Source organism: Somniosus microcephalus, chromosome 4 (assembly GCF_052327205.1).
Source record: "Somniosus microcephalus isolate GS21.2 chromosome 4, FLI_Smic_1.0, whole genome shotgun sequence".
Lineage (NCBI taxonomy): Eukaryota > Metazoa > Chordata > Chondrichthyes > Squaliformes > Somniosidae > Somniosus > Somniosus microcephalus.
In genome coordinates, this window is record NC_140990.1 from 186,924,543 (window position 1) to 186,996,631 (window position 72,089).

General features: G+C 46.6%; 1 protein-coding gene across 1 annotated transcript; it reads left to right on the forward strand.

The window, feature by feature from the left end:
* The first annotated feature begins 4,896 nt into the window (after nucleotides 1-4,896).
* On the forward strand, nucleotides 4,897-53,618 carry asb1 (ankyrin repeat and SOCS box containing 1). The gene is made up of 4 exons (XM_085985626.1): nucleotides 4,897-5,479; nucleotides 23,486-23,788; nucleotides 39,264-39,649; nucleotides 50,118-53,618. The coding sequence occupies exons 1-4, from the start codon at nucleotides 5,208-5,210 to the stop codon at nucleotides 50,249-50,251; spliced, it is 1,095 nt and encodes a 364-aa protein (XP_085841752.1). The 5' UTR covers nucleotides 4,897-5,207; the 3' UTR covers nucleotides 50,252-53,618.
* The last annotated feature ends 18,471 nt before the right edge of the window (nucleotides 53,619-72,089 follow it).

The following is a 72,089-nucleotide window of genomic DNA, read 5'->3' on the forward strand; positions in this document are numbered from 1 at the left end:
ATTGCCCCCCAGCATCATGGTTGGGTCCACAAGGTCTCTCCTTGAGTTTCCATTGTGGAAATCATGGGCTGCAAGCTCTGCACAAAGCCCCGTGCAATATTGGAGCCGGACTCCTGCATGCTCCATGACACTGACCAGAGTCTTTCTGGCAGGCTTGCCATTGCACCTACCATTTCTGTGTGCATGCCCTTCATCCTTCTTCTGAAGGCCACCCCATCGAGGTCATCATCTGAGTCCTGTGGAGCAGAACTTGTGCGCCAACTCGCTCTCCGGGGAGCTGGCAACGGAGCTATCCTTTCCCCCTGGCTTGGATGCAGCCCACTCGTGCCCAGTGATTCACCACGTGCAGATCTTGCCTCTGTACTACCCTCTAACATCTGTGCAGTGCCATTTTCTGAGCTGTAGATGCAGTACCTGTGTCTCTTCTTCTCCTCCATCAGTTTGCTCAAAATGTTGAGGGACAGGCTGTGCTGGTGGCACTTCTTGGGTATCTGAAAGCAGAAAGGCACAAGGATCGGGCTGTGTGAGGGGTGGGGAGGGGGGCGGTGGGGGGAGGGGAAGCAAGATATCCATGCATATACCATCAGCAGCTTGTAAGTGAGAAGAGATTGTGGGATGAGGGGGAAGTGGGATGTGAGAAGAAGGAATAGATATGACTATACCGTCATCATCAGCAATGGTTTCAACTTCTCCGCTCACCACGGATTCTGTGCCTGCCCTCCAAAACTTTGAAACATGGCTTCCTCGAGGTTGGTCAGTGTGTGAATCCTGGCTTGTCCGTCTCCTGTCTGTTGTTGCTCTTTGCAGTTGTGAGCCACCTTTGTCTGCAAGGGAAAGGGAAGTGTGTCAGTGAGTGTAGTGCAATGTGTTTGGGTGATGTGCCTGCCATTGTTGAATAGCTGTCGGTATCTGCAAGGTATGAGATGTGGGTGTGTTTCAGCAGTGGTAAGTGTGTGAGGATGAAGTGAAGCCATGATTGTGCGGTATGAGTGGTGATAGCCAGAGATTGTTGGTAGGTGAGTGATGGTGGGATATGGCATTTGCTGAAGCCTTTCCTCATCTTGACAGGCCGTGTGAGGTCATTAAACTTTTTTTGGCACTGGAGCCATGTCCTGGGAACAACACTGGTCGCCGTGATGGATTGTGTGATCTCCTCCCCACCGTCATTCCACCCCCAGGGCTAAGGCCTCCAGTGCAGCATCTGAAAAACATCTTGCTCTCTTTCTTCCCTGTTGCACCATTGTGTCTTCTCACCTGACAATGAGGTGCATCTGCAACGAAGCACCTCCCCTTAGTAGTGGAGAGAGCCTAGGCCAAACTTTATTGGCCAGTAGACTGCACCCGATATTGGCCCCCCCATTGAGCGATTAGCCAATCAGCAGCACGTATAACGCTGAGGTCAACGCTGCAATCATGTTAATGAGCAGGCAGCACCAATTTTGCATGAGAGCAGCTGAGAAAAGAGAGAGAGGGAGTGTAAGCGGTTTTTGATCCTAGCCCAATTGCTAGTCGGACGGTTCATATCGCCCCTGCCTTACGAAAGTTCTATACCCGGGAATTATTATTCAGAGTGTAAATGAAATAAGTCACGGACAGGAATGCTTCGGTGAAAAATCAAACTTATATTTATTTGGTCTAACATACACTGGCTAAAACATGCACTACTAAATGAAATCACTGTCTCTGTGGAGAATAAAATCCAGGTTACAAACAACATACATACAGTACAAAACTGGGGACTATAACAAGCAGTAATTCCCTTGTTGCTATGGTGGACTATAATTCCACCCCTACCAACGAATTACCCAGTCGCATAAACCCCTTCGCCTGGCTGAACCAAATGAAGCTCCCACCCTCGGAATAGCCCAAAAACTTCACTTCTGAGGAAAACTCTGAGCCCTTTACACCTCACCCAGCTTGCCTGGGATATCTGGTTACCGGCTTGGCTCGATCGCTTCGCTCAGCGGCTTCTTCCTCTGGTGCTTCTTGTTAAGTCGATCTTGGTGGAGCGAGGAAGTGAGAGAGAATGGTGGGAAAAAAATCTATCTTTTATAGAAGTCTGGCTACCCCTATCTTTCCCACCAATCTTTAAAATCCTTTTGTTTCTAAGCACTCCGGTGCTTAATCAGTGATGGGTCATCCTCGGACCCATGAGTATTGGATTAATGGCCCTAAGTCTGGGACATATCTTTCGGTCTTTGTGTTGGGAAAAAAAACTGGCTCCTTTTGGCTGGCTGAGACCAGTGGGTTCATTGTTCTGCTTCTCTTCTGAGATGGAGGTGAGAAGTGCTTTTGCATATTAGAGTGGCCTTTTAATAAGTTCAAGTTCAATGGCCCCCTTCCTTTTTCCAGGACTGTCGGGCAAACCCATACATTCTGGATGACTGACAGTTCTTTTGTCACAGCCAACTGCCATGCGTTCTCTGGAGTTTTAACAAACCAGTCCCCCATGCATTTGCACAGGGCGATCCCACCACAGGGAAAACACCCACAGCCCATAAAGTCCACAAAAATATTCTCGACTGAGCCCATTCTTCAAACAGAGACTTTGCGATCTCTTCAGGAGACAAAGGAAGAGAGAGTGTCCCAAGAGTAACCAGAGTAGAGAAAACAGCCAGAGAGTGAGAGCAGATGGAGAATTGTTGGTAAAGAAAGTGCTCAGAAAGCAGCTGGAGAGAATAAGGAAAAACAGAGAGTCAGAGAGTGAGAGCCCTTAGAGGGACAGCAGGCGCAAAAGATAAAGAGAGCACGGAGAGAGACAGCAGCCGAGAAGAGTGAACTCTGAGTTGGGCTGAAGATTAGAAAGAGACACACATGTACATGCAGTGAGAGCGAGGACGATTGCTGAACAATCCTATCAGAATCATTTGCATTCAAGGAAGACTCCAAAAACTGAACCGGTAAAAGTCAATATCAATAGTCAACAAAGGTGCAAAAATGGATTAGTCATGATCCGGAGACTAGAGAGTACTAAACTATCTGAACTTGTGAAGTAAAGTGTAGGGATTGATAAAGTTTGGTGCAGTAAATTGCACTGTAATAAGAGGAAAGCTCAACCCTAACACGAAAAGAAGGTAAAGCAGAGAAGTGGAGAGAGAGAATGTGAGAAGGGCAGGTGGCAGAAGAGAGACAAGCCCAAGTAAGCCAGAAATGGAGAAAGAGAAAGTGAATCAGGAAAGGAGAAACTAGTTACGAAAATGAACCAGAGAAAAAAGAATATATCGAAAAAGGAATTAAAATTGTACCAGATAAAAAGGAAATGAAGTACAAAATGAGAAAGAGTGGACCAGAGAGGAAGATAGTGAATTGGAGGAGAAGAATACAGCAGAATGGAAAAGGGAGAGAAAGTGAACAGAAAGAGAAAGAGAACAAACCAGATAAGAAGAAAATGCACCAGAAAAGGTGCAAGGGAGAGAAGACGAAGCAGAAATGTAGAGACAGAAGCAGAAAGAGCCAGCGTTCCAGCAAAGGAGAACGAGTGTACATCAGAGAGTGAGTGAGGGTGATAAAACCAGAAAAAGAGAGCAAATCAGAAAAAAAGAGTAAGAGCGAAAAGGAGCGAGAGAGCACAAACCAGGAGAGCAAAACAGAAAAGCAGAGCCAGAACAGAGAGAGGGACAGAAAAATCACAGAAAAAATGTGAGAGGCAGCAAACCAGATAAGCCGTGCATATTGTTGCAGTCTTCCTTTGTGAATACTTTAAGGAAGTAATTATTTCAGAATATTTACTGATTCATGTCCATCCTCAGTTTCAAGCACATTTGTATATTTTAATGATCTCATGTTTTCTCTAACAGCCCTTTTACTATTGTAGCACTGAAATAATTTGTTCCTGTTATATTTTGCCTCTGCACCTATGTTTTTTTTTAGATCTCTATCTGCCTCTGTGATCACCCTTTCATCCCAGCAAAATCCTTTCCCCTTTTTATTTGATTAATTCTTGAGATATGGGTGTTGGTAGCAAGGCTAGAATTTATTGTCCATCCCTAGTTGCCCTTGAGAAGGTGGTGGTGGTGAACTGCTGCAGTCAGTGCTGTTAGGTATGGCGTTCCAGGATTTTGACCCAACGCCGATGAAGGAACGGTGATATATGTCCAATTTGGGATGGAAACTTGGAGGTGATGCACCTGCTGCCCTTGTCCTTCTAGGTGGTAGAGGCTGTGGGTTTGGGAGGTGCTGTCGAAGTAGCCTTGGCGAGTTGCTGCAGTGCGTCTTGTAGGTGGTGCACACTGATGGTACACCCCCAGGATGTTAATGGTGGGAGATTCGGCGATGTTAATGTCAGCGAATGTCAGGGGGAGGGGTAGTGTCTCTCTGGTTGGAGATGGCCATTGCCTGGCACTTGTGTGGTGTTACTTACAGCCCAAGCCTGGATGTTGTTCAGGTCTTGCTGTTGCTTCTGATTATTGTCAATGATGATATGCTGTGTGAGCAAGTTCAAGGAAACATGGTCTTAAAAATATTAAATATACATTTGCTCCAGGCCTTTAGGATTTTGCTCAAAAAATTACGTGCGTGGAAAATTAGAATATTAAAGGATTATAGGGAGCAAGCTGAAGAGTGGGATTCCACCAGCTGGCTCATGTGGAGGGAAACACCAGCACAGCCTTGAATGGCCGAGTGGCCTGTTTCTTGTCTTGCCTATAAAAGAGTGCTATAGTAAAGAAAGGATCACCAGCTGGAGAGCAGGTTAAATGGTGCTACAAGTGCTGAATTTTAATGATCGCTTTGCAACACAAAGGAAAAATAAACGATTGCAATTATAAAACATTTCTTCTTCCACCTCCCTTCCGATCTTTAAAAAATATATAATTTAAATTCCAATGAAGTTCCCACCCTAAGTTCAAAGACCTTTCCCTTTCCTGGGTTACGGCTGGTGCAGCGGCGCTCTCCCCGGGGCCGGGTTCGGGTTCCCAGTCTGACTGCAGCGCTCGGGGCGGTGGCTGCAGAAGGAGGGACGGAGCGAGCTGACTGGCATCGCATCCGACCACAGAGCAGCGGAGCCACCCAACAGGATGCACAAGCAACATGGGAGGTACTTCGGCCGGGGCTAAGCCAGTGCCAAAAGCCACGGTTACCGGGCTGGAAAGGGCCGTGCTCTAGGCTCAGTTGGTTTAATTCATGTGTTGCGTGCGATGACTGCCATCCGCCCGAAGCAATAAGGCGGCGGTGTGCCCGGCTTTGCTGCGCATCTTTGTGCGGTGGAGATGTCCGACCGGGATGCAGCCGAGCGGAGCAGCCCCACTGGCAGCGTCACTTCAAACCCCGCTGCTGAGTCTCCGGAGGAGGCTGAAGGTGATGATGGTTCGGCCGCCGCTGCTGCCGGCGCCAAGGCCGGCCGCGATCTGAAGGAGTGGCTGCGGGAACAGTTCTGTGACAGTCCCATGGAGGGGGGCGAGGACACCCGGCTCCACGATGCTACTTATGTGGGGGACCTGGTCACCATCACTAACCTACTGAAAGAGGACAACTTCAGGAGGTGAGGGCGGGCGGGGGCACAGCCTAGGGCTTTATGATGATGATGATGATTGTGCGAAATATGCTGATGTCAATATTCCACACATTATTCCTTAATGTGTGGCCTATGTGTCCTGGTCAATATTTGCCCCTCAATCAATATCACAAACAGATTATCTGGTCATTATCACATTGCTGTTTGTGGGAGCTTGCTCTGTTCAAATTAATTAACTGTTAATTCAATGTAATTCCTTATATAAAGAGCCAAAATGTTATCAATTTGTGCCATAATAACAAATTATATATTAAAATTGAATGCTGCCCCCAATTGATTTCCTACATTACAACAGTGACTACACTTCAAAAAGTACTTAATTGGCTGTAAAGCGCTTTGGATGTCCGGAGGTCCTGAAAGGTGCTATATAAATGCAAGTCTTTCTTTATGAAACTTGACCAACATCGCAGTTTTTAATCGGTGTTATCGATTCCTGGCTGTGCCATTTTATTGTAACATTCTCTGTGAGAATGGGAATGATAAGGTATTAAATATTTAAAGTGTGCTTTTTTAATACTTTTTTAAGAAAATGGAAGTAGTATTGTTTGAATTTTATTTTTACAGTTATTATATTTCCTGCTCCCTTCCCACTCCTCAACTCTTGGCCCGTACAACATTCCCCATCCGAGAAGGTGGGTAGCCAACCTGCAGTCATTCAGTCTGTGATTTATTCTCCCCCTCCCACCGGCCATTGGACAGACATCTGCAGCCCCCACCACTTAGTGTTTGCTACATTAGCCCAACTAAGATCAGTAATTTAGTATGTGGGGAATTGCTGGTGCAATTACATTAACATAGGAATATACAGGACTGGAAAAGAGTATGGTGGTCCTGTCTGCTTGGGCCCATAAGCCCAGATGCTCTGCTCTTAAGTGTTGGTAGGATATATTGTAATATAATATATTTTAATAAATCTACAGTATTTAGAAATCATAAATCAAAATTTAATAATTTCTTTATATATTTATATGAAACAATTATTGTCACTTAATGACTGCAGCAATCAGTGGTATAAATGGGCGCATAACCTTTTTTATTGATGTGTAGCTAGTTTTACCCAGTACTTGAACACTTCTAATTTCATGCAACCATGGCAGTTCACAACACAGAAGTAGACAATTCGGCACATTGTGCATGTGCCGGTTCTATGCTAGAGCAATCCACAACTAATCCTGCTGCCTCACTTTCTCTGATCTCCTGAAAGGAAGAAATGGGCCCTATCAGGAGGGTGCAGGCCCTTCAAGCCTGTTCCGTCATTCAGTTAGATCATGGCTGATCTGTATCTTAACTCCATCTACCCGCCTTGGTTCTGCAACCCTTAATACCCTTGCCTAACAAAAATCTACCAGTCTCAGTTTTGAAATTTTCAATTGACCTCTTGCCTCAGCAGTTTTTTGGGGGAGAGAGTTCCAGATTTCCACTACCCTTTGTGTGAAAAAGTGCCTCCTGACACCACTCTTGAACGGCCTAGCTCTAAATTTAAGGTTTTGCCCCTTGTTCAGGACTCCCCCACCGGAGGAAATAGTTTCTCTCTATCTACCCTTTCAAATCCTTTAATCATCTTAAACACCTTAATTAGATCACCCGTGACTCTTTTATACTCAAGGGAATACAAGCCTAGTCTGTGCAACCTGTCCTCGTAATTTAACCCCTTTGGCCCCGGAATCATTCTGAAGCCCTGAAGAGAAAGCCCAGGGGCGGAGACGAGGGATGGGGGCGAACTGCAAGGGGGCTACAGGGGGGCTTGTGCACACTTCGCTGATGTCAGAGATGCCAGATGTGGAGTTTGTAGCAGCATGAGGTATGCGGGCACCTAAGATGCACCCCCATGCGAATGAGGTGCCCTCCCACAAGCTCCATCAGTGTCAGAGCTGGATGGCTTGATTCTGGTGTAACTGCTCACGTTGATCGAACCAATTTATTTTTGATGCCCTAATTCCTCTAGTCTTTCTTCATAACTAAAATCATTTTTAGTAAATCTCTTCCATGACCTTGATTGACACCCTTTTGGTAGCAAGCATCCAGAATATTGGACACAATATTGTAACTGTGGCCTCACCAATGATTTATATAGGTACCTTACCTTTTTGCTACAAAAGCAAAATATTGTACTGCAGATGCTGGAAATCTGAAATAAAAACAGAAAATGCTGGAAACACTCAGCAGGTCAGGCAGCATCTGTGGAGAGAGAAACAGAGTTAATGTTTCAGGTCGATGGCCCTTCGTCAGAACTGGAAAAAGTTAGAGATGTAACAGGTTTTGAGCAAGTGAAGAGGCTGGGAAAGGGGGGAGGAGAGGAAAGAACAAAAGGGAAGGTCTGTGATAGGGTGGAAGGCAGGAGAGATTAAATGACTAAAGGGATGATGGTGCAAGGCGAAAGGAGATGGTAATGGGACAAGTAAAGAAACAAAAGATGGGTCTAGAGGAGGTCTAAATGGGAATAGCAGAATCATCAGTAACAGCTGCTGTCCGAAAAAATGGAGGCAGAGGTTATGATCTGAAATTGTTAAAACTCAATGTTGAGTCCGGAAGGCTGTAAAGTGCCTAATAGAAAGATGAGGTGCTGTTCCTCGAGCTTACGTTGAGCAAACCTTTTTGGTGTTGTAGTATATGCTGCTATTTACAAAAGCTAGGATCCCATGTACGCTGAGTGTTGCTGTGCTGCCTGGCATCAAGTTGTGGATGAGCTAAAACTTCGTCCAGATAAGCACTGGGAAAACAAAAGCTGTTATCACGATAGCAAAATACTGCGGATGTTGGAAATCCGAAATAACAACAGAAAATGCTGGAAAAACTCAGCAGGTCAGGCAACATCCATGGACAGAAATTTGAGTTGACGTTTCGGGTCGAACCCTTCTTCAAAACTGGAAAGAAAAGATAGATCGGAGGCAGGGCTGCGATCGGACAAAAGAATAAAAGAAACAAAAGAAGTAAAAAAGAGACAATAAAAGGTATTAGGAGCTGGACGAGATAGTAATAGGCTGAGATTAGGTGTAAAGTGTACTGGCAGGGCAAGAGATAGCTGCCAGGTGTGAGAGAGAAACAAAAGGAAAGGCGGGGGGGGGGAAAAGAAGTGGAAAAATTACAAGAAAAAATGAAATAGGGGCCGAGGTTATGATCTGAAATTGTTGAACTCGATATTGAGTCCAGAAGGCTGCAGAGTGCCTAATCGGAAGATGAGGTGCTGTTCCTCGAGTTTACGTTGAGCTTCCGTGGAACAATACAAGAGGCCAAGGACGGTGAGGTCCGAGTGGGAATGGAGCGGTGAATTAAAATGACAGGCGACCGAACGGAGGTGTTTCGCAAAGCGGTCACCCAATCTGCGTTTGGTCTTCCCAATGTAGAGGAGACCGCATCGTGAGCAGCGAATACAGTATACTAGATTGCGAGAAGTACAAGTAAATCGCTGTTTCACCTGGAAGGGGTGTTTGTGGGCCTGGACAGTGGGAAGGGGGGAGGTATAGGGGCAGGTGTTACATCTCCTCCGCTTGCACGGGAAGGTGCCAGGCGAAGGGGAATGGCTGTTTGGGGTGATAGAGGAGTGGACTAGGGTGTCTCGGAGGGAGCGGTCCCTGCGGAATGCTGAAAGGGGAGGGGAAGATACGTTTGGTGGTGGGATCACTTTGGAGGTAGCGGAAATGCCAGAGGATGATCCGTTGAATGTGGAGGCTGGTGGGGTGAAAGGTGAGGACAAGGGGAACCCTATCGTGGTTCCGGGAGGGAGGGGCAGGGGTGAGGGCAGAAGTGCGGGAGATAGAACTGACACGGTCGAGGGCAGTGTCAATCACGGTAGAGGGGAATCCTCGGTTGCGGAAAAAGGAAGACATGTCTGAAGCACTGGTGTGGAAGGTGGCATCGTCGGAGCAGATACGGCGGAGACGGAGAAACTGGGAGAATGGAATAGAGTCCTTACAGGAAGCGGGTTGGGAGGAAGTGTAGTCCAGGTAGCTGTGGGAGTCAGTGGGCTTGTAGTGAATATTGGTCGATAACCTATCCCCAGAGATGGAGATGGAGAAGTCGAGGAAGGGAAGGGAAGAGTCAGAGATGGACCATGTGAAGGTGAGGGAAGGGTGGAAATTGGAGGCAAAGTGAATGAAATTGTCAAGTTCGGGACGAGAGCAGGAAACGGCACCGATACAGTCATCAATGTATCGGAAAAAGAGGTCAGGGAGGGGACCCGAGTAGGACTGGAACAAAGATTGTTCCACATAGCCCACGAAAAGGCAGGCATAGCTAGGAACCATGCGGGTACCCATGGCAACACCTTTGATTTGGAGGAAATGAGTGGAGTTAAAGGAGAAGTTGTTTAATGTGAGAACAAGTTCAGCCAGGTGGAGGAGGGTGGTGGTGGATGGGGACTGGTCGGGCCTCTGTTCAAGGAAGAAGCGGAGCGCCCTCAGGCCATCCGGGTGGGGGATGGAGGTGTAGAGGGATTGTACGTCCATGGTGAAAAGGAAGCGGTTGGGGCCAGGAAACTGGAAACTGTTAAAGGGTGTCCGAAGAGTCGCGGCTGTAGGTGGGAAGAGACTGGACAAGGGGAGAAAAGATAGAGTCAAGATAGGAAGAGATAGGTTCCGTGGGGCAAGAACAGGCTGAAACGATGGGTCTACCAGGGCAGTCCTGTTTGTGGATCTTGGGAAGGAGGTAGAAGCGGGCTGTGCGGGGTTGGGGAACTATGAGGTTGGTGGCAGTGGGGGGAAGATCTCCAGAGGAGATGAGGTCAGTGACAGTCTTGGAAACGGTGGTTTGATGTTCGGTAGTGGGGTCATGGTCCAGGTGGAGGTAGGAGGAGGTGTCGGAGAGTCACCTTTTTAGCGCTTCTTCAGATATTTCCCTTGTGTTCAATGCCAAAGATCACTCCCATAAGCGATGTTTCATTCCCAACACACTGGAGTGTTACTTTAGATGCACACTATCTGGTAATACCCATTGCCCAGGGCTCTTGAGACAACCTTGTTACTGTAATCAGCTGACTGAATTGATGTGAAGTTGTTTGTGTTCTCCTGGTCTGCGGACTGTAGTGTATGTGCCTTTAAGTGTTGTCAGCAGCAACGGCGGGAAAGCGCGGGAAGCGCCAGTTTTTTCTGCAGGGAAGAAAGGAAAGCGCGGGAAGCGCCATTTTTTTCCCAGGATGCCTAAGGCTGGCAATATTGATGTTTTCGATAACGATATAGAGGATTGGACCACATATGTGGAAAGAGTGGAGGTATATTGCACAGCAAATGGAATAGAAAATGATAAAAAGACGTCAGTACTTCTAAACCTAATGGGCGCAAAGACATACGGGCTATTACGAAACTTAATCACTCCAGCCAAACCAAAGGACAAGAATTTTAAGGAGATTGTTGATACCCTACAGGAGCACTTAAACCCAACACCGCTGCTGATAGCGGAACGATTCAAATTCTTCAAGAGGAATCAGCACAAGAATGAAAGTAACACTGATTACCTCACCGAATTAAGAAAGCTATCAAAGCACTGCCAATTCGGGGCAGGACTGGCAGATTCTCTTCGAGACAAATTCGTCTGCGGTCTCCTAAGTGAAGGAACACAGAAAAGGCTGCTTTCTGAGAAAGATTTGACACTGGACAAGGCTTTCAGTATGGCTGTATCATACGAAGCAGCCGCAAGAGGAGCTGCAGAGATACAGCAAAAGCCACAGGAATACGGCACCCATGAAATGACACGGGGATTTGAAAAATGTTATCGCTGCGGCAGAACAACCCATGACCAGAGGGACTGCTGGTTCAAGGACAAAGCATGCAGGCAATGCGGAAAGATTGGACACATTGAACGTGTATGCCGATCTGGACAAAAAAAATCCACGGACAGGAAAAAAATCAATAAGGAAAAGTACAGAAAGGTACAAATGATGACGGACAGTAGCTCCGAAGACCAGAAGGGCGATAGCGACTCCGGAAACAAGAGACTAAGCTGTCTCAAATTACATAATGTAATTGCCAAAGAAGATTACCAGACCATTTGGGTTACCCTCACGATAGCGGGGTCCCCAGTTAAAATGGAGCTAGATACAGGATCAGCTCTGACCGTCATAAATCGACGGGATTACGAGCGGCTATTTCCGCATATACCTTTAAAAGACACATCCATTATCTTGAAAACATATACGGGGCAGAAAGTATACCCCAAAGGAAAAATAAGGGCGCCTGTTGTATACAACGGCAAGGAAATACAGAAGTTGTATTTATACGTTCTACAAGATGGTGGTCCACCGCTGTTGGGACGTGAATGGATCAGGAAGATACGTTTAGACTGGCACTCCATTCAGGCACTGACGGTGACCAGTAAGAAAAAAAATGATGATGACGTCATACCTGAACGATTAAAAGACATCTTGGCCAACGCCAAGGAAGTGTTTCAAGAGAAACTAGGAACCTTGAAAGGCATCACCGCCTCAATAAAAGTGGAAGATGCGGCAATTCCCAAGTTTTTTAAGGCAAGGCCGGTGCCGTATGCAATTCGTCCAGCAGTCGAGGCAGAGCTGGAGAATTTGGAAAAGGCAGGCGTATTATCCAAGATAGATTGGAGCGAGTGGGCAACACCCATCGTCCCGGTCATGAAGAAAACGTTGAATAATGATAAATCTGAAGAACAGAGAAAAATTCGCATCTGTGGAGACTTCAAGGTGACTGTAAACCCGGTCCTTCACACGGTACAGTATCCTCTTCCAAGGATAGAAGATATTTTCACCTCACTATCCGGAGGGAAACGTTTCACCAAAATTGACTTGGCACAGGCATATCTACAGATGGAGGTTGAAGAGGCCTCTAAAAAGTATCTCACGATAAATACACACAAAGGCCTGTACCAGTACAATCCACTGGTTTTCGGAGTAGCATCAGCTCCAGCTATCTGGCAAAGAGCTATGGAGCAAGTCCTCCAAGGGATTCCGGGGACTCAATGCTACCTAGATGACATCCTTGTAACAGGAGAAAACGACAACGAGCACCTTGCCAATTTGGAGCAGGTGCTCACTAGGCTGAGAGAACGGGGCCTATGAGCAAATCGCCCCAAGCGCGAATTTTTCCAGAAACAAATATCATATTGTGGCCACATAATTAACAAGGAAGGGTTGCATAAGTCACCTGAAAAAATTGAAGCAGTCATAAAAGCCCCAGCACCTGAAAATGTCTCACAATTAAGGTCATTCCTGGGATTGATAAATTACTATCATAAATTTTTACCGAACTTATCAACTCTTCTGCACCCTCTTAATGAACTGCTACAAACAGGAGTAATTTGGAAATGGAGCGAAGACTGTAAACGTGCCTTCCATAAATGCAAAGGCTTAATCACGTCCAAGGAAGTTTTGGCTCATTACAACCCATCACTGCCAATCAGACTGGCGTGCGATGCATCCCCTTACGGCGTAGGAGCGGTATTATCGCATAGATTCCCTGATGGCTCGGAGCGGCTGATAGCTTTTGCGTCACGCTCATTGAACTCAGCTGAGCGTAACTATGCCCAGATCGACAGGGAAGCACTCAGCCTGGTATGGGGAGTGAAGAAATTCAACCATTACCTACACAGACAAAAATTTACCTTGTTGACTGACCATCAACCCCTCGTCTCCATATTCAACCCTAAAAAGGGTGCTCCCATTATGACAGCGCAAAGGCTACAGAGCTGGTCCCTTTTTCTAGGGGCACACCAATATGACATAGAATACAAAGGATCAAAACAGCATGGGAATGCTGACGGTTTATCACGCCTACCGTTGCCAACGGTAGAAGAGGCACCTACAGTAGACCCAGTGGAGATGTTCCACTCTACCATAGTGGAATGTCTACCAGTAACAAATTCTGCCATTGAAAAGGAAACGAGAAATGACCCGACTCTCTCACGAGTCTACGATTTAACAGTGAAGGGATGGCCAGCACATGGCGAACCACTGTTGCCAGCATTCTTGCAAAGAAGAGAACAGCTGTCAGTGTGCCGAGGAACCTTGATGTGTGGATCCAGAGTGGTGATTCCACCCAAACTCCAGGATAAAGTGCTAAAGGAGCTTCACGAGGGGCATCTGGGTGGAGTGAAAATGAAGAACCTAGCCAGGGCATTTGTATGGTGGCCAGGTATCGATGGAGACATCGAAGAAATGACCAAGAGCTGCCTAGGATGCCAGAAGGTCCAAAACGCTCCACCACAAGCCCCTCTACATCCATGGGAGTGGCCCTCATCTCCATGGCAAAGGGTACACATCGACTTTGCTGGTCCATTTATGGACTCAATGTTCTTAATCGCGGTTGATGCACACTCCAAGTGGCCGGAGGTAATAAAGATGTCCTCCACCACCACGGAAAAAACCATCACAGTATTAAGGACCATATTTGCCAGGAATGGGCTGCCTGAACAGATCTGTTCTGATAATGGACCGCAATTTGTGTCCGAAGAATTCAGGAAGTTCTTAAAAAACAATGGGGTTACGCACTACACGTCCGCCCCATACCATCCCGCCACCAATGGATTGGCTGAAAGGTTTGTCCAGACCTTCAAGAAGGCCATAAAGGCCATGGGTAATGAAGACATAAAACTTCAGCATAAGGTAGATAACTTCTTGTTTGCATACAGGAATGCAATACATATGGTTACAAACCAAACTCCCGCCATGATGTTCTTCAATAGAAGCCTAAGATGCCGGCTGGATTTGATCAAGCCAAACATCAGAAGGGACGTGGAGAACCGGCAATTTCAAGGCATGAATGAAAGGCCAACTAGAACCTTCCAGATAGGTCAACAAGTTTTGGCGCGGGACTACCGTACCGAGAAATGGCAGCCTGGAACTATTTGCACACGACTAGGACCGCTGATGTATACCGTGGACATCGGAGAAAGCATAATAAGGCGCCATGCTGACCAGATCATAGAGTCATCCGAAAAGGGACAACCTACACCATAACTCTATACGCCTAATGATGAAGTAGAGATACCCATAGTATCTACCTCCGATCCGGTGATACTGGAACCAGACGAACCCGACACTGGCATTCAAGCCGAATCAGCCTTGCCAAAAGAACCTACTACACCACCAGAAACTACTACACCACCGAGGCGTTATCCGGACCGAGTCAGGAAGCCTCCAGAGAGACTGACTTATAATTGATTAACTGCAGCAATGTGTAGATTATTGTTCTTGTAACATGTAATTAATGATTACTTAAAATATTATGTACTGGTTGGCTAAAAGGGGAGGAATTGTAGTGTATGTGCCTTTAAGAGCCCCTGTGTACTGTAATGCCGGTAATGGGTACTTGGGCTATATAAGCCTGTATATTGTGTTGTATCAGTTCGTTCACCTCCAGACTTTGTTCAGTAAACACCTGTGAAACCAACTCCTGCCTTCAGTGTCTCTATTAACACACGGATACAACACGGACCATAAGAGAACAAGCACATGTGACAGATTATAAACTACAAAATCAAGTTTTTTCAAACGTATTCGTTCATGGGATGTGAGCGTCGCTGGCAGGTCAGCATTTATTGCCCATCCCTAATTGCCCTTGAGAAGGAGCCGCCTTCTTGAACCACTGTTCTTTGTAGCAATTTGGTACAACTGAGTGGCTTGCTAGGTCATTTCAGAGGGCAGTTAAGAGTCAACCACAAGTAAAAATACTACAGGAGAAGAAAATCAATACAGCAGACATCACTTTATTACAGAATCGTCAACCTCAAATGTACAAAACTAATAAACTACGCTACATTTCACTAACTCTTTTAGTAATACTGAACTTGGACCAGCATTTAATATAAAACTTACATAGGGATAAGCCCACGGCTTCTCTCTGTGCCTCTCTCAGCATTCTCTGAAGGGCCCATCAGGGCGCTCATTGCTGCCTCCTTACGAGCAGCAACCCCAACTGCCCCATCCTATTCTCTCGCCGACCTTCCCACCCAGCGCACTCGCCAACTCCTACTCCTGCCAACCTCCTTCCTGTCCCGCTCCACCCTTCCCCTCGCTGATCCCATGGCCTCTGTCAGCGGATCAACAACCACCACGTCTCTGCATCTCGCTCCAGAATGTCCGTTCTCTAGTGAGCAAGGCGCTTGCCAGCCACAGTCTTATTGTGGATGATTACATCGACATCATGGCCTTGACGGAAACTTGGCTCATGCGTGATGACCCCTTGCTCTTACTGAAGCCCCTCTGCCTGGCTATACCTTCCACTCCTCTTGCCTCTATCAGGCTCTACCAAAGCTGCTCATTACTCCAGGATCATCCTGCACTGCAAAGATAATAATCAGCTTCTTTACTCCATTATGAACTGTCTTCTTAAACCCCTCTCCCCTGCCCCCTCCACCTTTGCTTCCAACAAGGAGCTCATGGACTTCTTTGTCACTAAGATTGAGACCATCCATTCAGTTGCCTCTACCACATCTCTCCCTTTCCCTTGCCCAGCAAGCCATGCTTCCCCCAAGGTAGATAACTGGAGTTACGATACAGATCGGCCATGATCTAATTGAATAGCAGAACAGACTTAAGGGGCTGAATGGCCTCCTCCTGTTCCTGTGCTTCCCCCCTGCTCTAGCCCTGAACCTTCATCTTTCTCTAGTTTCTCTTCTATTACCCCTTGTGCTTTCTCTGAGCTCCATCAGACCCACTTCCTGCATTCTCGTCCCTATTCCCACCAAACTGCTGACCACCCAACATCCCTTCCTGGCCCCAAATGCCAACTGATATTGTAAGTGGTTCCCTCTCTTCAGGTACTGTTCCCCTGCCCTTCAAATCTGCCGTCATCATCCCCCTTCCTCAAAAAACCCACCCTTAACAAACTATCGCCCCGTCTATATCTTCCCTTTCCTCTCCAATGTCCCTGAGTGTGTTCTTGCCTCCCAAATCCGTGTCCACCTTTCCCACATTCCATGTTTAAAAGTTTCCAATCAGGTTTTCAACCCTGCCTAAACAGCCCTAATCAAAGTCACGTATGACATCCTATGTGACTGTGACTGTGGTAATCCCTCCTCATCCTCTCAACCGGTCTGCCTCCTTTGGCATGGTCGAGTACACCATCCTCCTCCAACGCCTCTACTCCGTTGTTCGGCTGGGTGGGACTGCCCTTGCCTGGTTCCATTCTTATCTAGCCAGAGAATCTCCTGCAGTGGTTTCCTTTCCTGCTCCTGCAACCTTACCTCTGGAGTCCCCCAAGGATCTATCCTCTGCGGCATCATCCAAAAACACGATGTCAGTTTCCACATGCACACTGACGACACCCAGCTCTACCTCACCACCGCCTCCCTCCACCCCTCCACTGCCTCTGTGTTGTCATGCTGCTTGTTCGACATCCAGTTCTGGATGAGCTGCAATTTCCTCCAATTAAACATTGAAAAGACCAAAACCATTGACTTCAGCCTCCGCATCAAATTCTGTTCCTTCGCCACCGATTCCATCCCCTTCCCTTGCCACCAGACTTTTCAGAAGCTCAGCGTCCTATTTGGACCTGAGCTGAGCTTCTGACCCCATATCTTCTCCATCACAAAGGCCGCCTACTTCCACCTCAATAACATCCGTGCCTCAGTCTATCTGCTGCTGAAACCCTCATCCATGCTTTTGTTATCTCTAGACTCGACTATTCCAATGCTTTCCAGGCCATCAATCCATCTTCCACCTTCCATAAACTTGAGTTCATCCAAAACTCTGCTGCCCATATCCTAACTCGTACCAAGTCCGACTCTCCCATCACTCTTGTGGTCGCTGACCAACAATGGCTCCTGGTTCACCAACACGTTGAATTTAAAATTCTCATTCTTGTGTTCAGATACCTCCATGGCCTCGCCCCTCCCTATCTCTGTAACCTCTTCCAGCCCTACAGCCCTCTAAGAATTTTGCATTCCTCCAACTCTGGTCTCTTGCCCATCCCCCACTCCCTTTGCCTCACAATTGGTGGCCAGGACTTCAGCTGCCTAGGCCCTAGGCTCTGGCATTCCCTCCATAAACCTCTCCTCCTCTCTACCTCTCTCTCCTTTAAGACCCTCCTAAAAACCTACCTCTTTGACCCAATTTTTAATCACCACTCCTAATACCTCGTTCTTTGGCTTGATTGCAATTTTTAACTAATAACGCTCCTGTGAAGTGCCTTGGGACATTTTCCTACATTATAGGTGCTGCAAGTTGTTGTTTTTGTGGTTACGTCTAACCATCGTGAAGCCTCCAGCCTCTATTTTGACTGAAGAGCTTTATCAGGCTGGAAAAATATATCCCACCGTCTCACCCAGAGTTGTCCATCAATCCCTCCCACCTTATGAACTATCCTCTGCTGTGAAAATTAGCGAACTCTGCAACTCCATGTCTGTTCTCACAGGTATCTGGACTGTCAACCCATGCCCTTCAAACAAAATGGCGCATGGCCTCAGATACACAGTAGGTGCTAGACACAAATCTAATTGTGTCACCATAAATTGTCTGGTTGCAGGACTCAACACCTTACCTCATGAACGGCTATGGGTATTATATCTGGTGTACACCTCAGCTCAACTAACTACTGCAGTAAACAACAACAGCTACTTGCATTTATATAGGGCCTTTAACGTAGTAACATGTTCCAAGGCGCTTCACAAACAGAATTTGACACCGAGCCACATGAGGTATTAGGACAGATGACCAAAAGCTTGGTTATCATTAAATGAGTATATCATTAAATTGGTGGTATTGATTTAATTTAAATTAATTAAAGGGTAATTCATGTCAGGACAGCCCAGCCCCGTGTTATGCTCCTCTTGCTCTATGTGGGAAATCGGGGATGCTGCCTGTGTCCCTGATGACCATGTGTGCCGGAAATGTATCCAGCTGCAGCTACTAGTAGACCGCATTGCGGCGCTGGAGCTGCGGATGGATGAGTTTTGGAGCATTCGCGATGCTGAGAGGGTCGTGGATAACACGTTTAGTGAGTTGGTCACACCGCAGGTAAGGGCTGCACAGGCAGAAGGGAAATGGGTGACCATCAGGCAGAGCAGTAGAGGCAGGCAGGTAGTGCAGGGGACCCCTGTGACCATCCCCCTATCAAACAGATATACCGATTTGGATACTGTTGAGGGGGATGATTTACCAGAGGAAGGCAGCAGCAGCCAACTTCCTGGCACCAGGGGTGCTTCTGCTGCTCAGGAAGGGAGGAAAAAGAGTGGGAGAGCAATAGTGGTAGGGGATTCTATCGTAAGGGGAACAGATAGGCATTTCTGTGGCCGTAGACGTGACTCCAGGATGGTTTGTTGGCTCCCTGGTGCCAGGGTCAAGGATGTCACTGAACGGCTGCAGGGCATTCTGAAGGGGGAGGGTAAACAGTCAGAGGTCGTGGTTCACATTGGGACCAATTAAATGGGTAGGAAGAGGGATGAGGTCCTGCAGCAAGAATTTAGGGAGCTAGGTAGCAGATTAAAGAGCAGGACCTCAAAGGTTGTAATCTCTGGATTACTCCCGGTGCCACGTGCTAGTGTGTATAGGAATAGGAGGACAGAGCAGATGAATGCGTGGCTAAAGAGTTGGTGCAGGAGGGAGGGCTTTAGTTTCCTGGATCACTGGGCCTGCTTCTGGGGAAGGTGGGACTTGTACAAGTCGGACGGGTTGCACCTGAACCAGAACGGGACAAATATCCTTGCGGGGAGGTTTGCTAGCGCTGTTCGGGCGGGTTTAAACTAAAATGGCAGGGGGTTGGGAACCTGAGCAGGGAGACAGAGGAAAGGGAAACAGGGATAAAAGCAAAAGATAGGAAGGAGAAAAACAAAAGTGGCAGTCAGAGAAATCAACGGTTTAAATCAAACGTGGCCACAGTAAATAATAATTCTAATAGGTGTAAGAGCGTTAAAAAACAAGCCTGAAGGCTTTGTGCCTTAATGCGAGGAGCATTTGTAATAAGGTGGACGAATTGGCTGCGCAAATAGAGGTAAACGAATATGATTTGGTTGGGATTATGGAAACGTGGCTCAAGGATGGCGAAGACTGGGAACTCAACATCCAGGGGTATTCGATATTCAGGAAAGATAGGCAAAAAGGAAAGGGAGGTGCGGTAGCATTACTGGTTAAAGAAGGGATTAATACAATTGTAATGAAGGATATTAGCTCTGATGATGTGGAATCTGTATGGGTAGAACTGAGAAATACTAAGGGGAAAAAAACATTACTGGGAGTGGTATATAGACCTCCAAACAGTAAGGCAGAGGTTGGGGATGGCATTAAAAGGGAAATTAAAGAAGCGTGCAATAAGGGCACAGCAGTCATCATGGGTGATTTTAATCTACATATAGATTGGGCCAACCAAATTAGTAACAATACTGTGGAGGAGGAATTCCTGGAGTGTTTACGGGATGGTTTCCTGGACCAATATGTCGAGGAACCAACCAGAGATCAGGCCACCTTAGACTGGGTATTATGTAACGAGAAAGGATTAATTAGCAATCTTGTTGTACGAGGCCCCTTGGGTCGGAGCGATCATAATATGATCAAATTCTTCATTAAGATGGAGAATGAAGTAGTTGACTCAGAGACTAGGGTCCTGAATTTAAATAAAGGAAACTACGATGGTCTGAGGAGCGAGTTGGGTAGGATTGATTGGGGAATGGCACTCAAAGGGTTGACGGTGGATAGGCAATGGCAAACATTCAAAGACCGAATGGATGAACTACAGAATTTGTTCATCCCAGTTTGGCATAAAAATAAAACAAAAAAGGTGACTCAACCGTGGCTAACAAGGGAAATTAGGGATAGCATAAGATCCAAGGAGAGGACATATAAATTGGCCAGAAAAAGCAATAATCCTGAGGATTGGGAGCAGTTTAGGATTCAACAAAGGAGGACAAAGGGATTAATTAAGAAAGGGAAAATAGAATATGAGAGTGAGCTAGCAGGGAACATAAAAACTGACTGTAAAAGCTTTTATAGATATGTGAAGAGAAAAAGATTGGTGAAGTCAAGCGTAGGTCCCTTGCAGTCAGAATCAGGGGAATTTATAATGGGAAACAAAGAAATGGCCGACCAACTAAATTCATACTTTGGTTCTGTCTTCACAAAGGAGGACACAAATAACCTCCCAGAGATGCCGGGGAACATAGGGTCTGATGAAAGGGTGGAACTGAAAGAAATCAGTATTTGTAGGGATATGGTGTTAGGAAAATTGATGGGACTGAAGGCCGATAAATCCCCAGGGCCTGATAATCTACATCCCAGGGTACTTAAGGAAGTGGCCCTAGAAATAGTAGATGCATTGCTGGTAATCTTCCAGAACTCTATAGACTCTGGAACAGTACCCATGGATTGGAGGGTAGCTAATGTTACCCCACTATTCAAAAAAGGTGGTAGAGAAAAAGCGGGGAATTATAGACCGGTAAGCCTGACATCGGTAGTGGGGAAAATGCAAGAGTATTATAAAAGATGTAATAGCAGAGCACATGGAAAGCAGTGACAGGATCGGACAAAGTCAACATGGATTTACAAAAGGTAAATCATGCTTGACTACTGGAATTTTTTGAGGATGTAACTGGTAAAATAGATAAGGGAGAACCAGTGGATGTGGTGTATTTGGACTTTCAGAAAGCTTTTGATAAGGTCCCACATAAGAGATTAGCGTGCAAAATTAAGGCACATGGAATTGGGGGCAAGGTATTGACTTGGATAGAGAACTGGTTGGCAGACAGAAAGCAAAGAGTTGGAATAAACGGGTCGTTTTCCGAGTGGCAGGCAGTGACTAGTGGGATACCGCAAGGATCGGTCCTAGGACCCCAGCTGTTCACAATATATATTAATGATCTGGACGAGGGAATTGGATGTAATATCTCCAAATTTGCAGACGACACAAAGCTGGGTGGGAGGGTAAGCTGTGAGGAGGATGTCGTGAAACTCCAGTACGATTTGGACAGGTTGGGTGATTGGGCAGAAACATGGCAAATGCACTATAATGTGGATAAATGTGAGGTTATCCACTTTGGTGGCAAAAACAGGAAGGCAGATTATTATTTGGATGGCAATAGATTGGGAGAAGGGGAAGTGCAAAGAGACCTGGGTGTTCTTGTGCACCAGTCGCTGAAGGTAAGCATGCAGGTGCAGCAGGCGGTTAAGAAGGCAAATGGTATGTTGGCCTTCGTAGCAAGAGGGTTCAAGTAGAGGAACAAGGATGTCTTGCTACAGTTGTACAGGGCCTTGGTGAGACCGCACCTTGAGTATTGTATGTAGTTTTGGTCGCCTTACCTGAGGAAGGACATTCTTGCCATTGAAGGAGTGCAGCGAAGATTCACCAGGCTGATACCTGGGATGGCAGGAATGACGTATGAGGAGAGATTGTGTCGATTGGGCTTATACTCACTGGAGTTTAGAAGATTGAGAGGGGATCTCATCGAAACCTATAAAATTCTGTCAGGCCTGGACAGACTAGATGCTGAAAGGATGTTTCTGATGGCCGGGGAGTCCAGAACCAGGGGTCATAGTCTAAGGATAAGGGGTAAGCCATTTAGGACTGAAATGAGGAGGAATTTCTTCACCCAGAGAGTGGTGAACCTGTGGAATTCTCTGCCACAGAGGGCGGTGGAGGCCAGTTCATTAAATATATTCAAGGAAGAGTTGGATATATTTCTTAAGGCTAAAGGGATCCAGGGATATGGGGAGAAGGCAGGGACAGGGTACTGAATTTGGATGATCAGCCATGATCTCATTGAATGGCGGAGCAGGCTCGAAGGGCCGAATGGCCTACTCCTGCTCCTATCTTCTATGTTTCTATGTTTCTATGTTTAAAGAGTTGGGTTTTAAGGGCCATCTTAAAGGAGGAGAGAGAGAGGCAGCGAGGTTTAGGGAGGGAATTCCAGAGTTCAGGGCCTCGGCAGCTGAAGGCGCGGCTGCCAATGGTGAAGCGATTAAAATAGGTGACGTGCAAGAGGTGAGAATTGGAGGAGCACAGAGATCTCAGAGGGTTGTAGGGCTGGAGGAGGATGGAACAACATTTAGAGTGATACGACTCTTCCCTAAATTGATCTAAGGATTCTCCCTTTTTGTTTTGCTTCTCCCAAGAGATTGGGAGTAAAGGATGTGGTTTGGTGGTGTGCTGAGGCTGCATCATGCCTGGATGGGACAGGCTAGGTAGACCAGTTGATCTCTTCCTGTCCTTACTTGTATGTTTGTTTGTGAGTAACAAGACTACAGCAGCAGAAAATCAGTGCAGCAGCTTTCACTTGATTACCAAACGCTTAACTTGCATCACCTCTGACTAACAGAAATAATTGGGCAGAATTTGCGGTCGGTGTGACGGCGTACTCTGAGTAAGCCGTTATACTGCCTTACGCTAAATCCCGAAGTTCCGACTTATCAGATCATCTGCTTCAACTGTGAAATCCTTATTGCTGGCGCGGCGTTGGGCTAATTACCCACCAACTGCTCAGCAATTACACATGAAAATTTCACCGCTGGTGCAAACAGGCGCAGGAGCCTGTTTGCACAGCTAAAGGGGTGGGGAGACATGCAGCAGCCTGACATAAAGACCCGTCATGATAAAAAATCTCTTCAAAATCAATCTATAGCCACCTAACTATCTCCTGATCCCAACACAACTCTACCAAGAATGAGAGACTGATTTATTTATTAATTTACCAGAGTGATTTATTTATTAATTTACCGGGATAAGTGAGACTAAAGATTTTATGAATGAGCATCTGTTTGCTGATTGGAGCACAGCCCCACGTGATTCCAGGTCCAATTACGCACACGGTGCGCCGCTGGGATTTGTGGGCCACAACGCTGCGCACAACTCTCCAGCGCCTGACAGCAAGTTTATGTGTGGAGCCTCTCACCAGGTAAGTGCGAATTCCTTTCAGAGATTGGTGGCGTACTCCATAGCTACACCGCCGACCGCAATTTCTTGGCCTACTTAGTAATAATAATAAAAAGCAAGACCACTAACTCGCTATTGTGATCCTAAATCTGAACCAGCATCTAATATAAAAGTAATTCGAGTGATTTGTTAATAAAGTGGTTGTTCTGTTTTCTAGGCGAATCAATGAGAAATCGGTCTGGTGCTGTGGATGGTTGCCATGCACTCCACTGCGGATTGCAGCTACCGCAGGCCATGCTGACTGTGCAGACTACCTGCTCAAACACGGGGCCGAGGTGGACTTGGTTGATGTTAAAGGACAGACTGCGCTGTACGTGGCTGTTCTGAACGGCCATGTGGAATGCACCCGGATTCTTATGCAAGCAGGGGCTGATCCGAATGGAAGTTCCCACCACCGCAGCACGCCTGTGTATCATGCCTCACGGGTGGGCAGAGCGGACATCCTCAAAGAGCTAATCAAGTAAGTTTGGGTTAGGACCTGGATTACTTGCTTTCACATGAAGAACTGTACCTGGGGTAAGTGATGCAAAGTGAGTTGGGAACGTAGCTCCCATTGCTCATTCTGCATAAGCAATAGGTCATCCCGATGGTTCGGTAGGGCTGCTTACCGCTTGCATAGGGCGATTGGTCTTATATAGGGCGATTGTTACCTGATGGTGAAAGAACAGCTCATCATGGAACTGAGACATACAGACCAGCAAAGTTTCGGGCTCAATCTGCAATGTGTGTTGATTCAGCTGATCGTACCCTGGATGCCAATTGGTCTCCTGGGCTAGGGAGAGGAAAATTAGCCAGGTTTCCTGCTCCCTATCATTCAACAGTGCCTCTGCTGGGTAATGCATGTGTGAATGTTAGTTGAGGACAAGATCGGGCTTGGTTATAATGCTCGCCCTCACCTCGATTTAAAAAAAAAAGCCTGTCAAGATGTTTTTTGAACTGGTATATAGGACCATCAGAGCAGGCTCAGGCCATTCAGCCCCTCGAGCCTGTTCTGCCATTCAGTGAGATCATGGCCGATATGTAAACTCCATCTATCTGCCCTGGCTCCGTAACCCTTAATACCGATGTCCTAGGGGGAGTGTTTGTTAGTGCTCTGGGGGAGGGTTTAAACTAAGATGGCAGGGGGTTGGGAACCTGAGCAAGGGGACAGAGGAAAGGGAAACAAGGATAAAAGCAACAGATAGGAAGGAGAAAAACAAAAGTGGCAGTCAGAGAAATCAACGGTTTAAATCAAACATGGCCACAGTAAATAATAATTCTAATAGGTGTAAGAGCGTTAAAAAAACAAGCCTGAAGGCTTTGTGTCTTAATGCGAGGAGCATTCGTAATAAGGTGGATGAATTAGCTGCGCAAATAGAGGTAAACGAATATGATTTGACTGGGATTACGGAAACATGGTCCAGGGTGGCCAAGGCTGGGAACTCAACATCCAGGGGTATTTGATATTCAGGAAAGATAGGCAAAAAGGAAAGGGAGGTGGGGTAGCATTGCTGGTTAAAGAAGGGATTAACACAATTGTAAGGAAGGATATTAGCTCTGATGATGTGGAATCTGTATGGGTACAACTGAGAAATACCAAGGGGAAGAAAACATTAGTGGGAGTGGTATATAGACCTCCAAACAGTACTGCAGAGGTTGGGGATGGCATTAAAATAGAAATTAGAGAAGCGTGCAATAAGGGCACATAAGAACATAAGAAATAGGAGCAGGAGTAGGCCAATCGCCCCCTCGAGCCTGCTCCGCCATTCAATAAGATCATGGCTGATCTGACCCTAACTGCCAATCTACTATCACAGAACCATCTCCTGAATCTAACAGAATTAGACAGACGAACTAGGAGCAGGATCAGGCTACACGGCCCCTGGGCCCGCTCCGCTACCCACAGGGCCATGACCGATCCGAACCTAGACTCATGTCCAAATTCCTGCCCGCTCCCCATAACCCTTAATTCCCTTTACTTATAGGAAACTCTCTATTTCTGTTTTAAATTTATGTAATGATGTAGCTTCTACAGCTTTTTGGGGCAGCATATTCCATGGACCTACCACCCTCTGAGTGAAGTAGTTCCTCCTCATCTCAGTTTTGAAAGAGCAGCTCGTTATTCTAAGACTATGCCCCCTGGTTCTAGTTTCACCCATCATCGGGAACATCCTCCCCGCATCCACCCGATCCAACCCCTTCACAATCTTATATGTTTCAATAAGATCGCCTCTCATTCTTCTGAACTCCAATGAGTAGAGTCCCAATCTACTCAACCTCTCCTCATACGTCCATCCCCTCATCCCCGGGATTAACCGAGTGAACCTTCTTTGTACTGACTCGAGAGCAAGTATGTCTTTTCTTAAGTATGGACACCAAAACTGTATGCAGTATTCCAGGTGCAGTCTCACCAATACCTTGTACAACTGAAGCAATACCTCCCTATTTTTATATTCTATCCCCCTAGCAATGAAAGCCAACATTCCATTGGCCTTCTTAATCACTTGCTGCACCTGCATACTAACCTTTTGAGTTTCGTGCACCAGGACCCCCAGATCCCTTTGTCCTTCAGTATTTTCCATTTTCTTGCCATTAAGATAATAACTTGCTCTACGATTTTTCCTGCCAAAGTGCATAACCTCACACTTTCCAGTATTCCATCTGCCAAATCTCTGCCCACTTACTTAGCCTGTCTATGTCCCCTTGCAGGTTTTTTATGTCCTCCTCACTCACTACTTTCCCCCCCATCTTAGTATCATCTGCAAACTTTGATATGTTACACTCGGTCCCCTCCTCCAAATCGTTAATATAGATTGTAAAGAGTTGGGGACCCAGCACTGACCCCTGCGGAACACCACTAGTTACTGATTGCCAGTCTGAGAATGAACCATTTATCCCAACTCTCTGCCTTCTGTTAGATAGCCAATCCTCTATCCATGCCAGAATATTACCCCCAATCCCGTGATTTTTTATCTTAAGCAATAATCTTTTGTGTGGCACCTTGTCAAATGCCTTTTGGAAGTCTAAATACACTACGTCCACTGGTTCCCCTTTATCCACCCTATATGTTACTTCCTCAAAGAACTCCAGCAAATTTGTCAAACATGACTTCCCCTTCATAAAACCATGCTGACTTTGTCCTATTAAATTATGATTATCCAAATGTCCTGTTACTGTCTCCTTAATAATGGACTCCAAAATTTTACATACCACAGATGTTAGGCTAACCGGTCTATAGTTTCCAGCCTACTGTGTACTGCCCTTTTTAAATAAGGGTGTTACATTAGCAGTTTTCCAGTCTGCCGGGACCTTTGCCGAGTCCAGGGAGTTTTGGAAAATTATTACCAATGCATCCACAATCCCTACCGCCACTTCCCTCAAGACCTTAGGATGTAAGCCATCTGGTCCAGGTGATTTATCCGCCTTGAGTCCCATTATTTTACCGAGTACCACTTCCTTAGTGATTTTGATCGGGTTTAGCTCCTCCCCCCCATAGCCCCCTGTTTGTCCAGTGTTCGGATATTCTTAGTGTCCTCTACTGTAAAGACTGATACAAAATATTCATTCAGTGTTTTTGCCATCTCCATATTTCCCACCATTAATTTCCGGGTCTCATCCTCTAAGGGACCAACATTTACTTTAGCCACCCTTTTTCTTTTTATATAACTATAAAAACTCTTACTATCTATTTTTATATTTTTTGCTAATTTACTTTCATAATCTATCTTCCCTTTCTTAATCAATCTTTTTGTTATTTTTTGCTGTCTTTTAAAGTTTTCCCAATCCTCTATCCTCCCACTAGATTTGGCTACCTTATATGCCCTTGTTTTTAGTCGAATACTATCCTTAATTTCTTTACTTAGCCACAGATGGCTGTCTTCTTTTACACCCCTTTCTTCTCAGTGGAATATATTTTTTTTGGAAGTTGTAAAATAACTCCTTAAATGTACACCACTGACCATGTATCGACTTACCCTTTAATCTATTTTCCCAATGCACTCTACTCAATTCCGCTCTCATACCTTCATAGTCTCCTTTATTCAAGCTTAGCACGCTTGTTTGACATCCAACCTTCTCACCCTCTAATTGAATATGGAATTCAACCATGTTATGGTCACTCATTCCAAGGGGATCCTTTACTAGGACATTTTTAATTAATCCTGTCTCGTTACACAGGACCAGATCTAAGGTTGCTTGCCCCCTGGTCGGTTCAGTTACATACTGCTCAAGAAACCCATCCCTAATACACTCAATGAACTCATCCTCAAGGCAGCCCTGCCCAATTTGATTTGTCCAATTAATATGATAGTTAAAATCCCCCATAATTATAGATGTTCCCTTATTACAAGCCTCAACTATTTCCTGATTGATACTCCGTCCAACAGAGTTGCAACTGTTCGGAGGCCTATAGACTACGCCCACTAGTGTTTTTTTCCCCTTATTATTCCTTATCTCCACCCAAACTGTTTCATTATCCTGATCTTTTGACCCAATATCATTTCTCTGTATTACAGTGATTCCTTCCTTTATTAACATAGCCACCCCACCTCCCCTTCCTTCCTGCCTGTCTTTCCTGATCGTTAAATAACCTGGTATGTTTAATTCCCAGGCATTGTCACCCTGCAGCCATGTTTCTGTAATGGCCACAAGATCATACCCATATGTAGTTATTTGTGCCATTAACTCGTCTATTTTGTTACGAATGCTACGTGCATTCAGATAGAGAACTTTCAAATATGTTTTGTGACACTTAGTTCCTGCTTTTGCCCTTTTTATTACTTTACCTTTTACTCCATACCTTCTGCCCCTTCCTGACACGCTCTGGTTTTTAATTTCCCCACTGCTACCCACTGCGCGATGCTGAGAGGCTCGTGGATAGCACGTTTAGCGAGTTGTTCACGCCTCAGGGTAGGGCTGCACAGGGGGTGACCATCAGGCGGAGCAACAAAGGCAGGCAGGTAGTGCAGGGAACCCCTGCGGACAGCCCCCTTTCAAACAAGTATACCAAGTTGGATACTGTTGAGGGGGATGACTTACCAGGGGAAGGCAGCAGCAGCCAGCTTCCTGGCACCAGGGAAGCTTCTGCTGCTCAGGAAGGGAGGAAAAAGAGTGGGAGAGCAATAGTGGTAGGGGATTCTATCGTAAGGGGAACAGATAGGCGTTTCTGTGGCCGCAAACGTGACTCCAGGATGGTTTGTTGCCTCCCTGGGGCCAGGGTCAGGGATGTCACTGAGTGGCTGCAGGGCATTCTTAAGGGGGAGGGTGAGCAGGCAGAGGTCGTGGTCCACATTGGGACCAACGACATAGGAAGGAAGGGAGATGAGGTCCTGCATCAAGAATTTAGGGAGCTAGGTAACAGATTAAAGAGCAGGACCTCAAAGGTTGTAATCTCTGGATTACTCCCAGTGCCATGTGCTAGTGAGTATAGGAATGGGAGGATAGAGCAGATGAATGCGTGGCTAAGGAGTTGGTGTAGGGGGGAGGGTTTTACTTTCCTGGATCACTGGGCCTGCTTCTGGGAAAGGTGGGACTTGTACAAGTCGGACGGGTTGCACCTGAACCAGAGCGGGACAAATATCCTTGCGGGGAGGTTTGCTAGCACTGTTGGGGGGGGTTTAAACTAACTTGGCAGGGGGATGGGATACAGAGGGGAGCTGAAATAGGGGGTGATGTGCTGCCAATTATAGAGAAAAAAACAAGTCAGCTTGGTAGACAGGGCAAACATATAAGGGCAAGGCTGGATGGCATCTATTTTAATGCAAGGAGTCTTGCAAATAAGGTGGATGAACTGAAGGTGTTGATAAACACATGGGAGTATGATATTGTTGCTATCACGGAGACATGGTTGAGGGAGGGGCAAGACTGGCAGCTCAATATTCCGGGGTACAGAATCTTCAGGCGAGACAGAGGGGGAGGTATAAGAGGAGGGGGTGTCGCAATATTAATTAAGGAGTCAATTACTGCAGTAAGGAGGGATGATATATTAGCAGGTTCCTCTAATGAGGCCATATGGGTGGAGCTTAAAAACAAAAAGGAGGCAAGCACTTTGCTGGGAGTGTACTATAGGCCTCCAAACAGTCAGGGGGAGATAGAGGAACAGATATGTAGGCAAATCTCAGAGAAATGTGCAAATAATAGGGTAATAATAATGGGGGATTTCAACTTCCCCAATATTAACTGGGATAGTCAGAGTGTGAAAGGCTCAGAGGGTGTAGAATTCTTAAAGTGCATCCAGGAGAGCTTTTTGAGCCAGCATGTAGAAAGTCCTACAAGAGAGGGGGCGGTACTGGACCTAATTCTAGGGAATGTGGCTGGCCAAGTGGAAAAAGTGCTAGTAGGTGAGCACTTTGGTGACAGTGACCATAATATGGTAAGATTTAAGGTGGTCATGGAAAAGGACATGGATGGGCCGGAAATAAAGGTTCTAAATTGGGGGAAGGCCGATTTTAATAGGATAAGGCAGGATCTGGCCAAAATGGACTGGGATCAGCTACTTGTAGGAAAATCCGCATCGGAGCAATGGGAGGCTTTCAGAAGGGAGATTGAGATCATACAATGGCAACATGTTCCCGTAAAGGTCAAGGGTGGTTCCAAAAACCACAGGGAACCTTGGATGTCAGGGGATATACGAGAATGGATTAGGAAAAAAAGGAGGGCTTTTGGCAGATACAAAAGGCTAAAGACGGAGGAAGCCCTAGAGGAGTACAAAAAGTGCAGGGGGATACTTAAAAAAGAAATTAGGAGATCAAGGAGGGGCCATGAAATAACACTGGCGAGCAAAATAAAGGAAAATCCTAAGATGTTTTATAAGTATATTAAGGGTAAGAGGATAACTAGGGATAAAATAGGGCCCATTAGGGACAAAAGTGGCAATCTGTGTGTGGAGCCGGAAGATGCAGGAGGGGTTCTGAATGAATTTTTTGCATCTGTTTTCACTATGGAGAAGGACGATGTAGACATAGAAATAGGGCGGGGGGACTGTGATATGCTCGAACATATTAACATCGAGAGGGAGGAGGTATTGGCGGTTTTAGCTGGCCTAAAAATGGATAAATCCCCAGGCCCGGATGAAATGTATCCCAGGCTGCTGTGTGAGGCAAAGGAAGAGATTGCGGGGGCTCTAACACATATATTCAGGACCTCTCTGGCCACAGGGGATGTGCCAGAGGACTGGAGAACCGCTAATGTAGTACCATTATTCAAGAAGGGAAGTAGGGAAAAACCGGGGAACTACAGGCCAGTGAGCCTAACATCAGTGGTAGGAAAATTATTGGAAAAAATTCTGAGGGACAAAATTTGTCTCCACTTGGAGAGGCAAGGATTAATCAGGGATAGTCAACATGGCTTTGTCAAGGGAAGATCATGTCTGACTAATTTGATTGAATTTTTTGAGGGGGTGACTAGGTGTGTGGATGAGGGTAACGCAGTGGATGTGGTATACATGGATTTCAGTAAGGCCTTTGATAAAGTCCCGCACAGGAGACTGGTCAAGAAGGTAAGAGCCCATGGAATCCAGGGTGCCTTGGCACATTGGATACAAAACTGGCTTAGTGGCAGAAGGCAGAGGGTGATGGTCGAAGGTTGTTTTTGTGACTGGAAGCCTGTGGCCAGTGGGGTACCACAGGGATCGGTGCTGGGTCCCTTGCTGTTTGTGGTCTACATTAATGACTTGGATATGAATGTAAAAGGTATGATCAGTAAGTTCGCGGATGATACAAAAATTGGTAGGGTGGTAAATAGCGAGGAGGGTAGCCTCAGTCTGCAGGACGATATAGATGGGTTGGTCAGATGGGCGGAACAGTGGCAAATGGAATTTAACCCGGAAAAGTGCGAGGTGATGCACTTTGGGGGGACTAACAAGGCAAGGGAATACACAATGAATGGCAAGACCCTAGGCAAGACGGAGGGTCAGAGGGATCTGGGTGTGCAAGTACACAGATCCCTGAAGGCGGCGGAACAGGTGGATAAGGTGGTAAAAAAGGCATATGGGATACTTGCCTTCATTAGCCGAGGCATTGAATATAAGAGCAAGGAGGTTATGATGGAGCTGTATAAAACACTGGTTAGGCCACAGCTGGAATACTGTGTGCAGTTCTGGTCGCCACACTACAGGAAGGATGTGATCGCGTTGGAGAGGGTGCAGAGGAGGTTCACCAGGATGTTACCAGGGCTGGAGCGCTTCAGCTATGAAGAGAGACTGGGCAGATTGGGTTTGTTTTCCTTGGAGCAGAGGAGGCTGAGGGGGGACATGATTGAGGTGTACAAAATTATGAGGGGCATAGATAGGATGGATGCTGAGGAGCTTTTTCCCTTAGTAGAGGGGTCAATAACTAGGGGGCATAGATTCAAGGTAAAGGGCGGGAGGTTTAGAGGGGATTTGAGAAAGAACTTTTTCACCCAGAGGGTGGTTGGAGTCTGGAACTCACTGCCTGAAAGGGTTGTGGAGGCAGGAACCCTCACAACATTTAAGAAGCATTTGGATGAGCACTTGAAATGCCACAGCATACAAGACTACGGACCAAATGCTGGAATATGGGATTAGATTAGACAGGGCTTGATGGCCGGCGTGGACACGATGGGCCGAAGGGCCTCTATCCGTGCTGTATAACTCTATGACTCTATGACTCTAAGTCTATGACCTTCTCTGTTGTCATTTTTATTATTTGCTCTCTAGGAACTTCCCCCCCACTAGTTAGTTTAAAGCCCTCTCTACAGCCCTAGTTATATGATCCGCCAGGACTCTAGTCCCAGCACTGGCCAAGTGAAGCCCGTCCCAACGGAACAGCTCCCTCCTGCCCCAGTACTGGTGCCAGTGTCCCAGGAAGCAAAACCCATTTCTCCCACACCAGTCTTTGAGCCACGCATTTAGCTCTCTAATTTTATTTGTCCTAGCCAAATTCGCTCGTGGCTCAGGTAATAATCCAGAGATTATTACCCTTGAGGTTCTGTTTTTTAATTAGTCATCATGGGTGACTTTAATCTCCATATAGATTGGGCTAACCAAATTAGTAACAATACTGTGGAGGAGGAATTCCTGGAGTGTTTTAAGGGATGGTTTCCTGGACCAATATGTCGAGGAACCAACCAGAGATCAGGCCATCTTAGACTGGGTATTAGGTAATGAGAAAGGATTAATTAGCAATCTTGTTGTACGAGGCCCCTTGGGTCGGAGCGATCATAATATGATCGAATTCTTCATTAAGATGGAGAATGAAGTAGTTGACTCAGAGACTAGGGTCCTAAATTTAAATAAAGGAAACTACGATGGTCTGAGGCGTGAGTTGGGTAGGATTGATTGGGGAATGCCACTCAAAGGGTTGACGGTGGATAGGCAATGGCAAACAGTCAAAGACTGCATGGATGAACTACAGAATTTGTTCATCCCAGTTTGGCATAAAAATAAAACAAAAAAGGTGACTCAACCGTGGCTAACAAGGGAAATTAGGGATAGCATAAGATCCAAGGAGAGGACATATAAATTGGCCAGAAAAAGCAGTAAACCTGAGGATTGGGAGCAGTTTAGAATTCAACAAAGGAGGACAAAGGGATTAATTAAGAAAGGGAAAATAGAGTATGAGAGTAAGCTTTCAGGGAACACAAAAACTGACTGTAAAAGCTTTTATAGATATGTTAAGAGAAAAAGATTGGTGAAGTCAAGCGTAGGTCCCTTGCAGTCAGAATCAGGGGAATTTTTAATGGGGAACAAAGAAATGGCAGACCAATTAAATACATATTTTGGTTCTGTCTTCACAAAGGAGGACACAAATATCCTCCCAGAGATGTCGGGGAACATAGGGTCTGATGAAAGGGAGGAACTGAAAGAAATCAGTATTTGTAGAGAAATGGTGTTCGGGAAATTGATGGGATTGAAGGCCGATAAATCCCCAGGGCCTGATAATCTACATCCTAGGGTACTTAAGGAAGTGGCCCTAGAAATAGTTGATGCTTTGCTGATCATCTTCCAGCATTCGATGGAATCTGGAACAGTACCCATGGATTGGAGGGTAGCTAATGTTACCCCACTATTCAAAAAAGGTGGTAGAGAGAAAACGGGGAATTACAGACCGGTAAGCCTGACATCGGTAGTGGGGAAAATGCTAGAGTCCATTATAAAAGATGTAATAGCAGAGCACTTGGAAAACAGTGACAGGATCGGACAAAGTCAACATGGATTTACAAAAGGTAAATCGTGCTTGACTAATCTACTGGAATTTTTTGAGGATGCAACTGGTAAAATAGATAAGGGAGAACCAGTGGATGTGGTGTATTTGGACTTTCAGAAGGCTTTTGATAAGGTCCCGCATAAGAGATTAGCGTGTAAAGTTAAGGCACATGGGATTGGGGGCAAGGTATTGACTTGGATAGAGAACTGGTTGGCAGACAGAAAGCAAAGAGTTGGAATAAATGGGTCTTTTTCCGAGTGGCAGGCAGTGACTAGTGGGGCACCGCAGGGATCGGTCCTTGGGCCCCAGCTATTCACAATATATATTAATGATCTAGACAAGGGAACTAGATGTAATATCTCCAAATTTGCAGATGACACAAAGCTGGGTGGGCGTGCGTGCTGTGAGGAGGATGCCGAAAAACTCCAGGATGATTTGGACAGGTTGGGTGATTGGGCAAAAACATGGCAGATGCAATATAACGTGGATAAATGCGAGGTTATCCACTGGTGGCCAAAACAGGAAGGCAGATTATTATCTGAATGGCAATAGATTGGGAGAAGGGGAAGTGCAACGAGACCTGGGTGTCCTTGTGCACCAGTCGCTGAAGGTAAGCATGCAGGTGCAGCAGGCGGTTAAGAAGGCAAATGGCATGTTGGCCTTCGTAGCGAGAGGGTTTGAGTACAGGAGCAAGGATGTCTTGCTGCAGTTATACAGGGCCTTGGTGAGACCACATCTTGAGTATTGTGTGCAGTTTTGGTCGCCTTATCTGAGGAAGGATGTTCTTGCCATGGAAGGAGTTCAGCGAAGATTCACCAGGCTGATACCTGGGATGGCAGTAATGACGTATGAGGAGAGATTGGGTGGATTGGGCTTGTACTCGCTGGAGTTTAGAAGAATGAGAGGGGATCTCATTGAAACTTATAAAATTCTGACAGGACTAGACAGACTAGATGCTGGAAGGATGTTCCCGATGGTCGGGGAGTCCAGAACCAGGGGTCACAGTCTAAGGATAAGGGGTAAGCCATTTAGGACTGAGAGGAGGAGGAATTTCTTCACCCAGAGAGTGGTGAACCTGTGGAATTCTCTACCACAGTAGGCAGTAGAGGCCAATTCATTAAATATATTCAAGAAGGAGTTGGATATATTCCTTAAGGCTAAAGGGATCAAGGGGTATGGGGAGAAAGCAGGGACCGGGTACTGAATATGGATGATCAGCCATGATCGCATTGCATAGCGGAGCAGGCTCGAGGGGCCGAATGGCCTACTCCTGCTCCTATCTTCTATGTTTCTATGTTTTAACACCCTTTTGCCTAACAAAAATCTATCAATCTCAGTTTTGAAATTCTCAATTGACCCCCAGGTTCAACAGCTTTTTGGGGGAGAGAGTTCCAGATTTCCACTGCCTTTTGTGTGAAAAAGTGCCTCCTGACATCACCCCTAATTTTAAGGAAGAATAGCCTTAAACAGGGTGAGGTACTGGAGAGCCGTCAGTGTCTGTCCTGCAAGTCTTGTGAGCACTCTCTCCTTCACACTATTCCCTCATACAGATATATTTGCCTTCTTACACCACAAATAATCTTTATGCAGAATATATTTTATGAAAACTTGCTGAAACCTATCAACTTAACAATGCAATACATTATGTAATTCCAGTCCAGAGAGTAAAACAAAACAAATAATAAACTGGACACTTAAGCTGGATATCTTACATCCCACCCTCAGACCGCAAGGCTTCTAGAGCATGATAGAATTTTCTTTTTATTCATTCACGGGATGTGGGCATCACTGGCAAGGCCAGCATTTATTGGCCATCCCTAATTGCCCTTGAGATGGTGGTGGTGAGTCGCCTTCTTGAACCGCTGCAGTCCGTTTGGTGGAGGTACTCCCACAGTGCTGTTAGGGAGGGAGTTCCAGGATTTTGACCCAGTGACTATGAAGGATCGGCGATATATTTCCAAGTCAGGATGGTGTGTGACTAGATTCTCTCTTGTTGGAGGTGGTCATTGCCTGGCACTTGTGTGGCACGAATGTTTCTTGCCACTTATTAGCCCAAGTCTGAATGTTGTCCGGGTCTTGCTGCATGAGGGCACGGACTGCTACATTATCTGAGGAGTTGCGAATGGAACTGAACTCTGTGCAATCATTAGCGAACATCCCCACTTCTGACCTTCTGATGGAGGGAAGGTAATTGATGAAACAGCGGAAGATGGTTGCGCCTAGGACACTGGCCTGCGGAACTTCTGCAGCAGTGTCCTGGGGCTGAGATGATTGGCCTCCAACAACCACAACCATGTTCCTTTGTGCTAGGTATGACATTAGCCAGTACAGAGTTTTTCTCCTGATTCCCATTGACTTCAATTTTACCAGGGCTCCTTGATGCCACACTTGGTCAGATGCTGCCTTGATGTCAAGGGCAGTCACTCTCACCTCACTTCTGGAATTCAGCTCTTTTGCCCATGTTTGGACTAAGGCTGTAATGAGGCCTGGAGCCGAGTCGTCCTGGCAGAACCCAAACTGAGTATCCGTGAGCAGGTTATTGGTGAGTTAAGTGCCGCTTGATAGCACTGTCGACAACACCTTGTGGAGTTGAGGTTGAAGGTCGGCCATGATCTTATTGAATGATGGAGCAGGCTCAAGGGGCCGTATGGCCTACTCCTGTTCCTAATTCTGATGCTCTTCCATCATTTTGCTGATGATTGAGAGTAGACTGTTGGGACGGTAATTGGCTGGCTTACATTTGTCCTGCCTTTTGTGGACAGGACATGCCTGGGCAATTTTCCACTTTGTCGGGTAGATGCTAGTGTTGTAGCTGTACTGGAACAGCTTGTGTAGAGGCACGGCTAGTTCTGAAACACAAGTCTTCAGCAATACAGCCAGGATGTTGTCGGGGCCCATAGCCTTTGCTGTATCCTGTGCACTCAACCATTTCTTGATATCACGTGGAGTGAATCGAATTGGCTGAAAACTGGCTTCTGTGATGGTGGGGACCTCAGGAGGAGGCCAAGATGGATCATCCACTCGGCACTTCAGGTTGAAGATGGTTGCAAACGCTTCAGCCTTGTCTTTTGCACTCGCCTGCTGGGCTCCACCATCACTGAGGATGGGAATATTCATGGAGCCTCCGCCTCCCGCTAGTTGTTTAATTATCCACCACCACTCATGACTGGATGTGGCAGGACTGCAGAGTTTTGATCTGATCCGTTGGTTGTGGGACCACTTAGCCCTGTCTATAGCATGCTGCCCACCTGTTTTAGCATGCATGTAGTCCTGTGTTGCAGCTTCCCCAGGTTGGCACCTCATTTTTAGGTACGACTGGTGCTGCTCCTGGCATGCTCTTCTACACTCCTCATTGAACCAGGGTTGATCCCTTGGCTTGATGGTAATGGTAGAGTGTGGGATATGCCGGGCCATGAGGTTACAGATTGTGTGGAATACAATTCTGCTGCTGCTGATGGCTCACAGCTCTTCATGGATGCCCAGTTTTGAGCAGCTAGATCTGTTCTGAATCTATCCCATTTAGCACGGTGGTAGTTCCACACAACACAATGGAGGGTGTCCTCAGTGTGAAGACGTGATTTTGTCTCCACAAGGACTGTGCGGTGTTCTCTCCTACCAATACTGCCATGGACAGATGCATCTGCGACAGGTAGATTGGTGAGGACGAGGCCAAATAGGTTTTTCCCTCATGTTGGTTCTCTCACCACCTGCAGCAGGCCTAGTCTGGCAGCCATGTCTTTCAGGACTCGGCCAGCTCATTCAGTATTGGTGTTGCTGAGCCACTCTTGGTGATGGACACTGAAGCCCCCCACCCAGAATACATTCTGTGCCTTTGCTACCCTCAGTGCTTCTTCTAAGTGGTGTTCAACATGGAGGAGTACTGATTCATCAGCTGAGGGAGGGCAGTAGGTGGTAATCAGCAGGAGGTTTCCTTGCCCATGCTTGACCTGATGCCATGAGACTTCATGGGGTCCAGAGTCAATGTTGGACTCCCAGGGCCACTTCCTCCCGACTGTGTACCACTGTGCCACCACTTCTGGTGGGTCTGTCCAAAGGGACAGGACATACCCAGGGATGGTGATGGATGAGTCTGGGACGTTGACTGAAAGATATGATTCTGCGAGTATGACTATGTCAGGCTGCGGCTTGACTAGTCTGCGGGACAGCTCTCCCAATTTTGGCACAAGTCCCCAGATGTTGGTGAGGAGGACTTTGCAGGGTCGACTGGGCTGGATGTGCCATTGTCGTATCCGAAGCCGGTGCCGAGGTTGATGCCGGGTGGTCCGTCCGGTTTTATTCTTCTTATTGTTTATTGTAGCGGTTTGTTACAACTGAGTGACTTGCTTGGCCATTTCAGAGGGCAGTTAAGAATCAACCACATTGCTGTGGGTCTGGAGTCACATGTAGGCCAGACCAGGTCAGGACGGCAGATTTCCTTCCCTAAAGGACGTTAGTGAACCAGATGGGTTTTTGCAACAATTATTGATGCTAGATTTTTATTCTAGATTAATTTAATTAACTTAATTTAAATTCTCCAGCTGCTGTGGTGGGATTTCTCCAGATCATTAGTCCAGGCCTGTGGATTACTAGTCCAGCAACATAACCACTATGCTACATGTAGTAAATGTTGCTTTGTTCATGATGTGGGTCCCATTAGCAATTAGTTTCATGTTTTCCGTTGCCACTCTGCACCCTTTTCAGTCCTAATTTTCAGTCAAGAGTCTTAAAGACTGGGACATTCATTAACAGTTGACACTGACGTTTCCCGTCTTAGATGCCTCTGATTAGGATCAGTAACAACAACTTGCATTTATATAGCACCTTTAGAATAGAAAAATGTCCTCTTGCGCTTCACAGACTTGCCTCATAACTTGATCTGGATTTGCTGGCAATCATTTGTCTGATTTTTATTCTTAAAGAGTGCTATACTTTTTTCCTCTGGTATTCTCGCCCCACCTTCTCCTGCACATTACATCCTTGGCTGTATTACAGATTTCTGGTATCTCAATTCCTGGACATTTTCCATCCCTTGAGCCTGATACTGAAGGGGGACATCAAAGCTGAGCCCAGTCCTGCCCCACCTGATGTCCACACACGTACACTTCCAGCAAAAGCCACTGAGATGTGAATATAAATGGGAGTCTTTCTCCCTGCCACCCCCACATTGTCCATTCCTAGCCCAAACACTGAGACACAAACCAACCATCATATCTGGATTCCCCTTGTCTGTATGGCTCAATACCACACTACATAGAATCATAGAATGATACAGCACAGAAGGAGGCCATTCGGCCCATCGTGCCTGTGCCGGCTCTTTGTAAAAGCTATCCAATTAGTTCCACACTCCTGCTCTTTCCCCATAGCCCTGCAATTTCTTTCTCTCTTCCAAGTATTTATCCAATTCCCTTTTGAAAGTTATTATTGAATCTGCTTCCACCACCCTGTCAGACAGTGCATTCCAGATAACAACTCGTTGTGTAAAAAAAATTCTCATCTCACGTCCAGTTATTTTGCCAGTTACCTTAAATCTGTGTCCTCTGGTTAGTGGCCCTCCTGCCAGTGGAAACAGTTTCTCCCTATTTACTTTATCAAAACCCCTTATAATTTTGAACACCTCTATTAAATCTCCCCTTAACCTTCTCTGCTCTAGGGAAAACAACCCCAGCTTCTCTAGTCTCTGACATGGTGCCTAAACTCAATGAACCATCATGGTTTTAACACAAGAACCAATGAATAGATCCTTCCGTGGAAGTCGCTGCCTCTATTGTGATCCTGTTTACTTTCCTGTTTCAGATACGGTGCTGATGTCGATGTTAATCATCATGTAGGCAGTCGAGTCTCCGCGCCTGCTGCCCGGAGATTCACATCACTCGGTGTGTGCCCTCTCTACATCAGTTCTGCCTATCACCATCTGCAGTGTTTCAAGTTGTTACTGAAAGCCGGAGCTAACCCCGATTATAACTACTGGGGTCAGGTGGATGTTGAGGCCTTTCCCAGGGGATCACCCACCTGTGTTCTGGATGCTGTTCTACGACACGGATGCGAAGCACAGTTTGTAAAACTTTTGATTGACTTTGGTGCTAACTTGAACCTGGTTAATTGGGAGGGCTTGGATGCAGAAACAATGGGACGCATGAAGGTGAACGAGGAGGTCTTGCAGATCTTCCGAGCTGCAAAAGGTAATATTGCAAATCATGTTTCATTTTTATTTCCTGATTCAGCAGCATTTCTGAATGTAACTTTTTAAATCAAATGCACATACACAGTTTGAGGCAAATGAAACCTGGAAGTCACACATTTATTACATTATCTCCAATAATTCCTCGTTGATTCTTATCTCACTACCAAGTGTAGTCAGGACTCACTTATTATAGATTATCAGAATTCGGGTTACATTGTATTTTCCTTCCAAGAATTATAGGTAAGTTATGCATAGTAGATGATTCATAATTCCTGTATAAGGCCCATGATAAGTTTTCTATCTTCAGTGAGAATGTCGTCATAAATTGGGGGTTCCTCATGTTTCAACAGCCTAAGCTATAGGGACTGCAACATTACAATTACTCAAAGCAAATAAACTTGCCTATCTGAAAGCTGCGACAGTTCGAACTCCCGATAATCTGTGTCTCTATAGACCTCATTTATATTGCATTGTATGACTGGTATTTTCTTCTTAACCACTACCTTGCTGCAGATTTTCATGTATCTTTTCAGTGCGCATTGGCCCCAGCAGCTGTATCAACGTTGCCATTGTAGGTGAAGGCAGATGTATCATCTGTAGGCTGAGTGGCTCGGCTCACTTGTACGAGCCAGTGTAGTGGTTTTGTACCGGCTGACGTGTATGTCACTGAGGGAGGCTAAGTGGGCAGATGCATAGTTGAGTACCTTGACTGACAAAAACAAGTGCAATTGCATTTTTATTCTCCTTCCTTGCCTTGTACAGTGAAACCTGTACAAACGGACACCCCCAAAAAACGGACACTTCCTGACAGTCCCAAATAACTTGCATTGTAATAGATACAAACTGCGCCTTGAAACCATGGACACTCGCAAATTAGGAACTACGGACAGCCTTCAATGCACCAAGTCCGTTTACAACTTAACTCACGGGACCCACAGGTAAGCGCGAGGCGGCAACATGTGAAAGAAACGGCTTTTGTGGAATGGAGATTATTTTACCCAGCATCCACAGCGGGAGAGAAACCGCTCTATCTCTGGGATTGAATGCTTGCACGGCTCTATCCCAGATATAGAGTGGTTTCTCTGCTGCTATGGATCCTGGGTAAAGAACTCCCCAGTCCACATGTACCGTAAATAATGACTAACTGTTCGCCTGGCGTCAGGAGTCGGATTTGTGTTCATCCACCCAGTAAATGCCATGTGTTGATGCCTCCGTGCACTGTCATTACAAGCATTCTTTAACATGTTTACTTAAGCAGTGCATATTGATGGCATCAATGGGGTAATTGACAGGAATGAGAAACACAATGGAAGAACATGAATTAGACATACAGCTGGAGAAGACGGACATTATTGAGGTACCATGCACATTAAGTGTCGGCCTTAGCTCAGTGGTAGCACTCTCACCTCTGAGTCAGAAGATCGTGGATTCAAGACCCACTCCAGGCCTTGAGCAGACAGTCTAGTCTGATCGTGCAATACTGAGGGAGTGCTGCACTATCGGAGTTTTGTCTTCCAGATGAGACGTTAAACCGAGACCCCGTCTGCCCTCTCAGATGTACGTAAAATATACCACGTCACTATTTGAGAAAAGCAGGGGAGTTCTCCCCGGTGTCCTGGCCAATGTTTATCCCTCTACTAACATCACTAAAGAAGCAGATTATGTGGTCATTAATCTCATTGCTGTTTGTGGGATCTTGCGGTGTGCAAATTGGCGGTCGCATTTTCCTACTTTGCAATAGTGACTATAGTTCCAAAGTACTTCATTGGCTTTAAAGCGCTTTGGGACTTCCTCCGGTCATGAAAGGCGCCGTATAAATGCAAGTTCTTTCTTTACCTGCCGATGTGAATCCAGCTCCCTCGCATTGTCAGACACAGGAGTTCCCCATAGCCATCAGCACTTGCTATTTAAACTAAAAAGCAACATAACTTGAAACATTTCCATAAGAGGCGATATTTACATTGTTACTGTCCTGAAAGCAGCTTGTGCAGATCCACCTTATTGGGTCTTCCAATTGGAAGCGATCCTCGCCGATGACATGGATCCTTCTTCAACTGGGTTCGATTGTGGTTTGCCAGGGTTGACATCCTTCTGTTTCCTGGATACCAACACACCATTGATGTGCATTGTGGATGCTTGGTGCTGGTTTACACAGTCACACAGCCAATGTGGAGCATTTCATGTGTTGGCAGTTCGGTGTCATCAGGTAGGTCTGCTGGGCCAGAGTCCCAGCTCAGAATGATAGGCCTTTACAAGCTATGCTCTGGCCTGCGGTAATGTAAATCTCTGCCATTGAAGCTGTGCTCAACAATCCCTTTGAGCAAGCTCTCTGGAGGGAGCACTTTGCATTGAAAATACTTTCCTATCCCCAGAGTGACAGCCCCCTTTAAGCAACGTACAGTCTGCCTGGAGCTCTCCTCCCTCACCAGATGAGCAATTCCAGTATGTATGATGGAGCTTGCCCATTCTCTTCAGAGGGATGCACGTTTGGAGCATTAACACTGGCACCAACCAGTTGGACCGAATGGTCTGTTTCTGTGCTGTAAATTCTACGTAAATGCAAAGTACTGCCCAATACTCAAACCTCCCTCTAAAGCTTAAAGGGAAATTGTAGATCTGAGATGAGTGGAGAGAACAAAGAAAAGAAGAGGAGGCTGGGCTGAGCTGTAAGCACTAGCAGGGCTGGATTGAGAGCCAAGTTAACAGAGTGTTAACAGAGGCTTGACCTAAAAATGGAAGAGGGAGAGAAACGAATGTACAAAACTAGGCAGCAGCGGCGTGATGGCATGTGGATCAAAATAACGAAAGCCAGTTTGTTTGCAATTAACTGAACGATGCTCGAGTGTCTTGGTTTTAGCCCCTCCCCTTCCCTTTATGGCAATCCTTTAATGGCATATTTCCGATTGACGACTGCCAGCCTTGTACATCAGAAGAACCAGCAGAGGCCTCCCGCTGTCCCCACGATTGATGCCCATTCACTGCATACAGTTTAGAGAACCGATTGATGCAAATCACAGCTCCGCCATTTATCCCCACTGCACTCAGTCCTGTTAACCAGCTGTTTAAATTAATTGGCCCACAGGAACCAGGGACTACAAGACATTAAACTGTGTTTTTGGTTAAATTGGCTTTTCTTAGAAGTTTCAACACATAGCCACTCTGAAACGGAGTAAAAAGGCTGCATTAGATGTAGACCAAAGCAGTTAATCTATTATCCCCATCACAGCAACACAGCTGTTTATATATACCTGCATAAAATATAAAAAAAAATTGTTTTTCTTTTGGTCCTTAAGATGGTTATTATTTTCTCTATTGTGCCTTGTGGTGCCAGTACCCAGACCAATTCCCAGTGCTCAGGCCCATGCCTATTCCCAATGGAGAGGCCCAGGTCAGGCCTGTTCCCAATGCTGAGATTTGTGCTCATGCCTGTTCACAATGCCCAGGCCTAGGTCAGGCCTGTTTACAATACCCAGGCCTAGGTCAGGCCTGTTTACAATGCCCAGGCCTAGGTCAGGCCTGTTTACAATACCCAGGCCTAGGTCAGACCTGTTTACAATGCCCAGGCCTAGTTCAGACCTGTTCACAATGCCCAGGCCTAGGTCAGGCCTGTTCACAATGCCCAGGCCTAGGTCAGGCCTGTTCACAATGCCCAGGCCTAGGTCAGGCCTGTTTACAATGCCGGTCAGGCCTGTTTACAATGCCCAGGCCTAGGTCAGGCCTGTGCACAATGCCCAGGCCTAGGTCAGACCTGTTCACAATGCCCAGGCCTAGGTCAGGCCTGTTCACAATGCCCAGGCCTAGGTCAGACCTGTTCACAATGCCCAGGCCTAGGTCAGACCTGTTCACAATGCCCAGGCCTAGGTCAGACCTGTTCACAATGCCCAGGCCTAGGTCAGGCCTGTTCACAATGCCCAGGCCTAGGTCAGGCCTGTTTACAATGCCCAGGCCTAGGTCAGGCCTGTGCACAATGCCCAGGCCTAGGTCAGACCTGTTCACAATGCCCAGGCCTAGGTCAGGCCTGTTCACCTAGGTCAGGCCTGTTTACAATGCCCAGGCCTAGGTCAGACCTGTTCACAATGCCCAGGCCTAGGTCAGACCTGTTCACAATGCCCAGGCCTAGGTCAGGCCTGTTCACAATGCCCAGGGCTAGGTCAGACCTGTTCACAATGCCCAGGCCTAGGTCAGGCCTGTCCACAATGCCCAGGCCTAGGTCAGACCTGTTTACAATGCCCAGGCCCAGGTCAGGCCTGTTCACAATGCCCAGGCCTAGGTCAGGCCTGTTCACAATGCCCAGGCCTAGGTCAGGCCTGTTCACAATGCCCAGGCCCAGGTCAGGCCTGTTCACAATGCCCAGGCCTAGGTCAGGCCTGTTCACAATGCCCAGGCCCAGGCCAGACCTGTTCACAATGCCCAGGCCTAGGTCAGGCCTGTTCACAATGCCCAGGCCTAGGCCAGGCCTGTTCACAATGCCCAGGCCCAGGTCAGACCTGTTCACAATGCCCAGGCCTAGGTCAGGCCTGTTTACAATGCCCAGGTCCATGCCTGTTCACAATGCTGATCCCAATGCTGAGGTTTATGCTCGTGCCTGTTCCCAATGCCAAGGTCTGTGCCCAGGCCAAGAGGTGGGCAGGCACCCTGCGTCCGGGTTTTGTGAATGCCGCCCTGTGCCCATCCAATCATAAGAGCACAGACAGGCCCAGGGTTTGATGGGGCAGAAGGATTCTTACTCCAGTTTTCCCTCTCTCTGCAGATCTGCGTGGGGTCTGAATCTCTGGAACTGCTAGCACGACTCTCCTGCTCAGATCTTAACCCTTCTAGTACTGAAATTTTTCCAGCTTTCAAAATTGTAGAATAAAGTGAATTATATTACATATCAACTGAAGTTACAGTCAGCATATATTATAAACTAGCTGGGGGGGCCCGGCGTTGCCAAGGCTTTTTTGTAAAACGGCAGTTTACAGGGCCGCGCGGTTTACGGCCGGCTGCTGCCGCTCCCCCGCTCTGTGTCTTGGGCCGAGCGGTTGTGAGGCCCGGCCCGAGTGACCCCAACTCACCTCCCGCTCCGGCGGGCCGGGAGCGGGATACTGTGCCGGAGCCGCACTGTGGGGGTTTGTTGTGCTGGTGCTGTCGCTGTCGGTATTAAAAAAATAGCGGCGATGTTCCGGGAGGCTGCAGGATTAGGCCCGCCCACACATGGAATGAAACGCCCCCCGTGATGCAAGAGAGAGAGAGAGACTGGGGGGAGAAGAGAGAGAGAGAGGGAAGGAGAGAGAGAGAGAGAGGGAAGGAGAGAGAGGGAGAGGGAGAGAGAGAGGGAAGGAGAGAGAGGGAGCGAGAGAGAGAAGGAGAGAGAGAGAGAGAGGGAAGGAGAGAGAGACAGAGCGAGAGAGGGAAGGAGAGAGAGACAGAGCGAGAGAGGGAAGGAGAGAGAGAGAGAGGGAAAGAGAGACAGACAGAGACAGAGAGGGGAAGGAGAGAGAGAGACTGGGGGGAGAGAGAGAGAGACGGGGAGAGAGCAAGAGTAGAGAGACTGGGGGGAGAGAGAGAGAATCGGGGAGATACGGGGAGATAGAGAGAGACTGGGGAGATAGAGAGAGAGACTGAGGGGAGAGAGAGAGAGAGAGCGACTGAGGGGGAGAGAGAGACTGGGGTAGAGAGAGAGAGACGGGGAGAGAGAGAGAGAGAGTAGAGAGACTGGGGGGAGAGAGGAGAGAGACTGGGGAGAGAGAGAGAGAGACTGGGGGAGAGAGAGAGCGACTGAGGGGGGAGAGAGAGAGAGAGAGAGAGAGGGAGAGACTGGGGGAGAGAGAGAGAGAGAGACTGGGGAGATAGAGAGAGAGAGACTGAGGGGGGAGAGAGAGAGCGACTGAGGGGGAGAGAGAGAGACGGGGAGAGAGAGAGAGACGGGGAGAGAGAGAGAGAGTAGAGAGACTGGGGGGAGAGAGAGAGAATGGGGAGAGAGAGAGACTGGGGGAGAGAGAGAGACGGGGGAGAGAGAGAGAGATGAGGAAGGGAGTGAGAGACTGGGGAGAGAGAGAGAGAGAGAGTGTGAGAGAGAGACTGGGGGGGAGAGAGAGAGACCGGGGGGTCGGGGGGGTGAGAGAGAGAGACTGAGGGGAGAGAGAGAGAGATGGGGAGAGAGAGAGAGAGTGACTTGGGGGGAGAGGGAGAGAGTGGAGGGAGAGGGAGAGAGTGGGGGAGAGAGAGAGACGGGGGGAGAGGGAGAGAGTGGAGGGAGAGGGAGAGAGTGGGGGAGAGAGAGAGACGGGGGGAGAGGGAGAGAGTGGGGGAGAGAGAGAGAGAGACTGGGGGAGAGAGAGACTGGGGGGAGAGAGAGAGACTGGGGGAGAGAGAGACTGGGAGAGAGAGAGACTGGGGGGAAGAGAGAGCGACTGAGGGAGAGAGAGAGAGAGAGAGACTGGGGAGATAGAGAGAGAGACTGAGGGGGGAGAGAGAGCGCGACTCGGGGAGAGAGAGAGACTGGGGGAGAGAGAGAGAGACGGGAGAGAGAGAGATGGGAGAGAGAGAGAGTAGAGAGACTGGGGGGAGAGAGAGGAGAGAGAGAGAGACTGGGGGAGAGAGAGGAGAGAGACTGGGGAGAGAGAGAGAGACTGGGGGAGAGAGAGAGACTGGAGAGAGAGAGACGGGGAGAGAGAGAGAGACTGGGGGAGTGAGAGAGAGAGAGAGAGAGACGGGGGAAGGGAGAGAGAGACTGGGGAGAGAGAGAGATAGAGAGACTGGGAGACAGAGAGAGAGAGATTGAGAGACGGGGAGCGAGAGAGAGATTGGGGGGAGAGAGAGAGAGACTGGAGGAGGGAGAGACTGGAGGAGAGAGAGAGACGGAGAGAGAGAGAGACTGGGAGAGAGAGACTGGAGGAGGGAGAGTCTGGAGGAGAGAGAGAGACTGGGAGACGGGGAGAGAGAGAGAGAGAGACTGAGGGGGGAGAGAGAGAAACTGGGGGAGAGAGAGAAAGAGAGACTGGGGGAAGAGATAGAGAGACTGGGAGACAGAGAGAGAGATATGCGTATGCGTATAAATCAGTATGCGTGATTGTAACAGTTTATACATCACAAATAAGCCTGTACATTTAACAATCATCAGATCTTTAACAGGAAGCGGGGGTGGGGAGGCGGGAAACTACAGTGTGAGTTCGCATAGCGAAAAGAAACATTTTGAGATGGAGGGATTAAACTAGGAGGCAACAAGGACTCCACTTTGGATTATGATTGTGCTGATCATTGACCACCAACAGCAAGAGCCCAATCCATGGGAGAGCAACTAATATTTGATACAATATAAAAACAGAAAATGCAGGTCAGGCAGCATCTGTGGAGAGAGAAATAAAGTTAATGTTTCAGGTTGATGACCTTGCACCATAATATTAGATATACACTATTGAGTGTAATGTATACTGTTACACAATACGACTTAATAAAAACAGTTGCTATCGTGAATAACATCCAAAAGTACAGCATGCTTTATAAACACAACCTTCGAAGTGAGACATTAAACCAAAGCCTTGTCTACCTGTTCAGGTGGTCATTAAAAGTCTCACGGCACTATTTGAAAAGGAGTGGGGAGTTCTCCCAGTGTCCTGCTCAACATCCGTGCCTCATCGTCTAAGGATAAGGGGTCGGCCACTTAGGACTGAGATGAGGAGAAATTTCTTCATGATGGAGGGAAGGTCATTGATGAAGCAGCTGAAGATGGTTGGGCCTAGGACACTGCCCTGAGGAACTCCTGCAGCGATGTCCTGGGGCAGAGATGATTGGCCTCCAACAACCACAACCATTTTCCTTTGTGCCATTGATGACTCCAACCAGTGGAGAGTTTTCCCCCTGATTCCCATTGACTTCAGTTTTACTAGGGTTCCTTGATGCCACACTTGGTCAAGTGCTACCTTGATGTCCATGGCAGTCACTCTCACCTCACCTCTGGAATTCAGCTCCTTTGTCCATGTTTGGACCAAGGCTATAATGAGGCCTGGTCCTGGCTGAACTGAAACTGAGCATGTGAGCAGGTTATTGGTGAGTAAGTGCTGCTTGATAGCACTGTCATTGACACCTTCCATCATTTTGCTGATGATTGAGAGCAGCCTGATGGGTTGGTAATTGGCCAGATTAGATTTCTCTTTCTTTTTGTGGACAGTACATACCTGGGCAGTTTTCCACATTGTCGGATAGATGTCAGTGTTGTAGCTGTACTGGAACAGCTTGGCTAGAGGTGCGGCTGACCTGGAGCACAAGTCTTCAGCACGACAGCCGAGATGTTGTTAGAGCCCATAGCCTTTGCTGTATCCAGTACACTCAACCATTTCTTGATAACACATGGAGTGAATCGAATTGGCTGAAGACTGACTTCTGTGATGGTGGGGACCTCAGGAGGAGGTCGAGCTGGATCATCCACTCGGCATTTCTGGCTGAAGATGGTTGCAAACGCTTCAGCCTTGTCTTTTGCACTCACGTGCTGGGCTCCGCCATCATTGAGGATGGGGATATTCATGGAGCCTCCTCCTCCCGTTAGCTGTTTAATTGTCCACCACCATTCACGACTGGATGTGGCAAGACTGCAGAGCTGTATAAAAACATCTTTCTCGCCTAATAACTCCTTCTGTGGCTCGGCATCCATTTTTATCTAGTTTTGCTTCTGTGATGTGCCTTGGGAGATTTTTCTATGTTGAAGTTGCGATATAAAAGCAAGTTGTTACTGTTCTCTGCGCTGCCTCCAGTGCTTGAGAGTATTACACGTGCACAGTGGCCAAAACTGGGAACAGTATTCAAGCTGATGTCTGACCTGAACACTCTTCAGTTTGAGCTGCCTCCTTCAATTGGCTGATCGGTACCTCGACTCCATTTACCTACACCTGACATAAATCTATGGATCTCCGTCTTGAACATTTCAATTGACTCAGCAGCCTTTTGGAGGAGAGCGCTCCAGATTTCCATCACCTTTTGTGTCAAATGCTTCCTGATTTTACTCCTAAGAAAGAAAGAACTTGGATTTATATAGTGCCTTTCACAACCTCAGGGCATCCCAAAACGCTTTACAGCCATTGAAGTACTTTTGAAGTGTAGTCACTGTTGTAATGTTGGAAACGCGATAGCCAATTTGAGCACAGCAAGCTCCCACAAACAGCAATGTGATAAATGACCAGATCATCTGTTTTAGTGATGTTGTTTAAGGGATAAATAATAATAATAATAATAATCAACTTTATTGTCATTGTTAGTGCACAAGTGCAGTACAACGAAATGCAGGCTTGCGGCTCCCGAGAGTGTACATTTAGATTAAGACATTTAAACATTCAACATTAATTTGGCTTGTAATACATTAACATAAACATAACCATAATAAAGTGCAGGCTTTAGAGTTTATTTGTGGAGTAGTCCCATGGGATCTTTTATGTCCAACTGAGAGGGCATGCAAGGCCTCAGTTTAACTTCTTATCCGAAAGATGGCAGCTCTGACAGTGCAGCACTCCCTCGGCACTGCACTGAAGTGTCAGCCTAGATTATGCGCCCAAGTCTCTGGAGTGGGACTTGAACTCACAATCTTCTGACCTAGAAGTGAGAGTGCTACAACTGAGCCAAGCTGACATGTGTGGAGTAAATTGGGCAGTGTCGCCCCTCTCTCCAGGTGAGGTATGTATCGCCCCATTCATGAGGTGAGTTTTGGCAGTGATGTTGCTTAAAATAATTGATCGCGTTCTTGCGTCTGTGGGAACTTTTCAAAAGAAACCGCAACTACAACTGTACAACATCTGGAACCCTTTATGTTTAAACATTTTGTCCACTTATAATAAAACAAGTCGCTTCAAAGAATCTTGGAAGACAAGGGGAATGACTGCCACCCTGCCCCCTCCACCCTGGTGTTATAGAGGGGATGTGCAAAAATTCTCATCTTTTTCATAAAAGTACAATGAAGTTTTGTCTCCCTCTCTGACTGAACAATGGTGAAAATGATTGTTACTTGTACATAAACATATATGGTGTGTGTGAACATAAAGGATAAACTTTAACCCGAGCACCCTTTTGGATTGTTCCTTAAATATCTCAAGCCTGTATTGATTGAAAATATGCAAAATTATACTGCCAGAAAATACCCCCCAAACAATCCAAGAAAGCAAAAACCTGCGTGGGTCTGGAACCCTTTGAGAGTCCTTTCAGCCCTCAAGAATCATAATGCACCAGGGTTTTGATTTAATACAGAGAATGCAGGAGTATTTCCTGCTTCCACACGTTTCCTGAATTCTAGTTTACAATATTCTGATTTGTACATGTGGTGCAATCTATGTGCATGATTTGAAAATGATCAGATGTCAGTAATGGAGGAGGGAATTTTGGCCAACAGAATTTGATTTATTGGTTTCTCTGAGAGTCCTGGGGTTTAGCTTTTTTACAGATACCTTACACAACAGGGAAGTCTGGTATTAATGCTCATTAAATGGATATTCCTTTCTGAACAGGTACTCCCAGGGCACTGACATCTTCCTGCCGCATAGTTATTAGGAGAACACTGGGGAAGTTTCGTCTTCATCTGATCCAGACACTGCCTATACCAGACACGGTCAAAATCTTCCTGTTACATGAAGATACCTGAGGGAGGATCACATCTCACTGCTCTGCATGATTTCTATTGGACTAAAGCCTCACTACATTAACCTGGCGCTGGAGTATCGCTGGAAATTCTAGCTCCTGCCACACAAGACTGTTGTAATGTATCTTGGAAAGTGAGTTTTTGCTTTCCTGTTCTTTATTCTCCATGTAATGGTTCAAAAGACTCATTCTGTGATAAAATTCATATTTCTTGGGGTCCCATGTGCAAAAGCTTTATCAAGGAAATGACCATATCCTAATTAACAAAATGTTGGCATAAAAGCCAAGCTAAAGTACACGCCAATTATATGTTATGCATAAAATCCACCACCTCGAGGTGAATTTAAGGCATCAATCCAATCTCAGGGGTCAGATTATGTCGATCATTCAAACTCTACACTCACTCTATGTGACATCATCTGAACTCTTTAATTGGATTCCTAGCCTTTTCTTGTTGACAGCATTCAGCATCTTCTGTATATTTCAGTAGGCTCCTATACTTGGCTAAACAGGCAGAGGATGTAGAAGAAGTTTTCACTTGGGAGGATAAGAGGCATTATCTGCCTTTCAGATGTAATATTACTCAGTTGCAGGGTTGGATTAATCCCAATTCACTTTACAACAATTTTGTGAAGATTCAAAATGGTGTGGCTTGAATTGATGAGCAGCAATATGTCTGTTCCGTAGGAGAGTCAGTAACTGATATTCCTTAGTCACACTGTTAAGGAATACTCCAGCTGCCCTTTCACATTGTATTAAAATGGTATTTAGCAGTCTTTCTGTTTTGCGTATAGCTCACAGTAGAAGTGTAATCAAAATGGAAATGAGTGCAGAGCTGAGTGTAGGGATGTTGCCCCTTTAGATTGTGCTATATTTTGCTTCCTATGAAATATTTCACAAATGTACTGTTAGAAATGCACTAGGTCAGCATATTGCCCTTTCACCCCTAGGCCCTCAGTTTGAAGTCAGCCACCAGTGATGGGACGAAATTCTCTTCTCTGTCAGTTACAATGGCTCTATGCGCAGCGAGTTGAGGTTGTCTCAAATCTGCTTTCATGGGTCTGGAGCGCAAAACTATAGTCTTTGTTCCACCTTTCTGAGGAAATCTGTGATTTGTGCCGAATTTTAGGCAGTTTGTTATAGAATATTGGCTGACTAATAGGACCTCAGCTAGTAGAGAGGTTTAGCCCATCTGTCTGGATTGAATTCAGATCCAGGTTTCAGATTTTTGTTAGAAACATAAACATAAGAACATAAGAAATAGATGCAGGAGTAGGCCATTCGGCCCTTCGAGCTTGCCATTCAGTAAGATGGCTGATCTTCTACATCAACTCCACTTTCCCGCCCCATCCCCATATTCCTTGATTCCCTTAGTGCCCAAAAATCTATCGCTCTCAGTCTTGAATATACTCATCGACTGAACATCCACAGCCCTCTGGGGTAGAGAATTCCAGAGATTCACAACCCTCTGATTAAAGAAATTCCTCCTCATCTCAATCCTAAATGGCCAACCCCTTATCCTGAGACTGTGACCCCTAGTTCTGGACTCTCCAGCCAGGGGAAACAACCTCGCAGCATCTACCCTGTCAAGCCCTCTAAGAATTTTATATTCTAAACTCATAGGACAGCCCTCTAACTAGACAGCTAGGTAAGGGTATCAAGGGATATGGAGCTAAGGCGGGTAAATGGAGTTGAAATACAGATCAGCCATGATCTAATTGAATGGCGGAACAGTCTCGAGGTGCTGAATGGCCTCCTCCTGCTTCTATGTACAAAGAAAGCATGCTAATCTACTGCATTGCCCGGTGCTCCTCCGCCCATCTTGCCTTTAAAGGAAACTGAATATGTTTGTGTGGAGGGGGAATTGTGCCAGCTTTCAGTACAGTGTATTTGATACAAAATATTTTGATGGAGCATGCATCTATTGAATTTCAATTTAACTTTGTTGTTTAATTTAACTACTGTTACTGCTGTGTTTGTGTTTGCTAGTTCTGTTCCTATTACCGGCTAACAACATATCAATAGGTGTCTACTAGCATGGCAATTTTACATTTGGAACTGAAACTAGTTGCTACTTGGTATGTAACCAGTTGTGATAAATAGCTGGGATTGAGAAGGTTCAAGGAAGAGCAGGAAGGGTCTGTCACCTAAAGGTGTTCTGGGGTTTGAGCCGGTGAAATTCCTTTCAACAAAAAACAGTTAAAAAAAAAATCTCAGAAGTCACATGTTTCAAAGCTTCACATTGCCACCAATTTGTCAAATCCTGAACTACAGGAAAAAAACAGCCGTTCCCTCACTTTTTGCTAAAAGAGGATCTGTGGGGTCCCTGTCTGTTTAAAGGGCCTGAAAATGAGTTGCTTTGCTTGTGTAAAGTTGATGAGGTTGAGTGCGACTCCTAGGAATAGATTTGACTTTCCACTGAAGTCAACAGAAAGGACAATCTGGCGGCTGATCCACAACACTGGGTTTACTGTCCAGTGCCGAATCTACCCAATAGTATCAGATGAAGCAAACAGCCTCTCAGTGTTTTAGCTTTGGTTAGATGAATGAACTGCTATTTTATTTTCATTCAGTTTTTCCTCCCATTAGATCCCACCCCACACCATCCCCACTAGCATCAGTGCTTCCTCTTTCAGTTGCAAGAGCTAGATGGATTGGGTGGTGGATTTCAACATGTCCACTGTCTCTGCTGTTATATGATTGGTCACAGAGGTGATCTTCTGTAAGACAAAGGTGGGTTGAGACTTAATTTATTCTCCACATGATAAATGTGACTTTTTGGCCACACATCAGGGGAAACAGAGAAGCGGAGGGCAGTGCTGACTCAGAGGGACAATGGGAGGCAGAATTGCCCAGGGCTACACGCAACATCTCCTGGAGGCCGGCTGAAGAGTAGCACTGGCTAAAGCCAGGGAGCAGATTGCCGAACCAGCCTTTCAGAGAGATCTGACCAAGGGAAAAATCTGAAGTATAGGTTAAAAAAATAAACTCAGTTACCTTTGCCAGCCCCACCCAAATAATGAGAACAACGTTTTTATCATTGGGTTGCTTCCATTGTACTTTTTATGGTGTAATGCAACTGAGTGTTAAGTCATGGGTTTCCATTCTCCTGTGTGTGGCGAATTGATCATTTCCTAATAAACTACATGGCAAAAATCTTTTCTACCGCGCTGTAACATGACACCTTCAGTGAAATTCCATGATCAATTCTGTGCATTTAAAAGCACTTTATCCTATACACTGGAGTTATTGGTGATGTTTTGGTATGGTCAAATGATCCATGTTGATGTACCATGCCAGTTGGTATCTTTGTGCTGATTTAATTGTCTGCTTCTTAATTCATTAAAAACTGTAACAGCAAGAAAGGTAAACTCATCGTTCTTTCTTTCTTTGTGACTAGACACAACACCCAGGCAGTGGAGTCTGGTTTCTGGCTTCCAGTGTAGCTGAATGAAAGGCCAAAACATACAAGCATGACTTGCTCACTGACATGGCTGCACTAGCAAAACCAATCTCTGGGCATGGGGCCGTTCAAGGCAAGGTGGCACTTTTAACTCTCCATTAGCAGCAACAGTAAAGTGCGAAGACTTCCATCACACAAGGATGGGCAGTGTGTTGATCACCAGAGAGGCATGTCAGCCCTCTTTGTGCTGAGACCCATGAGTTTCTATCAGTTCAAAGGACAATGAGAGCCACTATTAGCACAATAAAAATAACTATAGAATCTAAGTTTAAAGACTGTGTACCCTTTGACCTAACATGAGTTTAAATTGACCTTTCTACTGACTGGTGCCTCTCTGTCATTTTATAAGGGTTTGGAACTGTGGTTTAGAAGTAGCCTGCCTGCAGATATTATGATAGCATTTCCCCTTTTACCACACCACAATTAGGTCAGACAATGTAATTTAATCTTCCGGGCCATTTTTAACATTTTTGGGGGCTGTGTCAAGTTTGTTTTATTGAAGACTTTGGTCAGCTTTTGCTAGTTTTCCAGCTTGGCATAATGAGCTAACTCCAGAATTGTTCTTGGCCTCTGAGCCTTGCCTAACGGGCTAATTGTTTCTGGAGAATAATTTAAATAGCTGGTCCTGAAAATCTGCAAGCCACAGTCTCGATGTGAGGGCTAGGATCATGCCCGCAGGTACCCGCCATCCCGGAGTTTGTGGGCTCGGTGGGACAGCATCTGATTGTCATGGGGTCCATTGGGCAACTGCACCACAGCAAGCTTATCTCCGACACTCGCCAGCTCCTTGCAGCCAGAAGATCTTGCAATTGGCCACCACCTGTGGGAACGTACTCAGGTCCCGCCCCCTTCCTCCACACCTGGGCTGATACAAGTTTAAATTTTTTTTTACCAATCTCTTCATTGTAGGGTTGCCAACTCTGGTTGGACATAGTCTTAGAGGTGTCATCTCCTGCCTCCAACCGCCCCGCTCCCACACTCCTGCCATTGGTCGCCCAACATGTCCATCGTCATGGTGCCACGACTTCCCAGGCCAATCGGAAAGCAAACAGACTCTTCATTACCCCATTAAAATTTTTCAAAAGCTACAGTTTATTTACTGCCCCTATGATTTTTCTCCAGGGTTGCTCGCAGTAATGTCCTGTAATTCCTGGAGACTCCAAGGCAATCCTGGAGGGTTGGCAACCCTACTTCATTGGGGGGTCAGGCCACTTCCTTTACATAGAATTCACTGAAGCTGAAGTATAGGCGTCTAGGGCCCGTACTTGAAACAGGCATTAGGACCTTTGTACGTGTAATAGGGGGATAACACATGTTTCAGTTCGCCTTGAACACTGCCAGCGCCGAGCCAGCTGCGTTCAGGATCGCTGGAGGCTGCCACCAAAAAAGTAAAATATTAACTATTCACCCTTGTCCCTTAGTGCCTCTCGTTACTGCGCCTTTGCCTACTCTAGTGTTGGCCCAGTGGCTGCAGCAGGGCTGGTGGAAGGCTGCTGAGTGTCTGTGAGATGGCTTTGCAGGATGCCCTCAACCAGCTCTGGGCCTGGAAGGCCCGGCTGTAGACTGCACCACCTCAGCATAGATGGCAGCAGTCTGGGCTGGCTGGATGACAGGCAACAACAAGGGCAATGGTGAAGTGCCAGTGGTGGGAGCAGAAATGCTGTCATCCTGAGAGGGGACAGCAGGTTCCTGCTCCACTGACCCATTTCCACTCCCCCGGGGCAGCGCCTCAGCATCGTTAGCCATCTGTTGGAGCACAGATTGCTGGCCTGCTGCGACACCGTGAAAGTCCCGGTCGACAGTGGTAGACCCAACCACGATGGCAGCAGTCAGAGCATGCGTGGCATCAAGCTGAGACTGCATGAGAGCAGTCTGAGATTGGCATAGACTCCATTACAGCACTAAGATGTTGCGTGGCTTCCGCCTGTGCGGCAATGGAAGCTGCCAGATGGCCCATCACACGCGGCATCAGGTCTGGGTCGCCACGGTCTCTCTGGGAGGCCACCATCCTTAGCAGACTGGAAATGATGGGCTCCATGGTGTGCGCAGAGCTCTGTACAATGTTGGAGGCGGACTCCTTCCCGCTACTTACCATTGCCGAGACGCTCTCGGGCACCCTTGCCATTGCACCTATCATCTCCGTGTGCATGCTTATCACTCTTCTTCTAAAAGTCTCCCCATTAAGGTCCTCATCCGAGTCCTGTGCAGCAGAACTTGTGCACGAACTCGCCCTCCGGGGAGCTGGCCCCTGAGCTACCCTTTCACCCTGGCCTTGCTGCAACCCACTCGTCCCCGATGCCTCACCCTGTGCAAATCCCGCTACTATACTATCCTCTAAAGAATGCATAGTGCCAGTATCTGAGCTGGTGCCTGCAGGTGAGATATGCAGTGACGTGGTGTGTTCCTCCTCCTCCTCCTCCCGCCTCGTTCTCTACTGTGCCCTCAGGGACAGGCTGCTCAGGTGTTTGTTGATTATCTGAAAGCATAAAGGCACAAAAGTCGGGGTAAGGTGAGGGGAGGGGGGCAGGAAGGGAGAAATGCATACAGCATGATTAGCTGGAAAGTGCAAAACGCTTGTGGGGTGAGGGAGAAGTGGGATGTGAGAAGAAGCGGTAGGGATGAACATACCGTTGTTGTCCCCAAGGGGGTCAATGTCGCTGGTGGCCACGGCGCCCACCACCTGGTGCCCAATAATCTGCAGCACTCGATTCTCCAGGGCAGATAGTGGTTGGGTGTTGGCTTGTCCCCCGCCTGTGCACTCCTGCTCCCTTCTGTTGTGAGCCACCTTGGCCTGCAAGAGAAAGGAAAGTGTGTTAGTGAGTGTGGAGCAATGTGTCTGGGTGATGTGCCTGCCATAGTTGAATAGATGTCATTGTATGCAAGGTGTGAGATGTGGGTATGAGTGTTGGTAGGTAGAGCTTGTTGGTGGGTGAGTGCTGGGGGTGTTGTGCTTTGGCCAATGTGTGAAGATTGTGGTTCAGATGGTGGTATGTAGCATTTGTTGAAGCATTGACTCACCCTGACCACCCGAGTGAGGTCGTTAAATTTCTTCCTGCACTGTGTGTGAGTCCTGGGGACCACAGTGCTGCCCGAGACCTGCTGGGCTACCTCCCCCCACTTGGTGCGGAAGACTTGCGGCGAGGGCCTCCAGCCACTTGCCGGGTAGAGCACCTCCCTCCGTCTCTCCACCAGCGAACACCAATACCTCCAATGCTTGGTCGCTGAATCTGTGGGCTCTCTCCCTGGGGTGTGGATTTGCCATGAGTACAGCTGCTTCAGTCATCCGACTCCTTCTACTTGATCTGCTGCTGCTTGCTGAGGCAGCTGCACAGCCAACAATGCTGAGAATGAAATTCTGAAGCATCGCTGAACCTCCCCTTTAAGAACTGGAAAAAGCCTGTGGCAATGATGATTTGCGGTTAGACTGCACGCAATATTGGTCCACCCTTTGAGTGTAACGCCAATGAGCTTGGGCTTTAAGACTTGAATTAGCGCTCCAATCATTTCTTTGTGCATTGAGCATGAATTTTGCATGCAGTCTAAAGCATTAGCGCCTGGCACTAATTCTCCAAGTTTTCTAAAGATACCGCCCATTCCTGGGCTATAATTAATTTCTAGCCCAAGGAATCTACAAGTTGTGTTTTTTAATTTAAATCTAAGGTGTATAGATATCCAGACCCTGGGCAAACATCCCATTCAGTTTATCAGGATTTGATTGCACTTTAAAAATGATTTTTCTTTTCTCACTCACCGCGGCTCTGTGGAAGGGGCCTAGCACGGCATGACTCCCTGAACCACCCAGCTCACATGGGAACAGCTTCATTTTCGAATTGCCTTATTTCCTATGCAGGACATGTGTATACATGAACAGGCCTGGGATGCTAGCCGTGATCAATGATTGAAGGAGAACCTCACATCAGTTATATTTATGGGAGATGCAACAAGAGCATCTGAATCTGATGCCATTGTCATTCCATCTTCTTCTTGCCAAGACAATGAAGTCATTGTGGTCGGAAATTTACCGTGGGAGACGCTTCCAGTGAAGAAACTGGAGACTGTCACAACCATCTCTTTCACAAGTCTTAGTGAGTCATCTCTAGCAGCTTAGTAATAGCTCCCCAAGTCCATGTTACAATCTGTTTAGATAGAGTGTCCTTAGTGCTGCATTTTTACATTTGGGATTGGCCCATCCCACAGTCATGTGGGCCCTCGTGAATATATTTAAATTGGGGTCCAATGAGGTAGTTAGGATCCCTGTCACGGTGGTAACTCAAAGTCCCGGAAGTCCCGGCAAGTGTTGGACCCAGCGCTGAAACCTGGCTGGGTTGGTCTCTCACAGGCTCTAACGTTGCATTTAAGGACGAGTGAGCTGCAGCTCATTGGATCATTGCATTTCTTTGCTTTCTGATTTGCCAGGAGAGTTTCCAGCTTCCAGTTTGCTTTTTGCCCACTTATTTTAACTTTATCACCCACAGTGAGTGATGTTTGCTTATCACGGGGGTTATTATTGCTAGTTTCAATAGGAGCAGGCGGGGCAGCAAACAGCACCAGCAGCAGCCGGGCCTGACAGCAGAGGTGCGGGGCGGGGAGGGGGTGGTCACAGCTGGATATGTGTATCAGCTTGGCTCAGTGGTAGCACTCTCACCTCTGAGTCAGACAGTTGAGAGTTCAAGCCCCACTTCAGAACTTGAGCACATAACCTAGACTGATGCTTCAGCGCAGTAATGAAGGAGTGCTGCACTGTCGAGTTGTCATCTTTCAAATGAGATGTTAAACCGAGGCCCAGTCTGCCTCCTTGGGTGGATGTAAGTGATCCCATGGCACTATTTCGAAGAAGAGCGGGGGAGTTCTCCCTGGTGTCCTGGCCAATATTTATCCCTCAACCAACATCACTAAAATAGTTTAATTGGTCATTTCTCTCTTGGGGGGCGATTTTGCCAGCCCTGGGGGGGCGGGTATGGAGACGGGACTGCCGGGAAAATGGCAGAATTTGGGGGCGGGTGCCCAACCCGTCCCCAACCCGCCCCCATGCCATCTTCCTAGGAGGCGGGTAGCCGTCCCACTCCAGGTCCCCTCTCCTTGGAGGTGGGAAGGGATTAAAGGTAGTTAACAGGCAGAAAATAGGATTATCCCCTTTTTGCCCTCACAAGTGCGGGCTTCCCAAAGGCTCCAAAACACGCCAGCTCAGCGAGGTGAGTATTGGGTCTGTGGGGGTCGGAGGGGTGCAAAAGTGTGGTGTGACGGTAAGTGATGGGTGCAAGACTCTAGAGGTGAGTATCTGAGGTAAGTGCAAAGTGTTTTTAAAAGTGTACTTACCTTTGTTTCTTCCTGCAGGCTTTAGTCGGTTTGTATGCGGAGAGTCTTGGACCTCCATGTTGCAGATGAGAGATGGCCGTTGCATTCTCAGATGCAACAACCATCTTGTTTCTGTAAAAGAAAGAAGGTTGATGAGGTCTTGAATGCAAGACCTCATCAAACTACAGAGAATGTCACTGTTTGACAGCTTCACAAAAATTTTTGACAGATGAAACGTCATACTTTGACGTTCTCTGCAACTGGCTGTCCCTGAATTGGCCCGCTAAGCCCGCTGGGCGGGCTTAACAATGTCAATCAAGGGAAAATAGCGTGGGTTGGCCACAAATCGATGGAGGCGGGACTAAAACCCGACAATTAGCAGTCCCACCTCCAACGCGCCCCCATTAACAAAATCGTCCCTCTGGTGTTTGTGGGACCTTGCTGTACATAATGTTGCTGCATTTCCCTACATTATAACAGTGACTGCATATGAAAAATAATTCAATGGCTGTGAAACACTTTGGGACATTTGAGGTTGTTTAAAGTGCTATATAAAAGCAAATTATTTTTTCTTATTTTTATCTACAGTTTGGCAAAACATAGTTTGTCTGCACTACTTGACAACATTCCTTAAAACAGCTCTGTTCTAAATATGTAAACCAGTTGATGCTGCAACTGATAATTCAGCACTAAATTGTGTTGTTTGGAACATGCTGTTCCAATATTGAAACCTGGCTGCAAACTCCCCAGAACCCTGACACTGGCCCCATAAAGCTCAACATTCTCAGGGTCCCCCTCCAAACCCTAGCCACTGCAATGTGACGACTGATCAAAAATAAATCAACCACATGACTCACTCGGCTCTTTTTTTGGCATCTGTTGCTCCACATCAGAGATGGCCTCTACTTCATTTATGTAGTCATAGATGTAGTCTTCTTTTGATCGAGCAAATCTGTGGGTTTATGTATTTTACCCAAAATATAAAAACCATCAGAAGTTTATTCTTTGCGTGTTTAATGATGTGAATTTTGGGAACTGGCAATCAAATTTTGTCTCTTTTCTCTCCTGGTGTCATGAATTCAGCTTAGAAACATAGGAGTGGGCCATTCAGCCTCTCAAGCCTATTCCTCCATTCAATTAGATCTGTACCTCAACTCCATTTACCCACCTTTGTTTCCTATCCCTTGATACCCTTACATAACAAAAATCTGTCCATCTCATTCAAAAAATTCAACTGACCCAGCATCCACAGCCTTTTGGGGAGGGAGTTCCAGATTTCCACTACTCTTTGTGTGACCAAGTGCATTCTGATTTCACTCCTAAATGGCCCAGCTCTAATCTTAAGATTATGTCCTCTTCTGGATTCTCCCCACCAGAGGAAATAGTTTATCTGGATTTATCCTATCAAATCCCTTAATAATTTTAAACACCTTAATTAGATCACCCCTCAATCTTATAATCGCAAGGGAATACAAGCCAAATTTATGCAACCTGGCCTCATAATTTAACCCTTTAAGCCCCAGTATCATTCTGGTGAATCTGCGCTGCATCCCCGCCAATATATATTTCCAAAGGTGTGGTTCCCAGAACTGAACACCATACTCTAGATGGGGTCTGACCAAGGCTCTGTACAACTGAATCATAACTTCCTCCCCTTTCTATTCCAGCCCTCTTGAGATAAAGGCCAGCATTCCATTAGCCTTTTTAATTATTTTTTGTACCTGTCCACTAGCTTTTAGTAATTTATGTACATGGACCCATTTTTTGTACCTGTCCACTAGCTTTTAGTAATTTATGTACATGGACCCCTAAATCTCTCTGCTCATCCACAGTTCCTAGCTTCTCACCATTTAGAAAATACTCTGATCTTTCGTTCTTGGGTCCAAGGTGGATGACCTTGCACTTTCCCATATTGAACTACATCTGCCACAGTTTTGCCCACTCACTTAACTATCAATGTCCTTTTGCAACTTTCTGCTCCTATTTACACTATTTACTGTGCCACCTAACTTAGTGTCATCAGCAAACTTGGATATACAGCTCTCTGATGACCAGTTGTTCCTCATAACTGAGATTTAGAATATTGGGAATCATCCTCATGGCTCTATTCTGCATTGCCTTCAGGATTGAAAGTCTCCCTTGTTATCTTGGTGACCAGAACTGGACACAGCACTCGAGGTGTGGAACCTAAGTGTGGGCCCAGAACGGAGAGAAACAAAGCTGGAAGTGCAAGTTAGAAAAGTAGTCAGCAAAACTAGTAGGGAGCAGAAACAAAGGCCAACAGTAAAGAGGGTCAAAGTGCAGAAAAATATTAACCAGGCAAAGTTGAAGGCACTTTATCTAAATGCCCGTAGCATTCGCAACAAGGTGGATGAATTAATGGCACAAATAGAAGTACAGTAAATGGGTATGATGCAATTGCCATTACAGAGACATGGTTGCAGGTTAACCAAAGCTGAGAACTGAATGTTCCAGCCAGGGTACTCAACATTTAGGAAAGACAGACGGATGAGATTGGTACAGTAGAGATAAAAGTTCTTGGCTCGGCAGATTGTGATGTAGAACTGGAATCAGTTTGGGTGGAGCTAAGAAACAGCAAAGGGTGGAAAACATTGGTGGGAGTTGTGTATAGGCCACCAAATAGTAGTGGTAATGTAGGGCACAGTATCAATCAAGAAATTAGAAGTGCATGTAACAAGGACAATACGGTAATCATGGGGGACTTTAATTTACATATTGACTGGGCAAATCAAATTACAGTACCACTAATGGTGTGGAGGCCGAATTCTTGGAATGCATGCGAGATGGTTTCCTGGATCAGTACGTAGAGGAACCAACCAGGGAACAGGCTATTCTGGATCTGGTACTGTGTAATGAGAAAGGGCTAAACAATAATCTTGTGGTAAAGGGGCCTTTAGGGACAAGTGACCACAATATGATTGAATTTTACATTAAGTTTGAGAGTGATGTAGTCCATTCTGAAACTATGGTCTTCAATCTAAACATGAGGAAACTACAAGGGTATGAGGGACAAGTTGGCCATGGTAGATTGGGAGAATACACTAAAAGGTATGAAGGTGGACATACAATGGCTAACATTCAAGGAAATAATGCATAATTTGCAACAAACATATATTCCTCTAGGTCATAAAAATCCAAAAGGAAAAGTGATCCAACCATGGCTAACAAAAGAAATTAAAGCTAGTATTAAGTCAAAGGAGGAAGCTTATAAAGTTGCCAGAAAAAGCAGTCAGCCTGAAGATTGGGGTCTTTTTAGAAATCAGCAAAGAGGGACCAAGAAATTGATAAAGAAAGGGAAAATGGAATAGGAGCACAAACTAGCGAAAAATATAAAAACGGATTGTAAAAGCTTCTATAGGTATGTGAAAAGGAAAAGACTGGTGCAGGTAAATGTAGGTCCTTTACAGTCAGAGACGGGAGAATTTATAATGGGGAATGAGGAAATGGCAGAGAAATTAAATAAATACTTTGTTTCTGTCTTCACGGAGGAAGACACAAAAAACCTCCCAGAAATACGAGAAAACCAAGAGTGTGGCGAGAATGTGGAACTTAAAGAAATTATTATTAGTAAAAAAACAGTACTAGCAAAATTAATGGGACTAAAAGTCAATAAATCCCAAGGTGGCATAGTGGTTAGCACTGTTGCCTCACAGCGCCAGAGACCCGGGTTCGAATCCGGCCTGGGGCGACTGTCTGTGTGGAGTTTGCACATTCTCCCCGTGTTTGCGTGGGTTTTCTCCGGGTGCTCCGGTTTCCTCCCACAGTCCAAAGATGTGCGGGTTAGGTTGATTGGCTATGATAAATTGACCCTTAGTGTTAGGGGGATTAAATACGTGGGGTTACAGGGATAGGGTGGGATATGTGTTGGTGTAGGGGTTACGGGGATCGGGTGGGATATGTGTCGGGCAGGCTCGATGGGCCGAAATGGCCTCTATCTGCACTGTGGGGTTTCTGTGATTCTGTGACCGGATGACCTACATCCTAGGGTTTTGAAAGAGGTGGCCATTGGGATAGTGGACGCATTGGTTGTCATCTTCCAAAATTCTATAGATTCTGGAACGGTTCCTGCAGATTGGAGGATAGCAAATGTAACCCCGCTATTTAAGAAAGGAGGGAGAGAGAAAACGGGGTACTACAGACCTGTTAGCCTCACATCAGTAGTTGGGAAAATGCTGGAATCTATTATAAAGGATGCAATAACTGGACACTTAGAACTAATAGTAAGATTGGGCAGAGTCAACATGGATTTATGAAAGGGAAATCCTGTTTGACAAACCTATTGGAGTTCTTTGAGGATGTAACTAGTGGAGTAGACAAAGGGGAACCGGTAGATGTGGTGTATTTGGATTTTCAGAAGGCCTTCGATAAGGTCCCACACAAGAGGTTGGTGAACAAAATTAGGGCACATGAAATTTGTGGTAATATACTAGCATGGATTGAGAATTGGTTAACAGACAGAAAACAAAGAGTAGGGATAAATGGGTCTTTTTCAGGATGGCAGGCTGTGATTAGTGGGGTACTGCAAAGATCGGTGCTTGGGCCCCAGCTATTCACAATCTATATCAATGATTTGGATAAGGGGACTAAATGTAACATTTCCAAATTTGCTGATGTTACAAAACTAGGTGGCAGTGTCAGTTGTGAAGAGGATGTGAAGAGGCTTCAGGGGGATCTCGACAGGCTCAGTGAGTGGGCGAGAACATGGCAGATGGAATATAATGTGGATAAATGTGAAGTTATCCACTTCAGTAGAAAAAACAGAAAGGCAGAGTATTTCCTAAATGGTGAAGGATAAGAACATAAGAAATAGGAGCAGGAGTAGGCCAATCGGCCCCTCGAGCCTGCTCCGCCATTCAATAAGATCATGGCTGATCTGATCCTAACCGCCAATCTACTATCACAGAACCATCTCCTGAATCTAACAGAATTAGACACGCGAAATAGGAGCAGGATCAGGCTACACGGCCCCTGGGCCCGCTCCGCTACCCACAGGGCCATGTCCGATCCGAACCTAGACTCATGTCCAAATTCCTGCCCGCTCCCCGTAACCCTTAATTCCCTTTACTTCTAGGAAACTGTCTATTTCTGTTTTAAATTTATGTAATGATGTAGCTTCTACAGCTTTTTGTGGCAGCATATTCCATGGACCTACCACCCTCTGAGTGAAGTAGTTCCTCCTCATCTCAGTTTTGAAAGAGCTGCCCCTTATTCTAAGACTATGCCCCCTAGTTCTAGTTTCACCCATCATCGGGAACATCCTCCCCGCATCCACCCGATCCAACCCCTTCACAATCTTATATGTTTCAATAAGATCGCCTCTCATTCTTCTGAACTCCAATGAGTAGAGTCCCAATCTACTCAACCTCTCCTCATATGTCCATCCCCTCATCCCCGGGATTAACCGAGTGAACCTTCTTTGTACTGACTCGAGAGCAAGTATGTCTTTTCTTAAGTTTGGACACCAAAACTGTATGCAGTATTCCAGGTGCGGTCTCACCAATACCTTGTACAACTGAAGCAATACCTCCCTATTTTTATATTCTATCCCCCTAGCAATGAAAGCCAACATTCCATTGGCCTTCTTAATCACTTGCTGCACCTGCATACTAACCTTTTGAGTTTCGTGCACCAGGTCCCCAGATCCCTTTGTACTTCAGTACTTTCCAGTTTCCTGCCATTAAGATAATAACTTGCTCTACGATTTTTCCTGCCAAAGTGCATAACCTCACACTTTCCAGTATTGTATTCCATCTGCCAAATCTCTGCCCACTTACTTAGCCTGTCTATGTCCCCTTGCAGGTTTTTTATGTCCTCACTCACTACTTTCCCTCCCATCTTAGTATCATCTGCAAACTTTGATATGTTACACTCGGTCCCCTCCTCCAAATCGTTAATATAGATTGTAAAGAGTTGGGGACCCAGCACTGACCCCTGCGGAACACCACTAGTTACTGATTGCCAGTCTGAGAATGAACCATTTATCCCAACTCTCTGCCTTCTGTTAGATAGCCAATCCTCTATCCATGCCAGAATATTACCCCCAATCCCGTGATTTTTTTATCTTAAGCAATAATCTTTTGTGTGGCACCTTGTCAAATGCCTTTTGGAAGTCTAAATACACTACGTCCACTGGTTCCCCTTTATCCACCCTATATGTTACTTCCTCAAAGAACTCCAGCAAATTTGTCAAACATGACTTCCCCTTCATAAAACCATGCTGACTTTGTCCTATTAAATTATGATAATCCAAATGTCCTGTTACTGTCTCCTTAATAATGGACTCCAAAATTTTACCTACCACAGATGTTAGGCTAACCGGTCTATAGTTTCCAGCCTTCTGTCTACTGCCCTTTTTAAATAAGGGTGTTACATTAGCAGTTTTCCAGTCTGCCGGGACCTTTGCTGAGTCCAGGGAGTTTTGGAAAATTATTACCAATGCATCCACAATCCCTACCGCCATTTCCCTCAAGACCCTAGGATGTAAGCCATCAGGTCCAGGTGATTTATCCGCCTTGAGTCCCATTATTTTACCGAGTACCACTTCCTTAGTGATTTTGATCGTGTTTAGCTTGGGACCTGGGTGTCCTTGTACATGAGTCACTGAAAGTGAATGTGCAGGTGCAGCAAGCCATTAGGAAGGCAAATGGTATGCTGGCCTTCATTACAAAAGGATTTGAGTACAGGAGTAAAGAAGTCTTACTCCAATTATATAGGGCCTTGGGGAGACCACACCTTGAGTACTGTGTACAATTTTGGTCTCCTTACCTAAGGAAGGATATACTTGCCATAGAGGGAGTGCAACAAAGGTACTCGAGATTGATTCCTGGGATGGCGGGACTGTCATATGAGAAGAGATTGAGTAAACTAGGCCTGTATTCGCTTGAATTCAGAAGAATGAGAGGGGACCTCATTAAAACATACAAAATTATTACAGGGCTTGATAGGGTGGATGCTGGGAGAATGTTTCCCTTAGCTGGGGAGTCTCGAACCAGGGGCCACAGCCTCAGGATAAAGGGTAGGCCATTCAGGACTGAGATGAGAAGAAATTTCTTCACACAGAGGGTGGTGAATCTTTGGGATTCTCTACCCCAGAGGGCTGTGGAGGCTCAGTCATTGGGTATATTCAAAACAGAAGTCGATAGATTTCTGACTAGTAAGGGCATCAAGGGATATGGCGATAGGGCCGGTGAATGGAGTTGAGGCAGAAGATCAGCCATGATCTCATTGAATGGTGGAGCAGGCTCGAAGGGCCAAATGGCTGACTCCTGCTCCTATTTCTTATGTTCTTATGTTCTGACCAACGCACACAACAGTTTCTCTGACATATATCCTGCTGTTTTGACGATGTAGTTTCACAATCTGTCGGCTTGTCTGCCTGCTGCAAACAGTTATAAAATGTAACAAGTCTTTCAGGGAATTTTCAAGATGAAGAAACCCTCAATAATGCTTAATAGATGAGGAAAAGATGGGGATTGGAAACCCTAAACAAGGGAGCATTTCATATTTATCCTTTGGGATAAATTTGTCAACTTCTGCAAATGAACAGAGTTAAATGGATACAAAATACTTCCGCTCCAAATCAACAATCAGATCATGCAGCACAGCCTCATCAGCATCGCATTGCTTCACATCAACATACTTGACATTGTAACATTGCTCACCATTAACCTCAACACCCAACAACTTTCCTGGGTCAACATGATTACAAGCTCATCATTACCAAGGGACAAAGCATCACTCGACATCGTCACATTCTTCAATGTTGTCTCTTTGCCCAAAGTTGTCCCAGGCGGATTGTCACTGTAGGCTGAACATTATCAGATTACACTGCACACTCATACCACGCGACAACAACCTCCTGCATTTATATAGTGCCTGTAAAACATCCCAAGACTCAGCATCACATTGTTCAACATGGGCAGGAATGGAGAGCTGCATCTTTATTTTGTGTAACTTTAGTGAAAAATGGTGAATCCAATTTGAAAAATGTCTCTGGGAGCTCTGCATAAGAATCTTAACCCTCTGTAGCAAAGTTGTATGTAGGTGATAAATACTGTATATGTATTGCGGTATGCAATCTGACTCAGTCATCTTATTCAATAGAAGGCACCGATCCTAAGGAGATTATCTTTGCTGTTTTGATGTTCATTGGGCTATACAAAATACAATCCATTGTTTGTATTTATAGGCTCTTTGGCATTGCTATTGTATTTGTATTCCTCTTGATGAAGGTAACTTTTATTGGGTGCCGGAGAAGTGTTTTGCTGGTGAGGCATGAGCGTCACTGGGATGATACTTGTTTCCTGGACTATTAATGCGTGTTTGTCCGAAGGACTTCTTCAAAGGGTCTTCTTTTCACCAAACCAAAAAAATACTTTTTTAAATATGCACTCAGCTCCTGGAGGTTTCAGTTCTCTGCTTCGTTGGATCTCTACAGCACGTGGCTAAGAGGGTTTCAGAGAGGAAACATCTCCCAAGTGAGTTCCATCAGAGACTGGTCCTCAGCAGCTGTCGAAAAGAAATACAAGGATTCCAAGGGGAGAAATTCAGTAGGTTGCGCCACCCATTAGCGCCTTAAGAGGGCGTTAAGTGGGTCGCGAGCCAACTGGCGCCCGGGCGCGGCACTGTCCACGCCTCCCGCTAAATTCCGCAGAACATTAGTGGTGGCGCTAACCGTTAGCGCTGCGCCACTAACCGTTAGCGCTGCGCCGCTACCGATGTCGTCATCGGTAGCGGCGCAGCGCCCAGCTGATGCCCCGGCCGCGATATTTGGCAGCACCCCCTGATTTACCGCCGGACGCTATGTCCGACCGGTTCAGGGGGGCCTACCTGCGGCCGGGGAGGTGCCAATTAAAGGAGAGGTGTGGGGCGGTCAATTTTGTTGTTGGCCGCCTGCCAGCACCTGCCTGTGCTCCCGTCCCCAGCCTCCTGAACGCCGCCCCCCCCACTGAGTGCCGGCTGTGTTCCCGATCCTCGGGGGCCCAGCTGGGCCCCAGATCGCGCTGCACAAGGCCCCTCCCCTTTAAGAAGGGGAGGAAGGCCTGCAATACCGCAGCGCGACATGCCGCAGCGTGTGGCACTGCAGCACGTTGCGCCACGATATTCAGTCGCAGCGCCCCAAGAGGGATGCGGGGTGCCTCAAGTAGCGCCGCGCTTCCCTTTGGGGCGCTACCACTCAATCAATTTCCGGCGGGCAGCCGCGAATGCTTCTGGGGCACTACTTTTAGCGCCCTGGCGAGGCTGACGCCCCAAATGGAGCTATACTCAATTTCTCCCCCCCAGACTTTAAATTCAGCATCTTAGCCCTGGTACATAAGGCTGGTTTGGAGAAAAAATTGGCGGCAGCCTCGATTCCGCCCACTCCCAACACTGGTCACCATCTTGGTGAGGGGGACAGCGCGGACGGTACGTGCGTGAGCCGGCAGTATGCAAAATAGATAGATTGTGATGTCAGTCAGCGTGTAACTCTGATTTGATGCACGACCTGCCATTTTCGACATCGCTGTTCCAATCAACGCCCTCTCCCAAACACGCACAGCTGAACGTGCGTACAGCTGCATGAGGGACCCACAACCAGCGCTATTTAAAGCGATACATCCAACTATCCAACTTGCAGGAAAGTTGATTATTTCTCTGTACTGGTTCTTACAGAGTTTATCTGAATACTGGCTCGCTGGAAGATATTTATAAAGTTGTTAAAGTGTACAGGGAGTGCTGCTGGACATTGGGAAGGTGTTGGCTCCTACTGGAAGGCCTCCAACTACACCACTTGCTCCCAGTCATGGGGGCTCTAGTTGTAGCCCCCCTCGCGTTGCAGCCTGACAGGGAGATGGAGCAGAGGCAGCAAAGAAGACAAGCTGCTCACAGGGGGAGGAGGGCTCTCAGCAGGTGGCCTTACCCACCTAGGGTCTTCAGGGAGCACTTCTCCTACCTGCACCTAAGCCAGGAGCAGTGTGTTCGGCGGATCTGCTTCACCAACGAAGAGATCACAGAACTCTGCCTGCTCTTGGAATCAGACCTGCAGCCTCAGAGCAGGGCGACGGCGACTCTGCCAGTGGCCCTCAAGGTGACTGTGGCCCTGAATTTTTTCACCAGTGAATCCTTCCAAGCTGGAACAGGCGACACAGCAAACATCTCGCAGTTCACCATCCACCGCTGCATCCAGGAGGTCACAGTGGCTCTGCTCTCTAGGAGAAGGGACTTCATTGCCTTCTCTCTAAAAGCAGGAGGAGCACGCACGTGGCTCTGCTAGGATATTGGGCTTCCCCATGGCGCCATCGAATGCACACACATGGCTTTGCGGGTGCTGCATATCAACACTGAGATGTACCAGAACTGCAAAGGGTACCACTCAACTAATGTACAACTACGCACAGCACATCATGATAGTGAATGCCCAGTATCCTGACAGCAGTCATGATGCCTTCATCCTGCGCCAGCAATCTTCCAGCCACTCAAAGGTTGTGAATCTTTGGAATTCTCTACCCCAGATGTTCAGTCATTGAGACTGAGATCGATAGATTTTTGTATACTAAGGGAACCAAGGGATAGGGAGATAGTGCGGGAAGGTAGAGTTGAGGTAGAAGATCAGCCATGATCTTATTGAATGGCGGAGCAGGCTCGAAGGGCCGAATAGCCTACTCCTTCTCCTATTTCTTATGTTCTTATATTTTTATGTTCTCTGGGATCAGCGATGGGAGGCACTGGCTGGCGTGATCCTGGCTTTAGTGCTAAGATCATGTCCCACAGATTTTCGGCCCCATTATACACTGTGCAAGCTTGCTCACTGTACTGTTTCAGTACCTTGCTGTCTCTTCTTCACTCTCTCTACTATTTCAGCTGTAAATACATTTGGCCAAGTAGTTTTAACTTGTATGAATTGGTCTGGCAACATGATATTTCCACCTTTAGAAGTCACAGAGGAGAGGAGTGGGCATCTCATGTATTCCCTAGTGAACAATATGGAGTCTCCGTGTTAAACCTGGCCGTGCTATCCTGTACTTTTTGGTGAACAGGATGCGGGTTTTGGTTTATAGAAGGCTCTGTTTGCAGAAATTGCCAGCCAGCCATAAACACAGAATCTTGGGAAAAAGCCCAAACTGTATCAGCCACATCATTCCAACTGACCTCCCTACTCTACGCAAAGCTCAGCACCATTCATGGCGCTCAGATACATCCTACAGGCTTAAAATAGTCACATAGCAGAACATCAAAGCACTGCTTAACAAGGCCACATCACTCAGTGTCCTCTCAGACTCAACATCCTCACACTGCTGTAGCTCAAATACATTGTCCAATAATATCACAATACTCGTCAATACAACAATCTTTAAAATGAAACAACAGTATTATGATGGCCGACACTCTCACATTACTCAACATAGTCACAGCACTCAACTGGGGCAAATACAAAACTTTGATCATGTCACGGTTCTGGACTTTCAGAAGTTGTCAAATTGGTTACTTCACATTTTCCAATCACAAAATGGCTGCCATTCCCCAATGATTGCCAGATTCTGCGACAGAGGTTACTTTGAACAGTGTTTAATTACCATCAAGGGATTAAAATGTATTCAGTGGTCAGCAGCTGTCTTTTTTACAATGATGTCACAGCATACCTCTCTCTTTCCAAAATGTAGCTCATTGTTAATGATTTCCTGGGATCAATATGGCCACGTGGCAACTCATGCCACATGACTTTGTTAACTGAGGAGGCTCTGTAACCTCAGCTAAACAATAATTCAGAGATCATCAAAGGAAAATATGATATTTTAACTTTAAAATTTGAAGTACAGACTGAAATTGTGAAAGTCCCTGGAACCTCAGTTCACTGGACCTTTGGTGCTTGGGGTAATTATCAAAGTATTGCAAAGGAGGTGGTCACTGAGTTCAGCCATCTGCTGCAACCAGATCTGCGGTCTCAACTGAGGACCAGGACGTCTCTGTCAGTGGCAACGAAGGTGACAGTGGCTCTAAATTTTTATGCCAGTGGCTCCTTTCAAGTTTCTACTGGGGACATCACCAATATCTCCCAGTTCGCTGTCCATTGTTGTATCCGGGAGGTGACAAATGCCCTGTATAAAAGGAGACGCCAGTACATCTCTTTCCCCATGACCTGGGCCAAACAGCATGAACACGCATGTGGCTTTGCTAGGATAACGGGCTTCCCCATGGTGCAGGGCGCCATTGACTGCATGCATGTGGCATTGTGGTCACTGCATGAAAATGCAGAGGTTTTCCGAAACCGCAAGGGGTTCCACTCCTTAAATGTCCAGTTGGTCTGTGACCGCAGGCAGCTCATACTCGCCATCAATGCCTGCTATCCTGGCAGCAGCCACGATGCTTTTATCCTGTGCCAGACTGGTGTGCCAGACCTTTTCCAGGCACCGCATCACCCAAGTGGTTGGCTCCTCGGGGACAAGGGTTATCCACTCTACACCTGGCTGAGAACACCACTCCGTAACCCCAACACCCCTGCCGAGCTGCGGGATAATGAGAGCCATCTCGCCACCAGGAACATGATTGAGCAGACGATCGGCATGCTCAAGCAACGGTTCCGCTGTTGGACCACTCAGGAGGAGCCCTGCAGTACTCTCCTGAGAGAGTCTCCCTCTTCATAGTTGTATGCTGCATGCTTCACAACCTGGCAATCCTGAGGACCCAGCCAATGCCACCAGGGATTGGTGCACCACCGGATGAGGAGGAGGAAGTGGAGGACGAAGAGGAGGAGGAGGATGATCAGCAGCAGCACCAATGTGGGAGGGAGGCGCACAATGTTGCCACTGCAAGGGCCGTCCATCAACGGTTGATAACAAGCTGCTTCTAGGCCCCTACTCAGAAGATGGCTTCTGGCATGGAGAACAACATCATGGAAAGCAACCCACACCTCCTATTGCCGGCCAAAGCTGCAATGATTCCTAAGGCCAAAAATGTAAATTTTGAATACAACAACTTTTTTCTTTAACAAACTCTGTGTGTGTCATTTATTCAGGACAAACAATTGGAAACAAACAGAACAAATCATGAATTAACAGAACTGGTTCTCACAAGCTGGAGAAAAACG

Bases quoted from the DNA above. Each gene is read 5' to 3' on its own strand.
- asb1 (XM_085985626.1), top strand. From the start codon at position 5,208: ATGTCCGACCGGGATGCAGCCGAGCGGAGCAGCCCCACTGGCAGCGTC. The intron at 23,789-39,263 runs GTAAGTTTGGGT...TTCCTGTTTCAG, and splicing joins ATCCTCAAAGAGCTAATCAA to ATACGGTGCTGATGTCGATG. The intron at 39,650-50,117 runs GTAATATTGCAA...CTTTCTGAACAG, and splicing joins GATCTTCCGAGCTGCAAAAG to GTACTCCCAGGGCACTGACA.